The following is a 72,089-nucleotide window of genomic DNA, read 5'->3' on the forward strand; positions in this document are numbered from 1 at the left end:
AGGCTGATTACCAAGCACCTGGGCAGGATGATGATGACTGGGTGACGGGAATTACTGACTGGATATAAGGCAGCCGACGCTCTTCTGCCTTGCTGGTGATCTCTCTGAGGGATTCTAGGAGACCAGTCTGATTCCTGCTCCTCAAAAGCTAAGTTTTCTGCTCTACTTTTTGCATTTGTGTTTTGGTTTTGTTTTGCATTGTTTTCCTTGATTTCTGCCACTCCCTGCTGGGGTGAGCTGAATTCCTTTTTGCTCTGTCTTCAGAAAACACCTGAGTACTGATATAGTCTTTTGAAGCCTAGCGTCTTCAGGGCTTTTTTCCCTATCAGCTGTTGGCTCTTGTTTTGATAGGGTTTTGGCGGATTACAGACAGCAGCTTTTCTATCCTGTCCTATCTAGTTAACTTGGGCCCCATCATTTGCTCAGCCTATCTTTCTATCTGTGTGAGTGTTTTTTCATCTTGCTTCACCGTCATTATATGTTGGGGGCTGCCTATTGCTTTCGGGTCTGCTCTGGGGCAGTTTAGATTTCCCTTTCTGTCTTTAGGCTTATTTAGTTCTCCAGCTGTGACGAGGTGTCTAGGACCACCGTAGGAATGCTCCATGGCTGCTGTTAGTTGTTGTGAATAGGATTAGGGGTCTGCAATCCACTAGCTACCAACCTCTCCGGTTTTCTGGACTTAGCTTGTATTTTTGTTTTTTCCTTCTCCGGTAACTCATTCATAACAGAATCACCAGCCATACCGCAGATTCTAGGGTACTCAATAGCAGGAAGGAATTGTAAAAAAAAAAAAAAAAAGTGTCAGAATTTTTTTTTTTATGTATATTTTTTTCCTCTTTTTCTCTGGGGCCGCAGGAGGAATTTTTTTTTTTCTTCATGGAGATTAAGCAATTGTCTGATCGTGTGGAGCAGCTCGCTGCTGAAGTGCGGGGAATTTCCGCTTATCTTGCTCATTCACATGCTGCTGAACCAAAGATTCCTACTCCTGATGTGTTTTTTGGGGATCGGTCTAAATTTTTGAATAATTGTAAATTATTTCTTGCCTTGAAGCCTAACTCATCGGGGAGCTCTGCGCAGCAGGTTAAAATTGTCATCTCTTTGCTGCGCGGTGATCCCCAGGATTGGGCATTTTCTTTGACACCTGGTGATCCTATTCTAACTAATGTGGACACATTTTTTCAAGCCTTGGGATTGTTGTATGATGAACCTAATGCTATTGATCAAGCTGAGAAAGCCCTGTTGGCATTGAGCCAGGGTCAGGATTCTGCAGAGTCATAATGTCAAAAATTCCAAAAGTGGGCGGTCCTTACTACCTGGAATGATGGTGCTTTGGCAGCTCTCTTTCGGAAGGGTTTCTCAGAAACCATAAAAGATACTATGGTGGGATTTCCTGTTCCCTCTGGTCTTGACGATTCTATGTCATTAGCCATTCAGGTTGATCGGCGTTTACGTGAACGTAAAATTACACGAGAAATGTTGCCACCTGTTGAACAAATGTCTGAACCTATGCAATGTGATAGAGTTTTGTCTAGGGCACAATGTCAGGAGTTCAGAAGGCGTAATAAGCTGTGTTTTTTCTGTGGAGATGCCTCTCATATTATTTCTGTCTGCCCTAAACGAGAGAAACGTTTTGCACACACATTTGCTGTGGGTGGTGTTCAACCTAAGTTTCTTCTGGTAATTACTCTGATCTGCTCCCTGTCCATATTTTCCGCTAAGGCTTTTGTGGATTCAGGAGTGGCTCTGAACCTGATGGACTTGGATTTTGCTAAACGTTGTGGGTTTCCTATGACACCTCTGAGGACACCTATCCCTTTGAGGGGTATTGATGCTACTTCTTTGGCAAAGAATAAACCTCAGTTTTGGACCCAGGTGGTAATGCGGGTCGCCCCAGACCATCAAGAAAATTGCAGATTTTTGGTGTTGGATAATTTGCATGATACCATTGTTCTGGGATTTCCCTGGTTGCAAATCCGTAATCCAGTTTTGGATTGGAAGTCTGTGTCTGTGGTGAGTTGGGGTTGTCGGTGTGCTCTTAGTGACGCTCCTGTTTTCTCCACCTCTCCCCAGTCGCATAATGTTCCTGACTATTTGGCTGATTTTCATGATGTATTTAGTGAGAATAAGTCTGCGTCTTTGCCTCCTCATAGGAGTTATGACTGTGCAGTTGAGTTGAGCCCTGGGTGTAAATTTCCCAAGGGTCGACTTTTCAATTTATCTGTACCCGAGCACGAGGCTATGCGATCTTATATTAAGGAGTTGTTGGAGAAGGGTCATATGAGACCATCCTCTTCACCCTTGGGTGCTGGGTTTTTTTTGTGGCCAAGAAAGATGGTTCATTAAGGCCTTGTATTGACTATCGTTCCCTCAACAAAATTACTGTTAAATATCAGTATCCGTTACCCCTGATTTCTGATCTATTCTCCAGAGTTAAAGGTGCTTGCTGGTTTACCAAGCTTGACCTCAGGGGGGCGTATAATCTTATTCGCATTAAGCATGGGGATGAATGGAAGACAGCGTTTAATACTCCGGAGGGACATTTTGAGTACCTGGTGATGCCTTTTGGGCTCACTAATGCCCCTTCTGTCTTCCAGTGCTTCATGAAAGATATTTTCCGGGACTTTGTGGATAAATTTTTGATCATCTATCTGGATGATATTTTGATCTTTTCCAGGGATTGGGACTCTCATGTGGAACATGTTCGGACTGTGTTCCGGATTTTGAGGGAGAATTCCCTGTATGTTAAGGGATCGAAATGCCTTTTTGGTGTACAGAAGATTTCATTTTTGGGATTTATTTTGTCTCCGTCAACTATTGAAATGGACCCGGCCAAGGTACAGGCCATTTATGATTGGGTTCAGCCCACTTCTTTGAAGGCCCTCCAGAAGATTTTGGGTTTTGCTAATTTTTATCGTAAATTTATAGCTAATTTTTCTGGTAATGCCAAACCATTGACTGATTTGACTAAGAAGGGTGCTGATGTGCTGAATTGGTCTCCAGAGGCTGTTTCTTCCTTTCAGGAGCTGAAGCGGAGGTTCACTTCTGCTCCGATTTTGCGGCAACCTTATGTCTCACTCCCGTTTCAGGTAGAGGTGGACGCTTCTGAGATTGGTGCAGGAGCTGTTTTGTCCCAAAAAGATCCGGTAACATCTAAAATGAATCCCTGTGCTTTCTTTTCCCGAAAGTTCTCCCCATCCGAACGCAACTATGATGTGGGGAATCGGGAACTGTTAGCCATGAAATGGGCATTTGAGGAGTTGAGACATTGGTTGGAGGGAGCTAAACATCAAGTCATGGTCCTTACTGACCACAACAATTTGATTTACCTTGAGTCGGCCAAACGCTTGAATCCTAGACAGGCTAGATGGGCCTTGTTTTTCACACGTTTTGATTTTGTGGTCTCTTTTCTTCCGGGCACTAAGAATGTCAAGGCAGACGCCCTCTCTAGGAGTTTCTTTGCTGATTCTCCTATTGTGACCAAGCCTGCTACCATCTTAGGTGAGGGGGTAGTTCTTTCTGCCATCTTGCCCGATTTGAGATGTGCACTGGAAGAGTTTCAGGAGGACAAACCTGAGCATTGTCCCATTGCAAAATTGTATGTTCCTGACCAGTGGAGGAAGAGAGTAATGTCTGAAGTTCATTGCTCTGCACTGGCTGGTCATCCAGGTATTTTTGGTACTAGAGATTTGATGAGTCGGCCTTTTTGGTGGCCTGCCTTATCTCGTGATGTCAGAAATTTTGTGCAGTCCTGTGGGACTTGCTCCCGGTCTAAACCTTGTTCTCGCTCTAGTGGGTTGTTGATGCCTTTGCCGGTGCCTAGGAGGCCATGGACCCATATTTCAATGGATTTTAATTCTGATCTGCCTGTCTCTTAGACAATGACTGTTATCTGGGTGATTTGTGACAGATTCTCTAAGATGGTCCATCTTGTTCCACTCCCTAAGTTGCCATCTTCCTCATAGTTGGTGCCCTTGTTTTTGCAACAGGTGGTTCGCTTGCATGGGATTCCTGAGAACATTGTATCTGACAGAGGAGTTAAGTTTGTTTCTAGATTTTGGACGACTTTTTGTTCCAAGCAGGGAATTCAATTGTCCTTCTCCTCTGTGTTTCACCCTCAGACCAATGGGCAGACGGAGAGAACAAACCAGACTTTGGAGTCTTATTTGAGATGGTTTATCTCTGCTGATCAGGATGATTGGGTCTCATTTTTGCCCTTGGCCAAATTTGCTTTAAATAATATAGCTAGTTCTGCCACTTTGATGTCACCTTTTTTTTGTAACTTTGGGTTTCATCCTCGATTCTCTTCACGGCAGGTGGAGTCTTCTGCCTGCCCAGGTGTTGACACTCTGGTGGAGAGAATGCACCAGAATTGGGACCAAGTGGTGGATAAGTTGTCTCTCTCCCAGGAAAAGGCCCAGCGGTTTTCCAACCGGCATAGGACCATTGGTCCCCGGTTTAAGGTGGGCGATATGGTTTGGTTGTCATCAAAGAATATCTCTATGAAGGTGGTTTCTCCAAAGTTTAAACATAGGTTTATTGGACCTTACAAGATTTTGGAGATTCTTAATCCAGTCTCTTTTCGATTGGCTCTTCCTGTTACATTTAAGATCCATAACGTGTTTCATAAGTCTCTGTTGAAGAGGTTTGTTGGGCCAGTAGTTCCTGTGGTGGCACCTCCTGACCCTGTATTGGTTGAAGGTAATACTGGATTCTCATCTAGCTAGACGGAGGCTCCAGTATTTGGTTAACTGGAAGGGTTATGGCCAGGAGGATAATTCTTGTGTATCTGCATCTGATATTCATGCCAAAAGATTGGTTCGTGCTTTTCATTGGGCCCATCCTGATCGGCCTGGAGGCATGGATGAGGGTTTGGTGACTCCTCCTCAAGGGGGAGGTACTGTTATGAGCTCATTTTCTTGTTCACCTTTGATGTCCGATGAACTCCCTCTGCTGATGAAAGGAGGTGGTGAAACTGATTTGGATGGGAGAAACCTGTCATCTGAACAGGTGGATTGCGATTGGACATCCGGAATCTCTGAGTGGATATAAGGCAGCCGACGCCCTGTAGGGTTGCTGGTGATTTCTCTGCTCTGAGCTCTGGCCTCCAGTTCAGTTCCTGTCTTCTAAAGCTAAGTTTTTGCTCTGTTATTGTTCCATGAGATTTGGTCTGATTTGCTTAGTTTTGTGTTCAGCCAGCCCCAGCTGGGGCTTTGCTGAATTTCCATTTTTGTCCCTGATCGGTTAATTCTCTTTTGCTCTGACGTCAGAATATATTGGAGTGCTAATATAGGGATTTTGAAGTCTAGTGACTTCAGGGCCGTTTTTCCTATCAGACGTGTTGGGACAGTTTTGATAGGGTTTTTGCGGATTGCAGCCAGCATCTTTTCTGTCCTTTCCTATCTAGTTAGTTGGGCCCCATCGTTTGCTCTGCCTGTCTTTCTGTCTGTGTTTGTGTTTTCATCTGTTTTCACCATCAATACATGTTGGGGGCTGTCTATTGCTTTGGGGTCTGCTCTGGGGCAGTTTAGATTTCCCCTTTCTTTCTTTAGGCTTATTTAGTTCTCCGGCTGTGACGAGGTGTCTTAGGCCTTTAAAAAAGGAAAAATGTCTGTAATGGTGAGCTTAGACCCGAGTGGGCATGATTGTGTCACACTTGGGTTCCTCCATTCAGTGTCAGCATGGCTCAGTTAGGTCGATGCTGTGGATGAGAGATACATTTGTTGCTTGTCCCCAGTGCTGGTGTTGGGGGTCATAACAATAAAATGGAGTTTTTTTTTCCATCCAATTCTCTTTAATAAATGCATTTGATCTCATTATGATCTGTCGTTCAATACAAGGACACTACTTGAGAAAAACAGATAAACTAAAGTTGAGTACAAGTCATATTCTATTCATACAATAAAATACCTTAGCTCCAGAAAGACATTTTGAGGCTGAGCTATGAAATCTGCGATCTGTTATTGTCACTGCTGAGGCAGAAGCACTTAAACGTGTAATATGAATTTCTATGGAGCTATTATTCAGATGGCTGATTTTTGCACTTATCCACTGTAATAAACACCCACGGTTTGCCTTTTCTTATTTGGGAAAGAAAAAAAACCTCACAAAGCATCAGAGGGATGAACATGAAGCTGTTGAACTTAGTCTGGAGCTTATTTTGAGAATCACTTTTTACATTACAATATATAACAATGTTATAAAAGTTTCTAAAACTTTAATGAAAAGTTCACTGCTCAGAGTAAACAGTCCATGTGTGTCCATCAGGAATAATCGTATTGAAGTCCTTTATATGACTTGTTTCCTCCACTTTTTACCAGTTTTCCCCTATACAACGTCTTTTTCTTATTTATAGTTGTTTGGCTGCTACTATGCCTCCCATACACATCACACACAAAAATGTAGCACATGCTCCAAAGCTCCAGAAGCATGCAAGACTTTGTATACAAATACTTAGCAGTGTAATTGTGAATCCAGATCTGGTGCAAGGTAAAACACTTAGTAGAAAGCTATAACTGCCTGAAATATATTATACAACAGAACTAAGTAATGTAGATGTTAAAGGGAATCCGTCACCCTTTTTTTTTTTTGACTATGAGCTGCCGGCATCGACATCAGGGGCTTATCTACAGCATTCTGTAATGCTGAAGATAAGCCCCCGATGTTACCTCAAGGATAAGAAAAAAGAGTTAGATTATACTCACCGGGGGGGGTCTGGTCTCGGTCCGATGGGTTTTGCAGTCCAGCGCCTCCAATCTTCATACAATGCCATCCTCTTCTTCCCTTCCTGTAGTGGCTCTGGCACAGGCGCACTGCTCTGCCTTGTTTATCTTTCAAGTTACATTGGGGGCTTATCTACAGCATTACAGAATGCTGTAGATAAGCCCCTGATGTTGATGCTGGGAGCTCATAGTCCAAAAAAAGGGTGACAAATTCCCTTTAATCCTACACTGGGGGAGATGCAATAGTTAATAGAGAACTTAAGCAGCATTGGGGACAGAACTACCAAGCATTGTAACTGTGAAGACAGCTCTGGGCTGGATTGAAATATTAGAAGACAACAGTATAGGGGGACATTTCAAAGCAGTACTAAGCAGTGTAGCTGTAAGTACAGCTCTGAGCTAAAATAAAATATTAGAAAACAGCAGTATGGGGGACTTTATACAGGAGTTGTGACACCTAGGGTGGTGGCGTGCTTCTAAGAGTGGACCCTCTGGGTCGCGACACTGAAGCTCCCCCGAGTGAGCGGACCAGGTGGAGCCAACCACTGTACAGGGATCGTTAGGGGCAGACCTGAGGGAGTCAGGTACCGCGACAGCTGGCACCAAGAGGGACAGCTCAAGGAGCGGCAGAGAAGCCACTCAAACTGGAGAGAAAGGACTACCAGGATGGAGCAGGAGGACAGGACTACCAGGATGGAGCAGGAGGACAGGACTACCAGGATGGAGCAGGAGGAGAGGACGACCAAGACGGAACAGGAGGACAGGACTACCAGGATGGAGCAGGAGGACAGGACTACCAGGATGGAGAAGGAGGACAGGACGAAGCAATAGGACTGGACTACCAGGACTGAGCAGGGGGACAGGAACAGGCCGAGGAGAACAAGGATGGGCTAAGTAACAGAGAGAGTAGTGGGCAGAACCCACGAACACGGCCAGGATTAGTGTATGAAGTGCACTCGATAATCAGGCGCCTCCAATATGGAGGAGCCACCTGATATACCCTGTGCCAGCACCTGATTGCAGCACCAGTGCTTCCAGTTCAGGTGCTGCAGGATTAAAGGAGCGGAGGAGCGCGCGCCTGCAGGCTGGGGCGAAAGCGCAGATTCGCCGCTGGACGGAAGGCCGACAGTGAAGGAGAGAGACGCCGGGACCCGCTGGGTAGCAGGACGGCGGAGCGTGGAAGTGGATAGGCGCGATGCAGGCACGTGAGTGGAGGGGCGCAAGGTGGGCATGGCAGTCGTGGACATGACAGGCGCAGCGGGCGCCGTCATGCCAGGAGTTCTGAGGAGTAAATCTGTGGATCTAGTTATTGGGTGAGATAAAACACTTACAAGAGAACAGAATCCCCAGCTGTCTGTAACCTTGAATAAGTTGTTGTAATCTGATGTCTTAGTGAATTTTCCTAAGCAAAACAATGAGTAAATGAAAAGGTCAGAAGGAAAAAGTGGGTTATAAGAAGAGAAATTTATTTATTATTTATTTATGTATTTCCAACCTACAATGCATTTTGCCTGTAGGTTGGATTATTTAAGACCATACATAACTGTCGGACAAGAGAGGCTACATTTATCTGATCCATTTAACTAGAATGTTTTTAAATGTGCAACTTGTGTGCTCTTCAGAACATTGGTGTAAATGGAAAATGACGGCAGAGTTAAGTAATATTTTACTCTAGTTACATCTAAAGCGGCATTCATTATTTTGGCTGATACAGATCGATACAACTCCACAATCTAGTATATTATATTTTGGAATCAGATTGTATCCCTACATTAGAGACTAGACACCCTATGTAAAGAATAGAAAAATATGCCTGTGTTTTTTTTATTTCAATTTCCACAACATATTGAGATAGAACATATTTTTCTTTTTGGGAACACATTTCTTTTTATTTATTAAAAACTGTGATGTTCATTGAATTGGATTAAATTATAAGCATATTAATCCCATATTGATGAGAAATCTAATTTCTCCGTGTGGTTGGTTACGTTTCAGCACTGATGTCCAATTCCTGCCTTGCTGGCTGCTTGATTAAACGCGGCGTCAATTTAACTCAAAATACAAAATTTCATCACAGGAAGACGAGCAAACTCCAAATTAATCCATGCTTTGGGGACTGGAATCTGTGTTCATTTTATTCTGCCTGTCAATCATTTCTTGATATCTTTATGTAGACTATTCCAAAGTGGAATCACTCATCTCCATCCCACACCAAACTCTTCAATCACTCTAATTATAACCTACTCTCGGATTTTTACTATTAAGGGGTTTTAACTTTAACATTTGCAACATGTGTGGTTATCAAATAAAGAACCATCTGGAAAGTAAAGCAATTCGCGAGGGAAAAGTCATAAAGGTGAGCAACATTGCAATGTAAACACATCCTGCTGTCTGCTCTGATAGACATGCTGAGAAAACCGGATCTGCCTCAAAACTTAATATTTCCCATATAAGAGTAACAATGTTAAATTTCTCCAAGAAAAAATATATTCTCTTGACTGTGTTAATTTGTATGCAAGATTCTGGATTTTCCTTGCTCATTTACTACAATTACAATTTTTTTATATTTTTGATGTAAATCTTGTCAAAATTCCTCTGCTCAGAGTGTCTGGGTCTCAGTGATGGACAGCTCTGTCATCCTATCCTGTGCTGGGGCGTGCTGAGCTGTCGGTGCTTTGATTGACAGCCTGGTTGACCTATCTGAGACTGAAAGGTACAGAGATTTCTCCAGGTGCTCCCTGTTCTTGGTAATTACCCTGCTATTTAGGCAAGCTGTCTGGCCATATCACTGCCAGTCAAAGTTTCTTCTCTCTGGTGTGTGTCTGCCTGATCTTTGAACCCTGTTCTGACTACCCATTTCTTTTTTTTTTGTCCTTTGCTTAGATTCGCTATTTCTCTGGTATTCTGACCCCGGACTATGACCTGATCTACACCTTCATCTTTTCCCTTAGTCTACTATGTGTTCTCCTGGTACTGATCTCGAAACATCTGATTTCTCTGCCTCGCCGCCTGTTTGTGACTGATGACTAGCGTCACAAAACTAAATTAAAATATACAAACATAGGACAACTAAAATGACCCATATTTATGACCTGTATTGTAAATCAGAGCAGTATTTACTAGTCTGTGGGTAGTTACTGTAATTGTAAAAGTACCTCGCTAACAGTAAAAATACTGCCCTTTTGCACCAGAAAAAAAAGCGAGATAAACTGTCCTTTATGTAACAGAAACTTGTTCATCTGGTTAGTATTATAAACCTACACAGACTAATAACATTAAAAAGCACAGGAAAAAGAGCTATACCATTGTCTTATATTAACAAAATTATAACTGCTATAATACTGCCCCTACGGGAAGTATTCAGACCCCTTTACATTTTTCATTGCAGCCATTTGGTAAATTCAAAAAAGTTCATTTTTTCTCATTAATGTACATGCTGCACCCCATCTTGACTGAAAAAAAAAAGAAATATTTGCAAATTTATTAAAAAATAAAAACTGAAATATCACTCCTTTCTTTCTGTCTTTATTGTGGTTATTCTAGGCTGCTGTACACACATACAGCAGCCCAACCCTACCCTAGGCTCTATTTGATTATGCACCTGTGTCTGGGCCTGTTTCACCCTTCATCTGTGGTTGCTGGTTTGGCAGTGTGGAGGTCAGATCTGAAATGTCCATGTCCGGGCATGTCTCATTTTGAAATACAGTTAGCAATCAATATGTTCATATGCAATTTATGTATGGCGTTCTGACCACAAGCAGAGCTGGCCTCTCCATTTTTTTATTTGATATTGGTTTGTGGCTGACCACCACTGTTGCCGTGCATGCTGGGTTATGTTAGCCACTCTTTCTGTGTTCATTGTGATTGATCTAGGCTGCTGTGCACACACGGCAGCCCTGCCCTGCCCCAGTCTCTGTTTGATTGCGCACCTGTGTCTGGGCCTGTATCACCCTTCATCTGTGTTGCTGGTCAAGCAATGTGGAGGTGAAATCTGAAATGTCTATGTCCAGACCTGGTCAACCTTTATCTGCATTTGCCTTTTCTGGCTCCAAGGGAGTGATTCAGAAATGCTTCAGGTATAGTTTGCATTTAATATAGTCTTGCTTTTAATACATTTAGGAGGCCGTAATGGCACAGCGAATATAAAAAACATAAAGTAGGACTGCCCTATATGAGAATGCCGTGACGTGGCGGGGTGGCTCAAATAACTGATCAATGTTTTGCTAAATGTCTCATTTTGAAATACAGTTAGAAATCAATATGTGCATATGCACTTTATGTATTGCGTTCTGACCACAAGCAGCGCTGGCTTCTTCCCTTTTTTTTATTTGATATTGGTTTGTGACTGACCACCACTGTTGCCGAGAGTGCTGGGTTATGTTCGCTGTTCTTTCTGTGCTCATTGTGATTGATCTAGGTTGCTGTGCACACACACAGCAGCCTTGCCCTGCCCCACGCTCTGTTTGATTGTGCACCTGTGTCTGACCCTGTATCACCCTTCATCTGTGGTGCTGGTAAGACAGTGTGGAGGTTAAACCTGAAATGTCTATGTCCGGACCTGGTCAACCATTATCTGCGCTCACCTTTTCTGGCTCCATGGGAGTGATTCAGAAACTCTTCAGGTACAGTTTGCATTTAACATGTCCTTGCTTTTAAAGCATTTAGGAGAAAGTAATGGCACCACGAATATAAAAAAACGAAGCGTAGGACTGCCCCATATGAGAATGCCGTGACATGGCTGGGTGGCTCAAAATGTTGATCAATTTTTTGCAAAATGTCTCATTTTAAAATACAGTTAGAAATCAATATGTGCATATGCACTTTATGTATTGCGTTCTGACCACAAGCAGCGCTGGCTTCTCCCCTTTTTTTATACTATAATACTGCTCCTATGTACAAGAATATAACTACTATAATACTGCCCCTATGTACAAGAATATAACTATTATAATATTGCTCCCTATGTACAAGAATATAACTACTATAATACTGCTCCTTTGTACAAGAATATAACTACTATAATACTGCTCCCTAGGTACAAGAATATAACTACTGTAATACTGCCTCCTATGTACAAGAATATAACTGCTATAATACTGCCCCTATGTACAAGAATATAACTACTATAATAATGCCCCTATATACAAGAATATAACTACTATAATACCGCTCCTATGTACAAGAATATAACTACTATAATACTGCCCTATATGTACAAGAATATAACTACTATAATAATGCTCCTATGCACAAGAATATAACTACTATAATACTGTCTCCTATGTACAAGAATATAACGACTATAATACTGCCCCGTGTGTACAAGAATATAACTACTGTAATACTGCCCTCTATGTACAGGAATATAACTATTATAATACTGCTCCTATGTACAAGAATATAACTACTATAATACTGCTCCTATCTACAAGAATATAACTACTGTAATACTGCCTCCTAAGTACAAGAATATAACTGCTATAATACTGCTTCTATGTACAAGAATATAACTACTATAATACAGCTCCTATGTACAAGAATATAACTACTATAATACTGTCCTATATGTACAAGAATATAACTACTATAATACTGTCCTATATGTACAAGAATATAACTACTATAATACTGCCTCCTATGTACAAGAATATAACTACTATAACACTACCCCTTTGTACAAGAATATAACTACTATAATACTACCTCCTATGTACAAGAATATAACTACTATAATACTGCTCCTATGTACAAGAATATAACTACTATAATACTGCTCCTATGTACAAGAATTTAACTACTATAATACTGCCCTATATGTACAAGAATATAACTACTATAATACTGTCCTATATGTACAAGAATATAACTACTATAATACTGCCTGCTATGTACAAGAATATAACTACTATAACACAACCCTTTTGTACAAGAATATAACTACTATAATACTACCTCCTATGTGCAAGAATATAACTACTATAATACTGCTCCTATGTACAAGAATATAACTACTATAATACTGCTCCTATGTACAAGAATATAACTACTATAATACTGCTCCTATGTACAAGACTATACTATAATACTGCCCTATATGTACAAGAATATAACTACTATAATACTGCTCCTATGTACAAGAATATAACTACTATAATACTGCTCCTATGTACAAGAATATAACTACTATAATACTGCCTCCTATGTACAAGAATATAACTACTATAATACTGCTCCTATTTACAAGACTATACTATAATACTGCCCTATATTTACAAGAATAAAACTACTATAATAATGCTCCTATGTACAAGAATATAACTACTATAATACTGCCCTATATGTACAAGTATATAACTACTATAATACTGTCCCCTATGTACAAGAATATAACTACTATAATACTGCTCCTATTTACAAGACTATACTATAATACTGCCCTATATTTACAAGAATAAAACTACTATAATACTGCCTCCTATGTACAAGAATATAACTACTATAATACTGTCCCCTATGTACAAGTATATAACTACTATAATACTGTCCCCTATGTACAAGAATATAACTACTATAATACTGCTCCTATTTACAAGACTATACTATAATACTGCCCTATATTTACAAGAATAAAACTACTATAATAATGCTCCTATGTACAAGAATATAACTACTATAATACTGCCCTATATGTACAAGAATATAACTACTATAATATTGCCTCCTCTGTACAAGAATATAACTACTATAATACTGTCCCCTATGTACAAGAATATAACCACTATAATACTGCTCCTATGTACAAGACTATAACTACTATAATACTGCTCCTATGTACAAGAATATAACTACTATAATACTGCTCCTATGTACAAGAATATAACTACTATAATACTGCCTCCTATGTACAAGACTATAACTACTATAATACTGTCCCCTATATACAAGAATATAACTACTATAATACTGCTCCTATTTACAAGACTATACTATAATACTGCCCTATATGTACAAGAATATAACTACTATAATAATGCTCCTATGTACAAGAATATAACTACTATAATACTGTCCCCTATGTACAAGTATATAACTACTGTAATACTGCCCTATATGTACAAGAATAAAACTACTATAATAATGCTCCTATGTACAAGAATATAACTACTATAATACTGCCCTATATGTTCAAGAATATAACTACTATAATACTGCTCCTATGTACAAGACTATACTATAATACTGCCCTATATGTACAAGAATATAACTACTATAATACTGCCTCCTATGTACAAGAATATAACTACTATAATACTGTCCCCTATGTACAAGTATATAACTACTATAATACTGCCCTATATGTACAAGAATATAACTACTATAATACTGTACTATATGTTCAAGAATATAACTACTATAATACTGCTCCTATGTACAAGACTATACTATAATACTGCCCTATATGTACAGGAATATAACTACTATAATAATGCTCCTATGTACAAGAATATAACTACTATAATACTGCTCCTATGTACAAGAATATAACTACTATAATACTGCCCTATATGTACAAGAATAAAACTACTATAATAATGCTCCTATGTACAAGAATATAACTACTATAATACTGCACTATATGTACAAGAATATAACTACTATAATACTGCTCCTATGTACAAGAATATAACTACTATAATACTGCCTCCTATGTACAAGAATACTACTACTATAATACTGTCCTCTATGTACAAGAATATGACTACTATAATACTGCTCCTATGTACAAGAATATAACTACTATAATACTGCCTCCTATGTACAAGAATATAACTACTATAATACTGTCCCCTATGTACAAGAATATATCTACTATAATACTGCTCCTATGTACAAGAATATAACTACTATAATACTGCCCTATATGTACAAGAATATAACCACTATAATACTGCTCCTATGTACAAGAATATAACTACTATAATACTGCCTCCTATGTACAAGAATATAACTACTATAATACTGCCTCCTATGTACAAGAATATAACTACTATAATACTGCCTCCTATGTACAAGAATATAACTACTATAATACTGTCCCTTATGTACAAGAATATAACTACTATAATACTGCCCCCTATGTACAGGAATATAACTACTATAATGCTGCCCCTATGTACAAGAATATAACTACTATAATACTGCTCCTATGTACAAGAATATAACTACTATAATGCTGCCCATCCTTTGTATTATTTCTAGCTTGTGAATTTTAGATGCAATTGTTTGTTCTTTTTATAATTAGCCTCTGTTTTATCCATATTAATTTACTATCTGTTGATAAGGACAATTCTCACTGAAATGTGTCTTTGTTTTTTTGTAGGGAAAGCTTTTGACACGTTCGTTGTCCTGTTAAAGATTTTATTCTTGCAGTGCGATGAAAAATGACTGACGAACAATCAGTAAGAATAAATCTCCTGGCTTCTATTTATCTGTGATAAACCTCCCCAGCATTGTACATCCATCATGCGCCGTTCAGCCCACTGCATTGTGCTTGATGGAACGGCGGCAGGAGCAGTACACTCAAGTGGGTTTAGAAAAACCAGAAATCTCAAAATGCAAGGTGTAATCGCGTGGAGAATTACAAAAAGGGATAATGTGATTGAATGCTGTAGATAGTTTGAAAACACATCACAGCCACATACACAAAGCCTTTACATTCCTTTTGTGCACTCAGACATCATCCAGCACCTTTATGCCAATGCCATGCAGTCATTTTTATTCATCTTGCTCTCAAATTCCACGTTTAGACATTGTAATGTTTCGCTATTGTTTTTTTTTTGCTGTCTTTCAAAGAGAATATGGGTCAGAGCGACCGGTTGGACACCGCTTCATCGCCCTGAGCTGGTGGTTGTCCCAAAGTCAACAGTTTCTCCAATCTTGGCTCAATAATAAGTTCATGGTTCCTAGCTCTATATCTAAACATCGTGGCCAATTTACATTGGTTGTTGATACCTTCTCCCTAGGCACCCTACTCCAAAGGCTCATGTCCTGCCAACATCCCACTAGGACTTCTAGGCACAGAATATGCCAAAAATGTTACAGATGAGATTATGGACCTCCTTATGGGTTCTTCAAGGGATCTAATGGCTTTTGCTCATGTGATTTACATAATTATTTTTTTAAACAGACATCACTATAATAACTACCAACTATCGTTGCTGCTCAGTATCTTCTTCATACATGGCTTTATAGAGCTCTTCATGGCAAACTTAGTTGGATTTCATCCTCTCCCTTCTGCTTCTACTTTCCAAGTGGTCAGTGGGAATCTGTCTGGTTTCCTGTGGATCTGTTTGGATGCAGGTACAAGTAGAACATGTCCAACCTTGGCTGCACAATTCCAGATGGTTTCCCATGGATACATCTAGATGTTCATGAATGAATAGCTTCATAGGGAATATAGATTGTTTTTGCATGATTCAACTGTAAATTATGATATATAGCAAGGATCTCTAGATTCCCTATGCAGGTAAGGACCTTCCATTATCTTTACAAATCCATAAGAGATTTGATGGACAAAAGAAGCAAAAAGTGGATGTTTCAACATGACATGCTGGGTTTCACATTAGTTTCTCAGTAGACTTTGTGAATGGTTGCATCATCTTGTACTATGTTAATATAAGTCTTAGCCAAACACATAATATTTGGGACCCTTCTTTGGTCTGTGTTGGACGATGATGCACAGATTAAAGCTAAGGTGTAAGTTCACTGAAAGTGTTGTTTAGAGACACAACACATGTCTCCAAAGGGTACATGTAAATCAGTTTAAGAACCTAGAACCTTAGAAATTACCTGTAAAATTCTCATGTTAAATGCTTGTGCAAGGCCATGTGCTCACTCTCTTACTGTCACGCTTGCTGTTCACTTCTAAAGGGAGGGGAGAAGGTCAAGTAACTTGCTGGTAGGAACTGGAACCAGCATGCAGCCACATGTTGCCCAGCACACATGGTCAAACTTCAAACAGGTCATTAACTTGATTCATCTGCTAATAATAAGGATAATAATTTTATTTCTGTAGGCCAACATATTTCGCAGCACTTTACATTATACAGGGGACTTCTACAGACAATAGACATTACAGCATAACAATAAACACATAGATCAAAACAGATACCAATAGGAATGAGGGCCCTGCTCGCAAGGTTACAATCTATAAAGGAAAAGGGGAGACACGAAAGGTGGATGGTAAAAATTGCTTTTATTGTTTTTATTGTTTGGACCATCCCTAGTGTACCTGTTGCTGCATGAACCAGTTAACAGTCTAAATATGTAACAGTACAGACACAGAGGGCTATTAAATGCAAAAAGCATGTGAGAACATGATGCGAGGAACCTGGATATGGTAAAAAATTTTGAAATGAGCCTCACAGGAATATTTAGATTAGTGCGTTGATGCGATTGGCCAGTCTGAACAATTGCATTTTTAAGGCACGCTTAAAACTGTGGGGATTAATCGTATTAGCCTGGGTAGTGCATTCCAAAGAATCGGCGCGGCACGTGAAAAGTCTTGGAGACGGGAGTAGGAGGTTCTGATTAATGAGGATGTTAACCTCAGGTCATTAGCAGAACGGAGGGCACTGGTAGGGTGGTAGGCTGAGATGAGGGAGGAGATGTAGGGTGGTGCTGAGCCATGGAGTGCTTTGTGGGTGAGTGTAATAAGTTTATACTGAATTCTGGAGTGAATGGGTAGCCAGTGTAAGGACTGGCATAAGGTAGAGGCATCGGTATAGCGATTGGTGAGGAATATGATCTTAGCTGCAGCATTCAGGACAGGTTGGAGAGGGGAGAGTTTGGTAAGAGGGAGACCGATTAGTAGAGAGTTACAATAGTCCAGACGAGAATGAATAAGAGAAACAGTAAGAGTTTTTGCAGAGCCGAAAGTAAGAAAAGGTCGAAATCTAGAAATGTTTTTGAGGTGCAGATAACAAGAGCGAGCCAGAGATCAGATGTGGGGGTGAATGAAAGCTCGGAATCAAGTATGGCCCCAAGACAGAGGGCATGTTGCTGGGGAGTAATGGTGGAACCACACACGGAAAAGGCAATGTCGGGCATAGGTAGGTTAGTAGAAGGAGGAAACACAAGGAGTTCAGTTTTTGACAGGTTCAGTTTCAGAGGGAAGACATGATGTTAGCGACAGCGGTAAGACAATCACTGGTGTTTTCCAAAAAGGCAGGCGTGATATCAGGAGAAGAAGTGTATAATTGAGCGAACTGAGCGTCATCAGCATAGAGATGGTACTGGAACCCAAATCTACTGATTGCTTGACCAATAGGGGCAGTATACAAAGAGAAGAGGAGGGGACGTAGAACCGGTTCTTGAGGAACCCTAACAGTAAGGGGAAGATGAGAGTAGGAGCAGCCAGCAAAAGATACAGCAGAGGAGTGGCCAGAGAGATAGGAGGAGAACCAATCTTTTGTACAAAATGGCAGCCCCTCCCCCACAAACCAGGCCTTTCATCTAACTGGTAATTGACTATTTGTTCTGTTTATAGCTTTTGTCCTACCACTTTTGTATTTGCATATCTGACAATTGTATACGTATAGCCATTGTGTATATAGTGTTTTGTCTACTATGCTCTTATAGTGATTTAATTTATGATTTAACCTTGGGCTGCTCTTTTATCTCGATCCACGAATCCACAAATCCATGTTCTCGGTTTTTCTCATGCTACCAGGGCTGGTTTCTGGCCCGATGTAATCCAAAAAACAGACCGGGCTTAAACCTAATGAGGAACTGGTGGCAGTCCTACCGGCCTGGCAGGGCTCTGTTTAAATGGTGCTAGTGAAAGGGGCTTCTCAGTCTGTCACGGTTGTGAGCGAGTGTTGTGCCACATCAGCCGCTGCATGGACCATATTCACTATCTCCCCATGCCACCGTGGTCTCATGTGGACAGGTGGTGTCTGTGTAAAACTGTGCCAAGCAGACCTTATGTATCCTCAGGGGATGCGGAATGTCACATTAGTAACATAATAGTGACATCAGGCGGGGTGACAAGGTGTGGGTTCATCACAAGTGGTGGCAGTGGTGGGATTCTGCATGATCTCTACAGTGTCATCCATCACAGTTGTAATTACATTTACAAACCAAAAAAAAATGGAAAAATTATGTTCTGTCTATTGGTTTTATATAGGGTTGAGCGGACCCATGGAAGTTCGGGTTCTGCAGGTTCAGCCAAACTTGAGTTCAAAGGTTGGTTTGGATATTTGATCCTAACTTGACCCTGGACCCAAACCCCATATAAGTCAATGGGGACCTGATTGTTGGAACTGTAAAATAACCTTATTTTGGATCTTACCAGCCTCATAATATCAGCCCCCATCTGTCTGCTTTGCCTTTGCTGGTTACTAAAAATGGAGGGACCCTAAAAAATGATGTGGGATCTCACCTATATTTAATAACCAGCTAAGGCAAAGCAGACAGCTGGGGGCTGCTATTAATAGGCTGAGAAGGTCCATGGATATTGGATCCTTCTTAGCCTAATAAGGTCAACCTTCAGCGTCTTCAGAAATGGCGCATCCATTATAGATGCCGCAAGTCTGGCGCTTAGCCTCGGCTCTTCCAGATTGCCTTGTTGCATTGGCAATCAGGGTATTGAGACTTTACAGTATGAGTTTTCTCTTCTCTAGTTTTATATTTTATGCATATGTTAATATACATTATTTATTTGTCTATGGATTCCTGAACATTACTAAGTCATATCTTCTTATAAAGTATACTGTTCAAAGAAATAAAGGGAGACCAAACAGCCTGTTGCAAATGGAATAGTGTTCCCTTTATTTTTTTGAGCAGTATATATACTTCTGTGAGCCAATCTAAAAGTGTTGAACTGGTCTTCCAAATTATCAAAGGATTCTCTGGTGGGCTTATGTACTAAAATAATGAGTTCCAGAATCATAACAATGGTTACAGCAGAAGACAAACCAAATTAAAGTTGGTTTTGAGCACCCTAAGACTCTGGAAACAATTTATTCATTACTCACATAGTGTTCGTGCACGTACCCTGAACATGGACTTCTTCAGGAAGCCTGTGTTACTGTTCAGGCTCGGCAGCCTGAACATCGGGTATTTTCAACTATGTCATCTGTGTGACAGCATGAGAAACACCGGCAGCTCTGATTGGCAATAAGTTTGTTACCGCCTGTCAGAACTCGATTCCCATGCTGCCAGATGACAACGTGTGAACAAGCAGCTCTTCCCTGCAGTAAAAGGTTACCACCAGTCACAGGCATCGGCTGACGAGAGTACTAATCTCATCATCCTACACCTGCTCTCTCTGAGAGCAGCGAGAGCAGTTGTTCTTTGATAAGAGTATTCATCAGCTGGCATCTGTGCAATAAATAAATACATTTTAAAAAGAGTGACATGGCTGCAACCCCCAGCTATCAGCTTTATTGGCTGGTTATTAAAAATAGATGGGTCCCCACACCATATTTTTTAATTATTTAAATAAAATAAGTAGAAAAAACATTGTGGAGCCCCCCATTTTTGGCAACCAGCTAAGCTAAAGCAGACATTTGAGGGCTGGTATTCTCAGACTTGGAAGGGGCTATGGATATTGGCCTTCCCCAGCCTCAAACCAAAGAGGAGCTTGGTTCATTTGGTGGAACAGTGCAAAATGAGTATATTTTTTTTAACCCTATATTTAATTTGTTTTGGGGGTTTTAACAGACCTCAGAGTACAAAAGTCCATTCAAATAACATTGAATACATTCAATACAAATCAATTTTTCCTGATCAAAGTTGAGTGAATAAAAATTTTGGGACATTTGCTTATCACATTTCGGAGTCCTTAATCCCTTAAACCGAGGAGGTATTTTCATTTTTGCCTTTTTGCTTTTTGCTCCCCTTCTTCCAAGAGCCATAACTTTTTTTTATTTTTCCATAAAAATATGGCCATGTGAGGGCTTGTTTTTTGCTGGACGAGTTGTGCTTTTGAACGACACCATTGGTTTTACCAAAAAACGTCCAAGCGCGGTGAAATTGCAAAAAAAAGTGCAATCCCACACTTGTTTTTTGTTTGGCTATTTTACTGGGTTCACTAAATGCTAAAACTGACCTGCCATTATGATTCTGCAGGTTATTGTGAGTTTATAGACACCAAACATGTCTAGGTCCTTTTTTAGCTATGTGGTAAAAAAAATTCCAAACTTTGTTAAAAAAAAAAAATGCGCCATTTTCCGATACCCGCAGTGTCTGCATTTTTTGTGATCTCGGGTTGGGTGAGGGCTTTTTTTTTGCATGCTGGGTTGTCATTTTTAATGATACCATTTTGGTGAATATACGATCTTTTGATTGCCCGTTATTGCATTTTAATGCAATGCGGCCAAAGAAACATAATTCTGGCGTTTTGAATTTTTTTTTCGCTACGCCGTTAAGCGATCAGATAATCCTTTTTTTATTGGGTAATTTCTGAATGTGGAGATACCAAATCTGTGTATTTGTTTGATTTTTTTTTTTTATTGTTTTATTTTGAATGGGGAGAAAGGGGGTGATTTGAACTTTTATATTTTTTTATTTTTTTAAAAAACATTTTTTTTTACTTTGGCTTGCTTCAATAGTCTCCATGGGAGACTAGAAGCTGCCACAACCCGATTGCCTCTGCTACATAGAGGTGATGATCAGATCGTCTCTATATAGCAGACTTACTCAATTGCTATGAGCACCGACCACCAGGTGGTACTCACAGCAAGCCAGCAATGACCACCATAGAGGTATCCAAGAGACCTCTGGTTATCATGCCTCCCCACCGGTTAGCCGCGATCACGTGACGGAGGTCACCAGGGGCCCGATTTCCAGCCCGATGGCCAGAAGCGCCTTAAATGCGGGTTAATAGCCGCAGGTGGATCGCGATTCCGCGGCTGTTACGGGCACTTGTCAGCTGTTCAAAACAGCTGACATGTCCCAGGAAAGATGTGGGCTCACCGCCGTAGCCCACATCAAAGGGAGGGAGTACAACATCAGCGTAAATGTACACCCAATGTCGGAAAGGGGTTACAGAGGACCTTTCACTAGATTTTTTTTTTTTATTTAAACTAATTTCCTCTTCCAATTGGTTCAGTTACACTGATTTTGGAACAGTTTTTCCTTTTCATTTGCGCCCCTCCACTCCAGAGTTCTGCCCCCTGATCACAATGATTCAAATTTCTCTTCACGAACTGGGCGTATAACACAGAACTTCTCTGTGGGCGTGGACATGTTTTGATTGGCCAATATCAAGAATAAAACGCACACGCACGCAGAGATGTTCTGTGTTATCCGCCTAGTGGGTTAATGGTAAAATTTCCACCATTATTTCCGGGGAGCATAATTTTGCAATGGAGTAGCATAGAAGAAAAAGAAAAACTGCTCCAGAATCAGTGGAACAGCAGCACCTGGAAGAAGTGTCCAGTTAAAATTTAAAAAAATTCCACTGAAAGGTCAACTTGAAGGTTACTATCGATAATTACTTTTGACTTCTGACTTTGCTCCCGTTCAGCGCTATTTTTGCAGAGATCGAGATAGTGTAGGGAGTCTTCCTGAGAGAAGATATGCAAATTATCTCTAATCCAGAAGGAAAAGTGTTGTCTCTCAAAACAAGTGACTTTGACTATTGCCAGGCTCTGAAATCGATGGCGTTCTGCTGTCTAAAATCTAATGGTTACAGTCAGCTTAATGAACTGGCTCCGGGAAGAATCCGTATATGGATATTACCATTCTGCATGAGGCACAATCCTTCCAGTGTAAATAATGTCTTCCTGAATGTCAATAGCTCTTATCTGAGCACAGGTCTGTCAGCACAGCACCTTGTTGTTTGCATAATCTGGTTACATTATGAATACAAACAGTCTGATTAACAAACAAACATTTAATGAAGTGCAAGCGATTAATGCAGGAGCGGTAATTAACAAGAAAACTTATTTATTGAAGGTTAGAAGAATGTAAAGTAAAACGTTCAAGTTTTGCTATAGTGATTTGTGAATGTTCTTCCTGGCATTCCTAGAGGAGTAATACAAGGAATTGTATCATGTATTTATAAATACAGTGCCTAGAAAAAGTATCCATAGCCATTGAACTTTTCTACATTTTTTTCACGTTACTCTCACAAACTTAAACGTATTTTATTGGGATTTTATGCGATGGCAACACAAAGCAGCAATTACTTGTGAGGTGTAAAGGAAATGATACAGAGATTTGTAATTATTCTAAAAATATTAATATGAACATTGTAAGGGTCATTTGTATTCAGCCCTTGAGTTAGTACTTTTAGGACCACCTTTCACTGCTAATACTACAGTCTTTTGCGGTCTGACTCTGCCACGTTTTTCCAGCTTTGCACATCTAGAGGTGACCTTTTGCCCTTTCTTCTTTGCACACTCACTCTCGCTCAGTGGGATTGGATGGAAACATCTGTGATCAGCAACTTTAACATCTTGTTACAGATTCTCTGGGATTTAGGTCTGAACTGTGACTGCGCCATTCATGCACATGAGTATGCTCTGATCTAAATCCTCCATTGTAGCTCTGACAGGATGGTTAGGGTTGTTGTCCTGCTCGAAGGTGAACCTACACTCGTATTAAATCTTTTGCAGCCTGTAATAGGTTTTCCTCCAGGATTGCCCTGTATTTAACTCCATCTTACCATTACCTCTGTCCAGCTACTCTGCCCCTGCTGAAGAAAAGCCTCCCCACAGCAGGATGCTGCTACCACCATGTGTGATGGTGGGGATGGTGTTTTCAGGGTGATGTGCAGTGTTGGTCTTCTACCACATATAGTGTCTTGCATTTAGTGCAAGAAGTTTTACTTTTGTTTCAGCTGACCAAAGCAGCTTCTTCCACATGTCATGTAGGAGCTAATAAGCAGAAAACTGTGGATATACTTATATGGTCTCCATGACGGAGCATGGCTTTTTTTCTGGAGACTGCAGACTGGTAGACAAGCTGCATACAGGTGAGTACAATGTATAGGGTAGCTAATTAGGCTCACCGTTAATTGCTCTCCATTCATTTACTAATATTGGAAGCCACCTATGATCACAGCATAAAAGCTAAAAATGAAAAAATAATATTTCCAAGTTCAGATATTCTCACATTCACCAGAATTCCTATTAATCAACTTTTGAGTTCAAATTGCCTATTAATAGTTAATATAGGGATCTCTGCACTGTCTCAAGTGGGTGCCAAAACATAGCACAAAGAATAAGTGACACCTTGCTGACCATTGTGGGTTCCAATGCTTGGACCACCTCTATTCCAAGCATGGGGCTCAGAATTGCCCAATTTCAATGGATTAATGGGTTTACTGACCTATGTATTCCTATTGTAGAGTGTGAGCCCTCACGGGCAGGGTCCTCTCTCCTCCTGTACCAGTCATAACTTGTATTGATTAAGATTATTGTACTTGTTTTTGTATTAGGTATACTCCTCCTCACATGTAAAGTGCCATGGAATAAATGGCGCTATAATAATAAATAATAATTGGCAACAAATGCAGTGACAGTGAGGACATGTGGCCTTTGCTTCATTCAAAAGGGGAACTTCAAGACCATCTCTACGGATTATTGGGGGGGGGTTTCTAAAGTCCACCATATGGAGAGGGGATAACTCACTTATTTGAAGTAACTTCTTTAAATAGTGTTGACCAGGACCAGATATATGATGGAACCAGCAGAACTTTGTGTTGGTAACTCCAATTGGCACGAGACCTCTTTCTTCTGATGATAAGTGGGAAACGCAAAACAATCTTAAATTGATGGACAATCCAAAGCAAAACATATCAATGTTTTTCTCTTCTTTTATGGCTTTGTATTTGAGCACTGGTTGGCATTGTACTCTGTAATGATGTGTCTCATCAGGTTGGTATCATGCCTCTGTGGGTGGCTTATCTGATGTTACACAGATGGGGAATTGACTTTCACTGAGCGTTTGTATGTGCAGCAAACAAAGGCGTCTCCTATAACCTTAGAAACAACCGTTCGGAGATACATTTCTGTCTGTATCGAAGAGACGACATAGTGATGGCACAGAGACAACGGTTCACAAATTCTCTCCTTGCTCTGTCTGCTCCTCGGATTCATTATGTCGAGAGGCAAAAGTGACCTTTACAAAATTCTGAAATTGTTTATTACTGGGAAAGTCCATGTCTTTTCTTTGACACAAAAAGCACAACAGCTAAAAGATATTCCCAGCTGTACAAAGGAAAAGTTCAAGGAAGCTCTGTAAAAAGAAGGGAAGCCGTAAGAAGATGTTCAAACAATGGGGTAAAAAGTGATAGTTTGTCTCTGCGACAGAAATCTGGGGCCGACATGTGTATTTGTAAAATGCTCAAGGATTATCCCCTGATGTTCAATGGGGCCAATTAATTAATGGTGGGCTAATTAACTGTCTTTTCATAGGTAGCATTTTTGGGAAATGTAGACATTTTTTATGGATGTGATCGGAGATTCTGGTTTTTAAAGCACCACTACAGCATTAATTTTTATCACTGAAGTGGCACTTTAAATGTAAGCCCCCTGCCCCCGGTCGTATCCTCATTCTTCGGCGTCTTCACTGTTTTTTGGTACCACTCCGGTCCCACAACACCATCTTGTGAGAGCAGCTTCTCACTGGCTGGAAGTCAGAAGCTACGTCACAAGCTCTCAATGCAAGTCTATGAAAACTAGAAAAGGGTTCTCATAGACTTGTATTGAAAAGTGAAAATCTCTGAGCTAAAAGAACAGTGTAAATTTCTCTATCTTATAGTTTATTCTTAGGCTTCCAGACTTTGCAATTTATTCATTGCCATAACATCTGGTAATACGGAATGATATATTCTATATATTCCAGAAGTGAGTGAATCTTTGAAATTCGAGTTGACCATCTTTGCCAAATTTTTCCCTAAAATTTGATTTGCCACAAATTTTACTGAAACTCAATGTTACCTTAGTAATGTCCAAATGACTTCATCATATGTGGCAGTCGATAAATGAATGGTAACCTCTAGCTCCTCACATAGTAATCGTCTTCCTTTCTGTGCTGTCACACACTATTTGTAAGGGCAGATGTAGAAAACCGTTTTATTGGACCGAGTGAGATGTGACAAAACATTGTATCACCCTCGGACCAATACTATTCTATGGTGCAGTGCACTGCACATGTCCAATTTTTTCCTCAAATCGCAGCATGCCGAAGTTAGATCCGATATTCGAATCACAGTCGGCCGTACAATACAATGAGTCTGTGGAAACCATCAGATTGCATTCGAATGACCACAATGGAGAAGATGGCGGCATTTATTTTTTCATCTTCTCATCCAACAGAATCAGATCACACTGTGATCAAACTCTGATCAGAGTGTGATTAGCATAGTTGTACCGATTCTCTTGGGTGACAGAATACACGGCTGTCTGCACCTAGCCTAATGATTATTTATTATTTTATGGCTTTCTTTTCATTTTTCTATTGCTGAGCTGTGACGTCCTCTCACTAACAGATTCACCACAAAATATCTGCTGCATTCCCTGCCTCAGCTTTTATACAGGCTATGATAGTTCTTCCTGATTGTCTATTCTATACCGTGTTGCATACCAACTCCAGGGCATTTTTTGGAAGCTCAGCCATGCCAGAGTTTATGTGATTCTTTTCTAAATGTTGAAGTCTTCTGCGCAGAGTAAAATGTTGGCAGCTGTTTTAGTGATTCATGGGAAGCTAATCGTGGTTTGTCTGAATTCGCAGGGTCCTAGAAATTCTTAAAATTTTGTAACAAATTGACTTGAAATCTTTTTGGTCATTTCTAATTTATTCTGATGAGTGTTGAGTGATGTCCGTGTGCATCAAATAAGTGCCGTGCCATTATCAAGCCCCCAACCACTTCTGAAAAGCATATGTGCTAGTCCACATTCACATATTTCCATCTGGTGAGCACTTATTGCTTCTGTGTTTGTCTTGACGGAAAATCAACGGAGCCTTTTCTTTTTTCTTTCTTAAATGCCTGTGAACACTCAAGTGGATATTTGCTTCCAGACAGGGTGACCTAAAACTGTGTAGAGTCAGAGGGACAGACACACCGGGAATATATCTACCTGCACATTTCATGAAACAACAGCTTCTCCTTCTATTTCAGATGCACAGGGAAAAGGATGTCATGAATTCTAATTGACCCTCGCAACCCCAGTTATTGCGGTGGGAGCAGAGGAAGGCGTAGAATGTCGCCAAGTGTACTGGTCCGGTAAACTAGCATATGACACCAGCGAGAACAGGTTATTTGGTCTTCTTCCCAATAGATAGAACTCACCACAGTCATTTTCTGTGTCATTGACACCTTTTTTTTTCTTTTTATTTGATTTTAAAAGGGATAAGAGCCTCATTGGATGCACTCAGTTTTAGTTGAAGGAGCAGTTTCTGTGCTCTGTCCAATCCATGACTGACAATGAAATATGACTTGTCCTATTACTCATAAAAGGGCAAAACCTATGTAATAAGAGTGAAGGAAAGGGGGTAAGCAATATAAATTGCAGCTAAAGAGGATCTGTCAGGCAAGTAGTGGAGGCAAAAGTGCATAAAGTAATAATATAAAATAAGAGCCAAAAATAAACTACTAATAACACAAAGAAAAGAAATAAACAGTATAACCTAAAGCATAAAATTTATTATGAAAAAACAATAAATAAAAATGAAACAATAATAATAATTGAATTTAATCTGCTAGGAAAAAGTAAGATAAAATAAAAAAATGTCTTATCCAATCTCACCTCTCCTTGATTCGTCAAATCGCACGGATGTTACATTAAAATTCTATTTGCAGCATATCTATTTTCCTACAATTGAAGTTCCCTTATGCTTTGAGGTCATTACAGAAATGTAAAATGTAAAAAAAGACCCTAATACTTTTACATACGGTCTTCAGTGTGTCTTCATACTGCCGCCACACCTTGGAACCCGGCACATCTTCACACTAGGCTTGGACATCACAACCTTTTGACTCAAATGCAGTGGGACACCCCAAGCTTAGCCATGTCCATAAGTCCCAGCACAGAGTGCGCCTCATAAGGTCATGGTGCACACTGCAACCATACGACATCTGATCCAGCTTTAGCAAGGAGTCCTAGGATATTAGAGGACGTTTTAAGAAGAGATCCTTAGGATCATATGGGATAGAGCGAGGGGCAAAGGCAACTGGAGAGGTGAGTTCAGTATTAGTGTGTTTTTTAACCTTTTGCTAGCATTTTATGGTTTTTGCAGATTGGCAGTCAGCTGGTAACAATTTTGCTGGATTCATATAGACAAATTGCAAAAAACAAAATTCTGGAGTATATGAATTTTTGCAAAATTTGAGTGCAATTCAATTTCACTCAAATAAATTGGGTGGGGTGTCACTCACTACACCAATCACATGCATCACACATCATGTGGCAGCATGGGCCGTAATTACCAGAAGACATTGGATTCACTCACTTCTTGTATTTATGCCTGAAGGTCACAAGTACCGAAAGATGAAAGTTGAACAAAATCATAAAAAAAAAAGAAAAAAGAAAAATCCATAATTAATAATAAAGTGGGAAAAGAAATAAATAGCAATGTAGTGATAATAATATAAAACCATAAATATTGAAAGAAATATAAAATAAATAAATAAAAAATAAGCATGGTTAATGTACCTTATTTGGTGCTTGATCATGTTAGGTGCTAATATTATTTCACGATTATTCAGGGTCGATTACGAATTGCACATCGTTAATACCGATCTCAGACTTTCTAGAATGTACTGTGCTGTAAGTAATGCCTTTGAAATGACACATGTGGGAATCCATCCGTTATGTCTAAAGAAATTCCATCTGATTGATGTTGTATTTTATGATTTCATTTTTCCCTGAGATTGCTGCGGGCAAAATACCTTGAACTGTACGTGGATCAATATATTTCATTTCAAGCTAATTGTATAATGTAAAAATGCCTGTTATTGTTTCAGCTTAGAGAGGCAAGGACGCATCGGCTGTGTGCAAAATATATCAATCAAAAGTAGCTTTTTAACTATTCTTACAGCATCTTGGGGCTGAAGGGTAACTGGGCTGCTGAGTGCCAACGTGGATGTTAATAGGAAGCTTTGCTATGGCCAGTGGCAGGGATTAATAAAGAAAATATATGTAAGAAAAAAGCCTAGCTATGGCTCCGCAGGGGCGGGACAAGCGGTGGGCAGAGTAGGTGGCCACCAAGGGCACCAATAAAAGATGGTGCAATGGTAGGTAAATAAATAAATGACTCTGTATCCAATAGTGTAGGTGAAGGGTTCCACTTTAAGGCACTGGCTTTGGGCACAATAACAGCTTGTCCAGCCATGGTAAGGGTGTCTCAAAGTAGTACACATATGCTATAGAGGCTTTTGCTAAAGGGTCTATTCTGAGGAACCAAAATGTTTGCTAAAAATTTTCAGACTCATTAAAAAATAATAAAATAATACTCACTTTCCTTAGTCTCCCACAGTTCCCATTACAGCGATCACCTAGTCCCTGTGTCATGCACTGACTGTACGTGATTAGGGAAAGGGGCCCTGGACTGGTTCTAGGACTGGGGCCCTAATTATCCCTGCTCCCAAAGGTACCTCTAAAAGTGAGGAAGTTTAGGCCACCAGACTTACTGTTCTCCTGTTATTCTTATGCTGTCCCCCTCCCCTTTAACTAGGAGGTTGGGGATAGAAATGCTAGTGTATTAACACATAAGATGGAATAACAGAAAGCAACAAACATACAAAAGCACTCACCAAAGGTAAAAAGGTATATAGGGAGGGATAGGAACATACCAACCAAATGGGAATAGGACAATGTGGAAAGCATACACCCAAAAACAGCATACAACAATCTCCAGTAGCAACAACGACCTCCAATTCAGCACAGCATCTACAATGAGCTAGGAAGCAAAGCTTTCACAGGCAAAGAAGAGAAGGTCTGACCAGATTTTATAGGGAGAGGAAATGACCAGGTCAGGAACAGTTGTGAGAAGGAGCTGCAAGTTTCTATCCAGCATAGAAAGGGTAATTATCCTCTTTAGCACTAAAGGAAACAAAATCCATTTAATATGAAATACAAACACATAGGCTAAATGAAAGATCTGTGATTAAAAATACGTAGTGACATTCTAGCCACACGTCTCCAAGGAGAACGTGACCCAATCTTGACACCCTGTTGGTCCCTGAATTCTTGTTCTGTCTCTAACATACTGGAAATGGCCATAAATGACTGCTTGGTCACAGCAGCGCCCCATTTAGGATAGTGATTGGCTGAACAGGTACATACAGCCATGTTGGGGACGGCAGAACTCACTAAATAATAAATAATAATAAGTGCGTTCTCCACCCGGGTTCCACCGTACAGAAGGTGTTACACTGCTGCTATGTAATGGCAGACACACTATATGGCGGTATAACGCACGTGGGTTGAACGTCACCTGGAGTGCGCTGGGCGATCTCTGTTCCTTCAAAGAGATGCCGAAGTGTTAAACACAAAGGCTGAGCCTGTTGACATCACAGAACTCAGAGGAATGCACGCACGGTATATGGTCACAGGACTTGGCCCAAGACACCGAGTCCACGTCCGCCTAGACCTACCATGCGTCCGGCGTCGCAACCGCGGACGCCAAGAAGAGCTGCTGACTGCAGAGCAGCAACAGACACTGTCGCTATATGACAATGCCCGGTAGCAGGCGCACTGTCGGACACTAGCACTGTGCAGGATGCGTATTGTGGCCAGTAGTTTGCCACTGACTGGCGCTGACTCTATCACTAATTCCCTATACACACTCATAATATCAGAGGGAGGGGGATCTTAATGAGTCATTTGCAAGTCCATGCATCCATCATCATTCACACAGTAGCAACTAGAGTCTATACTAGCGCATGGCTGAGTGGCCATGCGAACCTTTTATAGCCGGGACCTTCTGGAAGCTTCCAGATCTCTGAAATGGACCAATCAGATCTGGAGAAGGACCTTTGCATGTGACTCCCGATCTCCAATGGGAGATCGTCCCGTGAGCATGCTCAGTGGAGTGACGGAAGGACTTAGCCTCTGGAGTGATTTGCTGCTGAGCAGCCTGCATTGCTATTGCTGACCCAAAGGTGGCAGCAACAGCCAGATCCACAGAGCAGGTCTGGGCAGAGCGTTGAGAACGACAGGGCTGCTGAGCAAGCTCCTGTGCAGTCAATGGAGAATGGGAGACCGCAGAATGTGAGGCTCTGGATTCCTGTTGTGCCGATGCAGGAACCCGATGCTTAACACAGCCATGTCAAAGAGGGGACCCGGAAGAGAAGATCAGCGGGGACCCATAAGTGTCAAAATGGGACCTGCAAAAGATTAATGAGAACAAGTATAATTTTTTCAATTTTTTTAACAGATTTAAGTACTTTTAGAAGAAATGTTGACATTCTTTTAAAACTTTTACGGGTGTAATAATTCACAACTGACTGCAGCTCAAATTGGCCCAATTGACCTAACATACTAGACGGTATGTCACATTTTTTTCTATCCCTTGTGCCTAATTATAGAGGGGGGTGACGAGATGTAACCAAGAACAAGGAGAGGAGCATGGATTTTTGCAATAGGTTCTCCTCATATACCCAACTGAAAAGACTTAAGAGATTCAATTTATCACTTTCTCTTCAGTGGTCAATTCAAGCGTCGGCCCATATCTAGAATATTGTAAAACTTATGAGAATTTACAAGTTTAATTCTGCTCTGCTAATATGGAAAAGTTGATGACCTGTTAAACAGCTATATGGCCTGGATCTTTTCCGTTATTCTGAAAGCTACACATTAATTCTCCTTTCTTGAGAAGACACTGAAGGAAGACAGTCGAGCTTTAATTGTAATTATTCTGAGTGACCTCATTGAACCTCAGAGAATTTAGCATTAGTTAGAAGACATGGATCCTTTATGTCAATGTATCTAAATGCAAATCTATAAAATAAGCAGGAAATGACTGTGAGCAGAAATCTGGAAGAATTATTTCCAATCACAACGTTTAGCTTCCTGCTGGAGACATTATATGGTTCTTAAAAGATGCTAGTTGTCCTAACACCTTTGCTGTCACATATCTCCAGTAATATCTGGAACTTTGGAAAAAGAGGCATGTAGTCACTAACAGAGGTGACGATCTATCTGTTGTACCCAGTGCTGGTCATTGACCGCTCCTGCCAGAGACTCAGCTACTCCCCATCAGCAGAGCAGTTTCTCTTCCTGTTGACAGGGTGGGATCACTGGTGTCATGCTGATTGACAACCTGCTCTACGCTGCCTGATTGGTGAAAGCCGGCTGTCAGTCAGCATGACTACAATAGTCCCACCCTGTCAACAGGAAGAGAAAGTGCTCTGTTGACCGGGAGTAGCTGAATCTCTGTCAGGAGCGGTCAATGACCGGCGCCAGGTACAACAGACAGGTAGATGCCTCTAATAGAAACTACATGACTTTTTTCCCAAAGTCCCGGATATCCTCTTTAATGAATTGAGGTCTATTTATTCTTAACCTTGAATTTTTCTACTATACTTCCCAATACAGTTTTAGATCTTCTATGTACAATTATATTTTGGGGGGTGCAATTTAATATAAGAAGATGAAATAAATATTCAAAATTCAAAGTAAAATATAAAAGTGGATTTATGTTATGAATGTATTAAAATAAACTATTTGCATTTTATTTCAAATCCAATTTTTTCTAAATTCATATATTTCCCGCAAAGTTTTAGGACTAATGCATGCATTTCTTAAAAGTTTTTATAATTGCCTGGACTGTGTAAAAGCCGCCTCATATTGAGCTTGCGAAAATTCCAAAATTACACTATAATTTTTTTTTAAAACTGAAGTTGAAAATCTACACTGATCAGGATTAGGAGCCGGCGTTCCAGACAGTGCAATATTTTTTTTTTTTTTTTTCGCCAACTGTTTGTTACATCTGGTGCTGATTAATAAATCCTGCAAAATGGACCAAACTCAGCCTGGTTGGCTCGGTGACATAGAGAAAAAGATACAGCGGGCAGATGGCTGTGCGGTCGCTGGCAACAATGTTTCAATCGAGTGAAATAATAATTGTGAATAGATCAAGAGAAATCAGACGTCAAGTTCTGGTCTAAATATAAAATAACTGGACTATATCAGATATAACAACATGCACAACCCAATGCAGCCATCTGACAACACGGCTTTAGACCAGCGCTTCATAAAGAAATGGCACAGAAATTCCCTCTGTCTTCTACACAGACACAAATATTAAGGTCTCATTCACACATCAGGGTTTGTTTTTTTACGTAAACGGACCGAGTTCCATCAGGTTTTTTCACTGATGAGAAAAAAAACATTTTCTCCACCTTCTTCTATTAAGCAATGAAAAATGCTCAGCACACGGGAGTCATGCAAATGCTGATGTCAGATGTTTCTACTGACCCAGACACTCAGATAAATATCAGATATCTCGCCTCAATTTTGCATGGATCACTTGGTCCGAGGAAAAAATCTGTCATGTGAACAGCACCATAGACTGTCATAGGTATGAGTATTGTCCGTGAAAAAAAACTGACGAGTGAATGAGCCTTAACAGTGAGAGATACAGTGAAAAGCATGGGGGACGATTTAGTAGACATTGGAGCTAAGACGACTCAATGACTTAACCATGGCTTGCTATGGTTGAATTAAAATCAGGTAAAGGATAACCAGAAATAATGTCACAAATAACCCATCTGAGCAAGAAGAGTTGCACATCAAATCACAGGGAACTTGTAACTTTTTCTTTTTTTCCACTTTTGTTTCTTGCTTTTTTACTTCCCTTTTTTGCGTTTTTCTTTTCTTTCTTTCTTTCTTTCTTTCTTTCTTTCTTTCTTTCTTTCTTTCTTTCTTTTTCTTTCTTTCATCTTTCTTTCTTTCTTTCTTTCCATTCCCTTCTTATGTTCTTTCATTCTTTCATTTTCTTTACTTCTGACATTTTTTATTTCTCTTCTTTTTTCTTTCGTTCCCTTTCCCTGTTTTCCTTTCTTCTTTCCCTTTACTTCTGTTTTTCTTTTTCTTTCGTTCTTTCTTTCTTATTTTTCTTTCCCTTTTCTTTTTTTTCCCATTACTTCTGTTTTTATCATTCTTTCTTTCTTTCTTTCTTTCTTTCTTTCTTTCTTTCTTTCTTTCTTTCTTTTTTTCCCTTTCCTTCAGTTTTTCTTTTTTTGTTTTTCCTGCTATGTACTTCTGTTTTTCATGTTCCTTACCCTATTCAGGAGTCTCAGAACCTCAAAGCATTATAAATATTGGGTTAAAAAACATGTCACCTGTCCACTCACCATTTCAGCCATCATGGCCCTTTAGCCCTTTGTCCAGTCCCTCATGCAATTCCCTCCGGCCTGTTTTCCGCTTTCTCCACGGGGTAACATGCTCTTCCTCCCATTTCACTCTCCTCTGGGACTTCTGGTATCTGATATCATGTTGTCTGGACAAGCGATGCCCAGGACACTGCCCGGATCTTGGATGGCAGATGTCATGACGTATATCAGAATGGCCCGTTGAGCACTGGTGGTCCCAGTGCAGAGTGAAGATTGAGGAAGAGGACGTTGTGTTACCATGGAGAAATAAAAAAGAGGCCAAATCATGCCCCATGTGGAGTCCAAGATGGTGTCCATTGTAAATCACTGTACATATCAATAAACTTAGATGGCATAGGAACAAACACAAAGGACCTGACTGTTGCACCCGTGGGCGCCATCATAAGAAAGGGAAAGGTCCATACATTTGCAGCGCTCATACTCGCATGCTCAGTTAGCATTTTCAAATACTCAAACGCCTTATTGGATAAAGGAAACAACTAAAAAGAAAGGGCAAAATAGGGAATAAGTAAAGATAATGTGCATAATGACTCTTTTATGCACCTTCATAACTTTTAACACGGCCAGAGATGGGGATCGAGAGGAAACAAGCCATAAATGAGTAATATGATCCACGGACACACTGATCTCCAAAAGTGGTGTAAACCAGAGAGACACACTGCTTAGTAAGAATCAGAGCCAGATGTAATGGCTGGCCCAGAAACCTGGATAAGTTTAAGGTACATTCCCGCCGTGAGTTTTTGGTGAGTTTTAGATGGTGATTTTTGAAAAAAAAATGTAAGTAACCTATTTTACTTAATGGGTAGAAAAATGGTGCAGAAAGTCTGCAACATCAGAAACTCACTAATTTCTCATTGTGGGAACATAGCCTAAAGAGCCAGAGTCTACACATACAGATCCAATGTGAATAGGGTATTAGAAAACCAATTTAAAGTGCAACGCATAATAGATAGTTCCATAGAGCTATGAACCGGAATGTTGCCACATCGGCCATTAAAGTCTTATAATTTCCACTATTTTTGGAGTGCTGCTGCATTCTTGGTTTCTAGGTTCAGGTTAGGCTTATGCCAGGGAAGCTTTGCGCCTCTATTTGCTCTTTCTTATGTATAAATGATGCTGCTTTTTCCTTTTTTCTATTCTCCATCAATGGATCCATCCACCCAACAATCGATCGATCCATCCATCCATCCAACCATTGATCCATCCATCTATATAGCCACCTATCCAACCTCCATCCATTCATGAATCCATTCATCCAAAAATCCATCCATCTATTGATCGATCCATCCATCCCTTCATTCATCTATCAATCTTCTTATAGAACTATCTATCAAACCATCTATCTAATCATCCAACCATCCATCCATCTATCCAACCATCCATCCATCTATCCAACCATCCATCCAACCATCCTTCCATCCATCCAACTATCCATCCAGCCAGCCATCCATCCAGCCATCCACCCATCCATCTATCCAACCATCCATCTATCCAACCATCCTTCCATCCATCCATCCAACTATCCATCCACTCATTCATCCAACCATCCAATCATCCTTCCATCCATCCAGCCAGCCATCTATCCATACATATTTCCAACAATCCATTCATCTCATAGTGCATTTCCTATTTTGTGTGCTACAATTATTTTGGACTCTGATTTATAGATTTCCCCATTTTCGATGTTTAACATGAAAATCTGCCTTGTCTGAGGGGTCAGAGATGAGTAGTCTGCCTCTGTACTGCAGAAAGTGGAGCCTGTCTGATTTACTTACTGTGTCTATCACACCACAGTACATGTGATGAGACAGAACAGACCGCCGCGCCACTTGTGACTGCCAGGCAGTGTCAGAGCGAAGCAATCATTGGGAAGGGCAGGCGTATGTACGAATAGCAATGTGTATCCGGGCACATCAAGGGGAAGAAACAGAAAAATGCATTAGAAAAAGTCAGAGATTATGAGTATACAGCTACCAAAGAGGTTAAAGTTAATGTCTGCATTATTACAATGGGCACATCAGTCCAGATGGGGAGCCTCATCCTGTTTGATACAGTACAGATATAGGCGTATAGGTCCAGATATAGGATGATCTACTGACTCTATATATACGTGATTTATACTGAGCTCTGCAGCCTCTCCTAGTGGTGGCTTCAAGAATTCAGTACAGCTATGCAGTGAATCTCTGCATCAGAAAGAGAAAAAATAAGCACTCCTGCATTTTTTCAAGTGCTGCAGAGTTTTTTGTACAATATATTTCCATATGGTAATGTCCATTCTTTCATTGCAGCTGTGCATCCAGCACCCAGAGTAGTTGCAAAGACAGTGTCATGTGACCTAATGAAGGTCTCCAGTGCTTGCTTAATTATTATTATTTTCTATTATTATTATTATTTACTAGCCGAAGAGCCCGGCGCTGCCCGGGCATAGTAACTAACTGTGGTTAGTTATAACAAATTATAATTATCCTCCATCCCATAGTCCCGTGCCCATATACCCATCATACATATCCACCATCCCATAGGCCCGTGCCCATATACCCATCATACATATCCTCCATCCCATAGTCGAGTGCCCATATACTCATCACACATCCTCCATCCCATAGTCCCATGCCCATATACCCATCATACATATTCTCCATCCCATAGTCCCATGCCCATATACCCATCATACATATCCTCCATCCCATAGTTTCGTGCCCATATACCCATCATACATATCCTCCATTCCATAGTCCCGTGCCCATAAACCCATCACACATCCTCCATCCCATAGTCCCGTGCCCATATATCCATCACACATCCTCCATCTCATAGTCAACCATTATGACATCATAATGAGCGGCGGGGCTTGCAACCTATGACATCAGCATCGCCATGGCAGCCATTGTGACATCATAATGAGGGGCGGGCTTGATACGCACACACTGTTTCCCCATTATGTAGATAGGGGCATTATGACATCATAATGAGGGGCGGGGCTTGATGCGCACACACTTTTTCCCCATTATATAGATAGGGGCAAAATTGTTTGGTGAATTGGAATGCACGGGGTTAAAATTTCGCCTCACAACATAGCTTAGGACGCTCTCCACACGTGTGACTGTGCCAAATTTTGTGGCTGTAGCTGCGACGGTGCGGATGCCTATCCCGGACATTCACACACATACACACATACACACTTTGAGCTTTATATATTAGATTTATATAGCACCATTGATTCCATGGTGCTGTACATGAGAAGGGGTTACATACAAATTACAGATATCACTTACAGTAAACAAACTAACAATGACAGACTGATACAGAGGTGAGAGGACCTTGCCCTTTCAGGCTTACATGCTACAGGATGGTGGGAAAGGAGACAGTAGGTTGGTGGGTTGCAGCAGTTCCGGTGTTGGTTGAGGTGATATCTCCGGTAGTGGTGAGAGAGAAGGAGGTAGCGGGGTCATTGCAGGCTGTAGGCTTTTTTGAAGAGGTGGATTTTCAGGTTCCGTCTGAAGGATCCAAATGTGGTTGATAATCGGACTTGTTGGGGCAAAGAATTCCAGAGGACAGGGCAATTCGGGAGAAGTCTTGGAGGCGGTTGGATGAGGAGTGAATAAGTGTGGAGGAGAGAAGTATGTCTTGGGAGGACCAGAGATTACGTGAGGGAAGGTATCGGGAGATTAGTTCAGAGACATATGTGGGCGATAGGTTATAGATGGCCTTGTAGGTCAGTATTAGTAATTTGAACTGGATACACTGAGGAAATGGGAGCCAGTGAAGAAATTTGCAGAGGGGAGAAGTGGAGGAGTGGCGAGGAGAGAGATGAATTAGTTGGGCAGCAGAGTTAAGGATGGACTGGAGAGGTGCAAGGGTGTTAGCAGGATGTTGCAGTAGTCGAGGCAGGAGATGATGAGGGCATGTGCAAGCATTTTAGTAGATTGAGGGTTGAGGAAGGGACAGATTCTGGAAATATTTTTGAGCTGGAGGTGACAGGAGGTAGAAAAAGCTTGAATGTGTGGTTTGAAGGACAGGGCAGAGTCAAAGGTTACTCCGAGGCAGCGGACTTCCGGTACTGGGGAAAGCGTGATGTCATTAATTGTTATAGCTAGGTCGGGTAAGGAAGATCTGTGAGATGGAGGAAGAGAGAGGTAGATCTGAGTGTCATCAGCATAAAGGCAGTACTGGAATCCGTGGGACTTTATGAGTTGACCCAGACCAAGTGTATAGATTGAGAAGAGATGGGGTCCTAAAACAGAGCCTTGGGGGACTCCAATAGAGAGAGGGTGGGATGAGGAGGTGGTGTGGGAGTGGGAGACGCTGAATGTGCGGTTGGAAAGGTATGAGGAGATCCAGGATAGGGTGAGGTCTTTGATGCCGAAGGAGGAGAGGATCTGTAGAAGGAGGCGTTGGTCAACTGTGTCAACTGCTTACTAAGTCTTTATATCAGTAGAAGTTCCTTTTTTTCTGATTACCATTTAGCCAATTACATGATAAAACTCTGACTTCTTGCAGCCACCACTTGGAGGAGCTTAAAAGCTCATTATAAGCTACTTATACTATGTACTGACCCCTTAAAAAGGAGCAAAATTCAACTCCCCAATACGATGTTGGGGTAAGTCACGCTAAACCGAGGTGTATAATTTATTTCCCCCTCTTCACCCCTTTATATGACCCCTTATGTTAGGCGCCAGGATTCTCCTGCTGCACGGGATGGATCTCAAGCCTTGTCTGGTGCAGTGGTCTCCCGTTCAGGTTCGGCCGCTGGGATGACTGTTCAGCACAGACTTTGGTCCCAGTGCATTGCCAAAGGCTCGAGATGCAGGTGTAGTTGCTGCTGGCTCTCCAGTCAAGCCTATGGTGACTACTAGTTTACACGTGCAGCGCTATCCTCTGGAGCATAAGTCGAGCTTTTATCCTACTGAGCAAGTCCATGATATGGCGCCTTATCATTGGTGCTTGGACTTCAGCTGCTCTGGTAATGTGGCAGCTTCAGTTTGGCCCACAGGCATGGTCCTATCTGTCTGGACTTGAGGTGTATGCATAAAAGTTCCTCTGGAGCGCACGCTTGGGCGCTAGTATCATGTGTGCTTGGTGTGTTGGTGGCTACTTTACCACTCTGTGTGCACGTGTGCCACTAATAGCACTGTGAGTGTTGGTCTAGACAGGCAGTGTAGGGTGGGAACTCCCACTTGAATTTAGCATCTGCATCGGGCATCCTCAGGCGCGCTCGCTAAAGCACACCATGTGTCAGAGCATGATCAACCACCAGCTTAGGCTGGTTTCACATTTGCGTTTTTTTTCGCGGTATTTTAGCTCTAAATAGCGCATGCGTTTTTTTCCCCTATACTTTGCATGGGATGCGCTTATGTGCGCATACACATGCGTTTGTACGCGTTTTACCGCGCATGCGTTTTTTTGCGGTATGCGCTCGGGCGCACAAAATGCAACCTGTTGCATTTTTTGAGCGTCCGACTTGCCTCAAAAAAACGCATGCGCGCAATGCATTTTTTTACAGCAAGACACCCATTATAAGTCTATGGTGAGCATATGTGCGCATTGGCATGCTTATGTATGCGTTTTTTTGCACATGCGTTTTTTTTTTTACCATTAGTTTAGACAATGGAATTTAGGGGTTTGGGTTAGAGTTAGGGTTAGTTAAGGGGGGTTAGGGTTAGGGTCAGGGTCAGGGTTAGGGTCAGGGTCAGGGTTAGGGTTAGGATCAGGGTATGGTTTGGTTAAGGGTTAGGGTTAGGGTTAGGGTCAGGGTTAGGGTCAGGGTTAGGGTTAGGGTCAGGGTTAGGGTCAGGGTTAGGGTTAGGGTCAGGGTTAGGGTTAGGGTTAGGATCAGGGTATGGTTTGGTTAAGGGTTAGGGTTAGGGTCAGGGTCAGGGTTAGGGTTAGGGTTAGGGTCAGGGTCAGGGTTAGGGTTAGGGTCAGGGTTAGGGTTAGGGTTAGGGTCAGGGTTAGGGTTAGGGTTAGGATCAGGGTATGGTTTGGTTAAGGGTTAGGGTTAGGGTCAGGGTTAGGGTCAGGGTTAGGGTTAGGGTCAGGGTTAGGGTTAGGGTTAGGGTCAGGGTTAGGTTTAGGGTCAGGGTTAGGGTTAGTTAGGGTTTAGGGTTTGGGTTAGGGTTAAGTATGGTTTGGTTAAGGGTTAGGGTCAGGGTTAGGGTTAGGGTCAGGGTTAGGGTTAGTAAAGTCATGGTTTGGGTTAGTGTGAGGGGCCACCTAATGTTGGAAAAAACGCAAACGCGGTAAAAACGCACTAAAAACGCATACAAACGCATAAAAACGCTGCGTTTTTTTCATGCATGCTCATAAAAATGCTTGAAAAAAACGCAGCAGTTGTATGCTTTTGTATGCGTTTTTTCAATGCGTTTTTTTGCGGGAAAAACGCGCTGCAAAAAAAAGCAAGTGTGAAACTAGCCTAAGTCTTACCTGGGGGGGTTAAGTTATAGAGACCCCAATTAGTATTTTTCTATACGCCTGTGCAGTCTAACACAGTATAGTCTTTGTGCATTGCTTCATAGTACTGCTCTGTGGTGTAACAGAACTTGTGACTTTGCGCTCTGTGCACACTGAATGACTCTTAACCCAGTGTGCTCTAAGTGTTTTCTCGCAGAGTAGCTCTGCCATTGTACTAGCTGCGGTTTCTCCATCTCCACACGGTGGACCCCGGGTTGCGAACGCACCTTATTATAATTTTTTTATTTGGCGTGTTCCGCCAATCCTAACAGTATACTAGCGCCAGTGTCTGGCTAGCAATGGTGGACAATCAGTGTCTTCAGTGGTACATCCAGCTGCTTGAGAGCAGGTTGACCACTCTCAAGCAGGCGTCTACAGCTGTGAATCTTGCCACAAGCAGCCGCCGAAGCCGCTACTAAGGCTATGTGCACACTCTGCAGATTCACCTGCGGGCTTTTTCCCGCGGAACCGCAGGTAAAACTGCAGGTAAAGTGACCTGCGGTTTTGCTGCGGTTTGGCCTGCGGTTTTGCCCTGCGGTTCCACACCTCTACTATGTTAAAGGTGTGAAACCGCAGCAGAATCCGCAGAAACAATTGACATGCTGCGGGAAAAAAAAACGCAACTTTTCCGCAGGTAAAAAACCGCAGCGTGAGCACTGCGTTTTTGAAAACCCATAGGCTAACATGGTAAAGTACCATGTCTGCAGAACTGCTGCAGTTCTGCAGGGCCAAAACCGCAGCAGAACCGCAGCAAAAACCGCAGCGTGTGCACATGGCCTTAGGTTAGTGTTGCGGTTCCTGTTTCCTCTGTGCCACGTTTTTCGCTACCCGAAAAATTTTCTGGGGACAGCAAGGCTTGTAGAGGGTTTGTGAATTAGCGCTCAATCCACCTGGAGTTACTGGCTTCACGATTTCCTACAGAGCATACTAAGGTGGGGTTTATTATTTCCCTTTTGTTGGAGTGGGCTGCACCATTATGCGAACGAGATAATCACCTGATCCTTAGCGCCTCTCGTTTTCTGGGTGCCCTGAAAGAAGTTTTTTTGGGGCCACAAGTAACTCATGTTACCGCATTCCAACTTTGGCTTTAGCTCAGGGTTCGTCCTTGGTTAGCCAATTTGCCATTCAGTTTCTTACCCTCGCTACTGAGTTGTAATGGCTTGATAAGGTCCTAATGCCGATATACTGGAGGGGATTAGCAGATTATGTCAGGGATGCTTTGGCCACTAGGGAGATTCCAACTACCCTGGAGGAATTAATATCAGTGGCCTCCCGCATCGATCTGTGGCATGTTGACCGTGGTGTGGAGTGAGCCCATACTAAACCTCGGGTCTAGTTGGCTCCGAATTTTCCCAATACTATGTGTCCTCCAACTCAGGTTGATGGCCCTGTAGAGCCAATGGATGTCTCTTGAGCGGAGCCAATCTCCCGCTCTGTACGTCCGCAGCCGACTTGTTTTGCCTGCGGGCAAGTCTCTCACTTTGCCAATAAATGTACGAAGCGTCAGAAAGAGTCACAGCCTCAAGTGGCCTTGGGGAGAGGTTCACTAGTTCCTGTTGAGGTGTCACCCAAGTTGGCTTTTGGGGTTTCCCTGATGTTTGGATCGGCTACTTTTACAGCGCAGGCTTGCGTGGTCTCCAGTGCTGAGGGCAATTTCATGTCCGCTACCTTCGCCCAACGGCACACTATCCCTTTAGTTATGCTACATAAGCTGGTGTCTTTTCGGGTAGCTAACGGGTCCATTTTGCCAACCCCAATTTTCCATCGGATTGTACCCCTTACCCTCACCGTATCTCCGAAGCATCAGGAGATAATCTCCTTTCTAGTTATCCCTGAGGGTATGGATGAGATACTTCTGTGGTTATTCTGGCTGCATCTTCACTCCCCCCAGATTGATTGGGCATATAAAAATGGGGTAGCTTCTGAGAGCCTGTGTCTAAAAGCCCCTTTACCCCCAGGCAAGTTCTTCATACCATCTAGAACTTCAACTGATCTGCAAAAACACTTCCATGCCTCCCAGCGTATGGTGGCTTCTGAGCGTGGAAAATGTTGCTGGGGAGGGGGTGTTGGGGGGGTAATGTTAGACGCCGGGATTCTTCAGCTTCATAGTACCGCTTTGCGGTGTAACAGAGCTTGTTACTTTGCGCACTGTGCACACTGAGTGACTTTTAACCCAGTGTGCTTTAAGTGTTTTCTCGCAGCCTTTCTCTGCCATTGTGCTAGCTGCGGTTTCTCCATCACCGCACGGCGAACGCACCTTATTATAATTTTTTATTTGGTCTGTTCCACCAGTCCTAATACCTTAGATCAATTCCTCTGCATCATTATGTTAAAAATGTTTTTCCTCTGCAAACGGGAATACACAGTGGCTGATCACACAATGGGGATAGAACATTCCCATAAAGAAATATCTATAATATAAAATTGAGATAATTTAAGCCCCGCCCCTGAGGAGTATTATTTATGCATCCAAAATTTTCCAAATCGTACCCCTTTTATACTGTACCAGCAAAATGTTGATCAGATAATAAGCTCTCTAAGGCTGGACCACACCTCTCCAAATGTTTCTGAAGATCCCTGTGCCTCCATTCATGCGCCATTGTATCATTTTCAGTTGTTGGAAAGGTAAGAACAACCACACGACAGCCCACATTTACCCTGTAAACAAAATTGCCCTCCTTCTCTTGGGACGATCGCCATTTGCTTCAATGGAGGTCACAGCCTGGGAGAAAACAGCTTTACAATCGAGAAATATTTACCCAAAAGCAAAAAATAAATCGTTCATTGCTCCTTTCATGTCTTTCCAGTATCAGACAGCTCCTCTCGTTAGTGATTCCCAGAAAAAAAGCATAAAAGAAACCATGAAATTTCATTAAGACAAACTGTTTCCGTTCTGACATCCTTCTTGCTGTATCTCATGTCCAGCTGTGAGGTGGAGGAAAGACGACGGTACGAAATACATGTAAAACGATGTAATCGGCGCTCACCGTGAAACGGCTCATTAACAGATCATCAACGAGCCAGATGAAGAGAATAGACTCTCAGGGTGAAAAAAAACATGAGGTTCCTCTGCGATAACAGATTTTCTGCAATATTCATAGAAGAGTATAAATCTATGTTAAAAATTAAAAATTCCATAAAATTAGTAAAAAATCTTTCTGGTTCAGGAATACAATGTCACACGTGCAATGAAGACTAGGGATACTATTTAAGAGAAATAGCGCAATAGTGCATTATCCAGTGTAAGTATATCAATTTAAAAATAATACACTCACCAGATGGAGCTTGTAATAAGCATGGAGGATTCGCTGTTGCAGAAACCACAGATCCATGAGGGACCGACATAGAAGATGCAGGATAGGAAAAAAAGTGGTCAGACAATCCGCGCTGTGAGTCAATATGAACAATTATTATTACACTGGTATTTATTCGACGCGTTTCGAAGTCTCACAGAACTCTTTCCTCAGGAAAAAGCCCCTGAGGAAGGAGTTCTGTGAAACTTCGAAACGCGTCGAATAAAGACCACTGTAATAATAATTGTTTATAGCGATTTGCAGCGTGGATTGTCTGACCACTTTTTTCCTATCCTGTGCAATGAAGACTGACACACAGTCAGTGCAGAAATAAAGATAGAGGATCTAAATAATATATTGCCAAGGTCACATACTGTAAATGGTGCAGAAGGAACTGAATTGGGCAGACAAAAATACTGCAAAATGTTGGGTCTATAAAGGTTTCTATGCCCCACCGGTGCTATAAATGGCACATTTAAGAGGTTACTTTTTTGCATATTTTTTATTGGAGTTGAACTGTAACTCAGTCAATGATTTTTTAATTCTTGCCTCACACTTGCTGGGTGTCCGAACATCATCCCTCAGTGCCTCCTCCCCTCTCACAGCATACAGCCTCATAGACTCTGTGCTTCATCTCCCCCCTCTCTCTTTTCCCATTCCATTTATTGCATTACCCCAGAAGGATATTTTGGGGACACATGATGTTTCTGATGGTTCATTAAATGCCTACAGACAGGAATTACACATGTACACGGTTTCCCTTGCACATTTTTTTTCTTCATAAGGAATTGTGATGCAACTGTTTGTAATGCTGCAATTTTACTGCAACTCAAGACAAATCGCGGCGTTCTGTCCATGAGTAAGATATGGCATCAAGAAATCACACAATGACCAATCTTCCAAAAGTCAGCTCAATGTTATTTACATCATCTGGGAAGGGATTTAAAAAGTCTTATACTCCCCTCTCCTCTGCTCCACCTGTCCCACCATGATGGCCGATCCTCTGATCTGCTCTTCTACCTTCTTTTTTCTGTCTTCCTTCACCAATTATGTGGCAACAAAGATGAGGGAATCGGTTAAAGGTAAATTGAAGACTTATTCAAATTGAAAAAAAAATACTGATTACCCAGAATCAAAATTATTATATTTCTGCTTTGGGTAATTCCGGCAAAATGGCAACCAGATGCCATTCTGCAGGATTTTATAAGGCAGGGAAGAGGTTAAAAATGACTGCACCTATCGGCTGCCACCAGTCCTTCCATTAGCAATTTTTCTTCCATTTTCTGGCCAGAACCTCCATTCGCTTGGACTTGTGTCGTCATGTAGGGCATAAAGCATGTTATTGATGAGCGTCACGCCCGGAATGACAGTGTCCCGAATGGAAGATCTGCCCAGAAGGAAGAAAGAAGATAAAAGAGATAATCCAACCGGAGGACTGGTGGCAGCAGGACAGGTTTGGGGAGGGCTATTTTTATTTTCAAGCCCTTTCTATTCCTCTATAATTTAACACGATGTCTAGGTCCATTTTTTTGTATTTGCCCAAAACAAATAGTTAGAAAAATTGGATTCTGGTGAATCTTCTATTCAGTTTTCTCGTCTCTACTTTCATTTGTGCAGATCATCCCATGGGACATGGCTGTGAAGGTGCCATGGACTCTTGTGGTCTTTTTGGCCAATAAGTGCGGCACCTAATTAGCGTGTAATGTGCACCTGTGAATGGTCCAGGAGCACGCTGCTTCCTTGGGTGCAGATCTCTTGCTCCTTTTGATGTATCACAAATGATAATTAAAAGATGTATCAGAACCGTGACTGCATTTAATTTGGGTAAATCCTGAGCCCATAGCTGTACTGTAACTATGGCAAGAAGCTCAGGAAAATTAATTTGCTCGTTAATTAATCTGTTCTACAAGGTGCTTATGAGGATACTCTTTAACAATGCTGGGATATGTCAGTAATTGCACTTTGTTATTTATTAATTGTGCTCTTAATTCTCCGCTTACATGTTTCATCTTTATTTACCCATGTTATTGCGGTGTTTACATCTGTATCTGTTCTGAAAGTGACAGGAGTCACAGCTACAATGGATGACTCCAAGGCTCTTTGAGGATAAGTTACTTAGCATCACATATTTGGCAACATTGATCCTGTGACCTGGCGGCATCCAGTAACATGGCATAGATGCGTCATCCATTGGCCTGGAAATATGATTTGGAAAAATACCCCAAAATCCATATCAGGTGGCTGTTGCACAAGGTGTTGCAAAAAGGTAGGGTTAGGGAAGCGACGGCCAGACGTGTCCTGGCTGCCGGATGCTACTTGACCATGGAGGATCATTGAAGTTAAGTGTTTTCCAAGAATTAGGAAAGACTAGTTAAAGTTCAGGATAAGGCACCAGGCACCTAAGTGTCAATGTAAAAACATGGGAGCGGAACAGTGCGGACAGCGCCAAGGGCAGGGTGAGCATTGTGCCCTTAATCCAGTAAAAATGCCCTCTGACTGCCCGTTAAAATAGGTAATATGATATCCCTGAGTGCCCACCTGAAACATACTATATCTATCTATCTATCTCATATCATTCTATTAGAGGAATTTTCCAATGAAATTCAATTGACGGCAAATCACTTCTTCATTAATCAAAAGTGCCCAAAATCCTCAAATTGCACTGAAAAACATATACAGTGGGGCAAAAAAGTATTTAGTCAGTCAGCTATAGTGCAAGTTCCACCACTTAAAAAGATGAGAGGCGTCTGTAATTTACATCATAGGTAGACCTCAACTATGGGAGACAAACTGAGAAAAAAAAATCCAGAAAATCACATTGTCTGTTTTTTTTTTCATTTTATTTGCATATTATGGTGGAAAATAAGTATTTGGTCAGAAACAAAATTTCATCTCAATACTTTGTGATATATCCTTTGTTGGCAATGACAGAGGTCAAACGTTTTCTGTAAGTCTTCACAAGGTTGCCACACACTGTTGTTGGTATGTTGGCCCATTCCTCCATGCAGATCTCCTCTAGAGCAGTGATGTTTTTGGCTTTTCGCTTGGCAACACGGACTTTCAAATCCCTCCAAAGGTTTTCTATAGGGTTGAGATCTGGAGACTGGCTAGGCCACTCCAGGACCTTGAAATGCTTCTTACGAAGACACTCCTTCGTTGCCCTGGCGGTGTGCTTTGGATCATTGTCATGTTGAAAGACCCAGCCACGTTTCATCATCAATGCCCTTGCTGATGGAAGGAGGTTTGCACTCAAAATCTCACGATACATGGCCCCATTCATTCTTTCATGTACCCGGATCAGTCGTCCTGGCCCCTTTGCAGAGAAACAGCCCCAAAGCATGATGTTTCCACCACCATGCTTTACAGTAGGTATGGTGTCTGATGGATGCAACTCAGTATTCTTTTTCCTCCAAACACGACAAGTTGTGTTTCTACCAAACAGTTCCAGTTTGGTTTCATCAGACCATAGGACATTCTCCCAAAACTCCTCTGGATCATCCAAATGCTCTCTAGCAAACTTCAGACGGGCCCGGACATGTACAGGCTTAAGCAGTGGGACACGTCTGGCACTGCAGGATCTGAGTCCATGGTGGCGTAGTGTGTTACTTATGGTAGGCCTTGTTACATTGGTCCCAGCTCTCTGCAGTTCATTCACTAGGTCCCCCCGTGTGGTTCTGGGATTTTTGCTCACCGTTCTTGTGATCATTCTGACCCCACGGGGTGGGATTTTGCGTGGAGCACCAGATCGAGGGAGATTATCAGTGGTCTTGTATGTCTTCCATTTTCTAATTATTGCTCCCACAGTTGATTTCTGCACTCCAAGCTGGTTGGCTATTGCAGATTCAGTCTTCCCTGCCTGGTGCAGGGCTACAATTTTGTTTCTGGTGTCCTTTGACAGCTCTTTGGTCTTCACCATAGTGGAGTTTGGAGTCAGACTGTTTGAGGGTGTGCACAGGTGTCTTTTTATACTGATAACAAGTTTAAACAGGTGCCATTACTACAGGTAATGAGTGGAGGAAAGAGGAGACTCTTAAAGAAGAAGTTACAGGTCTGTGAGAGCCAGAAATCTTGATTGCTTGTTTCTGACCAAATACTTATTTTCCACCATAATATGCAAATAAAATGAAAAAAAAAATAGACAATGTGATTTTCTGGATTTTTTTTTCTCAGTTTGTCTCCCATAGTTGAGGTCTACCTATGATGTAAATTACAGACGCCTCTCATCTTTTTAAGTGGTGGAACTTGCACTATTGCTGACTGACTAAATACTTTTTTGCCTCACTGTACTATACTAAGTATATACTAAATATATAGCTACGTACAGTTTCATCAGCATTTTATGACTTTCTCCCTCTTGTGACGTCGTCTCAATTTCCAGACTCACCAGTGTAGCTGCTGCATTCCCTGCTTCAACTTTTATACAGGCAGTGATTGTCCTCCCTGATTGGTTGGGCTATTCCATGTGATGTGATGTGTTAGCAGCAAGACCTTATGCAAACTTCTGCAATTAATAAAAAGGTGTCAGGGAGTGATAAGCAAATGTGCTCCGATGGGGTGTTATCTGACCATGCTCATGTGCTGAGTGTCTTTGGCTTGTTCTGAAAACATGTTCGAGCCCCCGCTGCTGCATGTTTATGTTAGACAGCCACAGCAAATGCAAGTATTTCCTGTTTGTTAGCTGCAGCCGCGTTGACTCGAACATATTTTTCGAGGACGCCGAATTTACTTGGTTAGCACCCGAGCATGCACGGAGAACCCCTTATCAGAATACGTTCATTCATCAGTATCGGCAGACAGTTTAGGTGTTTTGTGCAATTATTAAATTTCAAAGATCTATCTGTTTTACTCACATGTCCCCATATTAACACTTTTTGTAGGTTACCCTTCATTGGGTGGATCCACATTACTCTCCACATAAATGGCTATCTCAATCATCCTGGTCTAATAATCTGGAAATTCTAGGAAGCTACAGAACATTTCTAAGGAAACTTTTCAAATGGTAAGAAATTGTTGCTAACTGTACGTTGAGCGGAGGTCAGGAATGCTGCCCCTGTGTAGATTGGCTATAATAACATGACAACACATTATTAAACCGGGAGAATTGTGACATTTCCTACTGCACAGATGGAGAATGAGATAACAGCTTTTCCCACTCGGCCTCATTTACATTGCTGTGGCTCCAATCACATCAGGTGTCTCTGGATATAATTCTTCAAAATGTGTCACATTTATGATACCGAAGAAAGTCTGACGGAGAATCGACTTCTATACATTACCAGTAGTCAGCGGGATCCAGCTTATGTAACGGCCCGCCGCTTCCACATGAATTTTATAAGTTCATTTTTCGGGTGTTGATTTTGTGCAAAATCCAATAACTACATGTAGAATTTTATTTTCACATCTCAAACAAAATTCTGCTTTTCTATTCAAAAACTTTTCCCATGAATTACCTGATTTTCACCTGATGAAGGCTAATTTTATGTATAGCCGAAACGCGTTGTGTTTTTATGTCTAATAATGAACTGGATATTCCTTTAAATATTCGGAGTAATTAAAGAATCAGCTGGAAGCGCTCCTTGACAAACTGGAAATCCTTTTCTGCATTCTATAACGAATCTCCTACAAGGCAGTTTGTTCCACCTGTTTTGAGCTGCAGGCCAGCAGATCCAGACGATTACTCCAGTACCGAAACACAGGGTTATACACTGAGCAACAAGACACCAAAAAGGTGAGAAGAATTTTTTATTTCTATCTGATATAATTAAAACTCTGCACTTAGATCTGCTTCCCCCTTCTTTTTCTGGATATTCCTTGAAATACTCGGAGTAATTAATGAATCAGCCGGAAGCGCTCCTTGACTATCTTTCTCTACAGATAAAAAATGGAAATAGAACTTTTCACCTATCAAGTTTTTAAAATTTGTATCAAACTCTTACAGTTTATTTGTAATTTTATGAGGTAACAGTTAATATTAGGCATGAATGAGTAAATAAGGGGAGTTAGGCAACAAAATGACAGCAAGGGATGACAAGCAGAAGATGCAGCAGAGCCATGCAGATCTAGCAGGACCATGCAGATGTAGCAGAGCCATGCAGGTCAAAGAATCATAGAACGTCACAGTTGGAAGGGACCTCCAGGGTCATCGTGACCAACCCATTGGATTCACTAAACCTGCTCAGACAGATGTCTGTCCAGCCTCGGTTTGAAGACTTCCTTTGAAGGAGAAATCACCACATCTCGTGTTTGCCTGCTCCATTCATTGATCACCCTCACTGTCACAAAGTTTTTTCTAATCCTTAATCTGCAACTTCTACTTTTCAGTTTCATTCCATTGCTTCCCATGTTTCCATGTGCAAATGAGAATAAGGATGATCCCTCTACACTGTGACAGCCCTTCAGATATTTGCAGACAGCTATTAAGTCTCCTCTTAGCCTTATTTTTTGCAATCTAAACATTCCCAGATCCTTTCACTGTTCCTCGCAGGACATACTTTGCAGTCCGCTCACCATCCTGGTAGCTCTTCTCTGAACTTAATCCAGTTTTTTAATGTCTTCTATAAAATGTGGTGCCCAGAACTGGCCACAGTATTCCAGATGAGGCCTGACCAAGGAGGAGTAGAGGGGGATAATTACTTCACGTGATCTAGACTCTATGCTTCTCTTAATACATCCTAGAACTGTGGGTTTTTTTGCTGCTGCATGACACTGTTGACTCATGTGCAGTCTGTGATCTATTAGTATACCCAAGGCTTTTTTACACGTGCTGTTGCTTAGTTCTATTCCTCCCATTCTGTAGATATAATTTTTGTTTCTCTTGCCCAGATGTAGAATCTTGCATTTCTCCCTGTTAAATACCATTCTATTAGTCACTTCCCATTGTTCACACTCATCTAGATCCTCCTGAATCATTTCTCTGTCTTTTCTAGTGTTAGCTATCCCTTCTAGCTTTGCATTGTCTGCAAATTTAATTAGTTTGCCTTCAGCTCCCTTATCTAGATAATTTATAAACATGTTGTACAACACTGGGGCCAGGACAAGGCCTTGTCTTAAGGCCCTTTTACATTTAGCGATGCACCAGCGATCCGACCAGCGATCCGACCCAGTCAGGATCACTGGTGCATCGCTAAATGATCGCTAGTGAGCTGTCACACAGGCAGATGCAGCAGCGACGCAGCGCACGATACTCACCTTTCACACACAGCGATCCACACGTCCTCCCGCCCGCGTCCACGCGTCACTCGTCAACACAGCAGGAAGCCCAGCAGGAAGCTGACGACGAGAAATGGAGCCGGACATTCTCGCGCGATCAGCGATGGACAGCGGGGGAGCCGGTCGGAGGTAAGTATCACACATAGCGATATCGCTAGCAATATCGCTATAACGTCACAAAATCGGTGACGTTATAGCGATATCGCTATGTGTAAAACCCCCTTAAGTCCCCACTTGAAACACTTTTCCAATTGGATGTGCAACCATTTATTATCACTCTTTGAGTACAATCACTGAGCCAATTGTGAATCCTCCTAATCATATCCTTGTCAATCTCATATTTGGTCGGTCATTTTTTCAATAAGGATAGTATGAGAACATTTTTCAAATGCTTTACTGAAGTCAAGATATACTATATCTACAGCATTTCCTTGATCCACCCAATCAGTGATTCCATCACATAAGGTCATTAGATTAGTCTGGCATGACTTGTTTTGTACAAACCCATGCAGGCTCTGGTTAATTACTGTATTCTTATCCATGTACTTACATACATGCTGTTTAACCCCTTCCTGATATCCGACGTACTATCCCGTCCATGGGACCCGGGCCCCTATGCCCATGGACGGGATAGTATGTCTAGCGCGATCAGCGGCGCCCACGTGGTGAGCGCCGCTGATCGCATCTGGGTGTCAGCTGATTATCACAGCTGACACCCGGCACAATGTGTCAGGGGCGGTCACGGACCGCCCCCGACACGTTAACCCCTTGCACACCGCGATCACACACGATCGTAGTGTACCGGGAATTAAAGGGAAGCATAGGCAGGGAGGGGGCTCCTTCCGTGCTTCCCTGAGCCCCCCACGGCAGCGCAATGTGCAGCGCTGCTGCCGGGGGCTCCTTTCCAGATCGCTGATCTGTCACAGTGATCTGTGATGTGACAGATCAGCGATCTGTCACAGAACAGTGATGTCCCACCTGGGACTATTTAATAAAGTAAAAAAAAATAAAAATAAAGTGTTAAAATAATTTTAAAAAAATCGCCAAATAAATTACAAAAAAAAAAAAAAATATTCCCCCAAATAAATCAATTTTTTGAAAATAAAAAAAAAAACAATAAAAGTACACATATTAGGTATCGCCGCGTCCGTAACGACCCACCCTATAAAACTGTCCCATTAGTTAACCCCTTTAGCGAACCCCTTAAAAAATAAAAATAAAAAACGAAGCAAAAAATAATGATTTATTATCATACCGCCAAACAAAAAGTGTAATAACGCGCGATCAAAAAGATGCATATAAATATGCATGGTACCGCTGAAAACGTCATCTTGTCCCGCAAAAAACGAGCGACCACACAGCATCATCAGCGAAAAAATAAAAAAGTTATAGCTCGCAGAATAAAGCGATGCAAAAATAATTATTTTTTATATAAAATAGTTTTCATTGCATAAAACCGACAAAACATAAAAAAAGACCTAAATGAGGTATCGCTGTAACCGTACTGACCCGAAGAATAAAACTGCTTTATCAATTTTACCGCACGCGGAACGGTGTAAACGCACCCCCCCAAAAGAAATTCATGAAACGCTGGTTTTTGTTCATTCTGCGTCCCAAAAATCGGAATAAAAAGCGATCAAAAAATGTCACGTGCCCGAAAATGGTACCAATAAAAATGTCAACTCGTCCCGCAAAAAGTAAGACCTGACATGACTCGGTGGATCAAAATACGGAAAAATTATAGCTCTCAATATGTGGTGATGCAAAAACTATTTTTACAATAAAAAGCGTCTTTTAGCGTGCGACAGCCGCCAAATATAAAAACCGCGATAAATAGTAAATCAAACCCCCCGTTATCACCCCCTTAGTTAGGGAAAAATAATAAAATAAAAAAAATGTATTTATTTCCATTTTTCCATTAGGGTTAGTGTAGGGTTAGGGTCAGGGCTAGGGTTAGGGCTGAGATTAGGGTTAGGGGTGTGTTGGGGTTCGGGTTGGAGTTAGAATTGGGGATTTCCACTGTTTGGGCACATCAGGGGCTCTCCAAATGCAACATGGCGTCTGATTTCAATTCCAGCCAATTCTGAGTTGAAAAAGTCAAATGGTGCTCCTTCCCTTACAAGCTCTGACATACGCCCAAACAGTGTTTTACCGTTTTACCCCCACATGTAGGGTATCAGTCTACTCAGGACAAATTGCAAAACAATTTTTGGGGTCCAATTTCTCCTGTTACCCTTAGGAAAATAAAAAATTGGGGGCAAAAATATCATTTTTGTGGAAAAAAATGATTTTTTTTATTTTCACGTCAGAGCGTTATAAAATTCTGTGAAGCACTTGGGGGTTCAAAGTGCTCACCACACATCTAGATAAGTTCCGTGGGGGGGTCTAGTGTCCAAAATGGGGTCACTTGTGGGGAGTTTCAATAGTTTAGGTACATCAGGGGCTCTCCAAACGCACATGACACCCGCAGACCATTCCATCAAAGTCTGCATTCCAAAACGTCACTACTTCCCTTCCGAGCCCCGACGTGTGTCCATACAGTAGTTTTCTCCCACATATGGGACGTCAGCGTACTCAGGACAAATCGGACAACAACTTTTGGGGTTCAATTTCTCCTGTTACCCTTGGGAAAATAAAAAAATTGGGGATTAATTGATCATGTTTGTGGAAAAAATATGATTTTTTTATTTTCATGCCCGGGCGTTATAAACTTCTGTGAAGCCCTTGGGGGTTCAAAGTTCTCACCACACATCTAGATAAGTTCCTTAGGGGGTCTAGTTTCCAAAATGGTGTCATTTGTGGGGGGTTTCCACTGTTTTGGTACATCAGGGGTTTCTCCAATCGCGACATGATGTCCGATCTCAATTCCAGCCAAAAACGTCAAATGGCGCTGCTTCCCTTCCAAGCTCTGCCATGCGCCCAAATAGTGGTTTACCCCCACATGTGGGGTATCAGCGTACTCAGGACAAATTGCACAATAACTTTTAGGGTCCTGTTACCCTTGGGAAAATAAAAATTGGGGTGAAAAGATCATTTTTGTGGAAAAAATATGATTTTTTAATTGTACCGCTGTACGTTATAAACTTCTGTAAAGCCCTTGTGGGTTCAAAGTTCTCACCACATATCTAGATAAATTCCTTGGGGGGTCTAGTTTCCAAAATGGGGTCACTTGTAGGGGGTTTCCACTGTTTAGGTATATCAGGGACTCTCCAAACGTGACATGGCGTCCAATCTGAATTCCAGACAATGTTGCATTGAAAAAGTCCAACGGCGCTCCTTCCATTCTGAGCTCTGCCATGCGCCGAAACAGTCATTCCCCCCCACATATCAGGTATCAGCGTACTCAGGACAAATTGCACAAAAACTTTTGCAGTCCAACTTCTCCTGCTACCCTTGGTAAAATAAAAAAAATTGAACCTGAAGTACTTTTTTTGTGAAAATATTCAAAAAAATTCCTGTGACGCACCTAAAGGGTTAATAAACTTCTTGAATGTGGTTTTGAGCACCTTAAGGGGTGCAGTTTTTAGAATGGTTTCACTTTTGGGTATTTTCTATCATATAGACCCCTCAAAGTGGCTTCAAATGTGATGTGGTCCGTAAAAATAAAATGGTGTTGTAAAAATGAGAAATCGCTGGTCAACTTTTAACCCTAATAACTTCCTAACAAAAAAAAATTTTGGTTCCAAAATTGTGCTGCTGTAAAGTAAACATGTGGTAAATGTTAGTTATCAAGTTTTTTGGGTGCCATATCTCTGTGATTTAAGGGCATAAAAAAGTTGGAAAATTGCGAAATTTTCAAAATTTTCGCCAATTTTCCTTTTTTCTCACAAATAATCGCAAGTTATTTGAATGAAATTTTACCACTAACATGAAGTACAATATGTCACAAGAAAACAATGTCAGAATCACCGGGATCCATGTAAGCGTTCCAGACTTATGACCTCATAAAGGTACAGTGGTCAGAATTGTAAAAATTGGCCCGGTCATGAACGTGCAAACCACCCTTGGGGGTGAAGGGGTTAATAATTTGATGAAAGATCTTTCCTGGTATAGAAGATGTAGCAGAGCCATGCAGATGCAGAGCCATGCAGATGTAACTAAGCCATGCAGATGCAGCATAGCCATGCAAATGAGGCAGAGTCATGTAGATCTAGCAGAGCCATGCACATGTAACAGAGCTATGCAGATGCAGATCCATGCATATATTGCAGAGACATACAGATCTATCAGAGCAATGCATATGTAGCAGAGACATGCAGCTCTAGCAGAGCCATGCAGATGTAGCAGAGCGATGCAGGTGTAGTAGAACCATGCAGATGTAGCAGAGGCATGCAGATCTTTCAGAGCCATGCAGATGTAGCAAAGCTGGACTATCCATCTAATGGGATCCAATTGCTATATAAATCAGTTTCCATGCCCTTATACTACAGGGTGGGCCATTTATATGGATACACCTAAATAAAATGGGAATTGTTGGTGATATCAACTTCCTGTTTGTGGCACATTAGTATATGGGAGTGTTAGGAGTCAGATTCCTGCGTCTGCTCTGCAGGAATCCAGACCCTTACATTCTGCGGTCTCTTGCTCTTTATCTACCACAGAGGAGATTGCCTTGCAGCAAATCTCTCCAGGGGCTAAGTCCCTCTGTCCTCCTACTGAGCATGCTCATGAGACGGTTTCCCATTGGAGATCGGGAGTCATGTGCTCAGGTCCTGCTCTAGATCTCATTGGTCCATCTCGGAGATCTGGAAGCTTCCAGAAGGTCCTGGCTGTTATAAAAAGCGTGCATGGCCATTCCGCCATGCACTAGTATAGACTATACTGCTATGTGTGAATGGTGACGGATGTATGATTCTGGTGACTGACTTATTATGAAACCCCTTCCCTCTGATATTACGCATGTGGTTTGGGAATTAGTTCAGTAGTCTGCGTCAGTCTGTGGCAAGCCTTAGGCCACTGTGCACACTGCACACCTGCGCTTGCGTCCGACATATCGCCTGCTTTGTAGCTGTGTCGTCCAGCCGCGCTGCAGTTGCAGCCCTTCTTGGCGTTCGCAGTAGCGACGCCGCACACATGGTAGGTCTAGACAGACGCAGCCCCTCTGTCTTAGTTCCTGCTCCTGTGACCTTATACCGTGTGTGCATTTACCTAAGGCCTGTGACTCTAACAGGCTCAGCCTTTTTGTATGTTTTTGTTGCGGCGCCTCTGTGTGTGAACAGAGCCAGCTCTGCACACTTCGGGTGAAGTTGAACCCGTGCGCATTATATCGCCATATTGCTCATCTGCCATTACTCAGCAGCGGTTGTAACACCTACTGCATGGTGGACCCTGAGCGGCGAACGCACTTTATTATTATTTTTATTTAGTGTGTTCCGCCATTCCTAACATTATACTAGCGCCAGGGTCTGGCTAGTGATGGCAGATCAGCAGCAACTCCTTCAGTGCATTCGCCAGCTAGAGGGCTGGTTGGCTACTCTTGAGAGTGTTATCGCAGCGGCAAAGTCTTCGGAGGCTGCTGTACAGGCGATCGCAGAGGCGGTTTCTCGTATGTCCACGTCCTCCCACGTGCCGACAGTTACCCACCTCCCGTTGCCCGATAAATTTTCTGGCAATGGTGCCTCCTGTAGCGGTTTCGTCAGCCAGTCCTCTATCCAGCTGGAGTTACTGGCTGCGTGATTCCCTGCGGAGCGGGCCAAGGTGGGGTTTATTGTTTCCCTTCTGTCGGGCAAGGCCATGGAGTGGGCTACGCCACTATGGGAGCGTGGTGACCCAGAGGTTCAGACCGCTGCTCTGTTTTTAAAAGCTATTAAGCAGGTCTTCCTGGGACAACGGGTCACGCACGACACCTCTCTACAGCTACTGGCTTTGACTCAGGGATCCCTCTCGGTTAGTCAGTATGCCGTTCGTTTTCAGACACCGGCTTCCGAGCTGGAGTGGTCTGACAAAGCTCTCATCCCTGTGTTTTGGAGAGGTTTAGCTGAGCATGTTATGGATGCTCTTTCTACCAGAGACGTTCCTGTTGTGAGTTCATTTTTCCCTTCACCATTGAGGTCTGATGAACTCCCTCCTCTGGTGAAGGAAGGTAGTGAGACTGATTACCAAACACCTGGGCAGCTAGATGATAACTGGGTGGCTGGAAATGAGGACTGGATATAAGGCTGCCGACACCCTTCTTCCTGTCTGGTGATTTTCCTGCTGGATTCTTGGAGACCAGTCTGATTCCTGCGTCTCAAAGCTAAGTTTTTCTGCTCTGCTTTGTACTCTTCAGTTTTGTTTTTTGTTTTGCCTTGTTTTTTGGGAGTTCTGCCATCCCCGGCCGGGGGTGAGCTGAATTTCATTTTTGTCTCTGATCTGTTGATCTTTTGCTCTGTCTTCAGAATATACCTGAGTGCTGATATAGTCTTTTGAAGCCTAGCGACTTCAGGGCCTGTTTTTCCTATCAGTCGGTTGGCTCATTTTGATAGGGTTTTTGCGGATGGCAGACAGCAGCTTTCCTATCCTGTCCTATGTAGTTAGCTTGGGCCCCATCATTTGCTCAACCTATCTTTCTATCTGTGTTAGTGTTTTCATCTTGCTTCACCGTCATTATATGTTGGGGGCTGCCTATTGCTTTGGGGTCTGCTCTGGGGCAGTTTAGCTTTTCCCCCTTTCTGTCTTTAGGCTATGTAGCTCTCTGGCTGTGATTGAGGGGTCTAGGGCACCGTAGGAACCCCCCACGGCTACTGCTAGTTGTTGTGGATAGGTTCAGGGGTCTGCAATCCGATAGCTGCCAACCTCTCTGGTTTTTCTGGACTTAGCTGGTATTTTGTTTTTTCCTCCTTCGGTGACTCATCATAACACTTTCCTGCACGTCTGGAGGAGCTGATTGCCATTGCCACTTGTATTGATCTCCATTTTTCGGAGCGCGGGCTGGAGCTTGCTCAATCCAGACGGAAGGTTACTCCAGCTCCCAACCTCTTTGAACCTCTGGAATCACCCGAGCCAGAATGTTCACTCCCAGAGCCCATAGAGGTGTCTCGCTCCAGTCTCGAGGTGCGTCCGACAGTAAGTTCCACTTGCGGCTGCCACAGTCAGCACTCTGTTCACCAGGATAACGGGGCCCCACAATGGCCAAAGACCTTTGTTCCCCCCTCGCCTTCGGCCGAAGGTCCTCGCGCCAGGGCGGGTGGTCACTGTGGCTACATGCAGGCCACAAAACTCCTGGAAGGGTCGTATTGGTGGCTGCACGGGGCTCGGGACATTAAGAAATATATTCAGGCATGCGCCTCATGTGCTTGGGTAAGCTTCCTTAAACAGAGAGTGGAGACGTTCGCCGACACACCGCGGCGTCCCACTTCAACTTATGCTCCGGGCGGTTTTGCGGCTGCCGTTGTCTCCCACGTGCCCCTTCTTAAAAATGGCGATCTTGTCGCCTCTGATACCTTCCACGTGTCCCGGTTTTCCGTGTCACCTACTGGGACATCACACTTGCCTTTGGACGAGTCTGAGGCCTATGCCTCTGATGTGCACAGGGTGGTGGATTGGAAGGCTCAGAGAGGAGGGTGCCCTAGGAGGGGGGTAATGTTAGGAGTCAGGTACCTGTGTCTGCTCTGCAGGAATCCAGACCCTTACATTCTGCGGTCTCTTGCTCTTCATCTACCACAGAGATTGCCTTGCAGAAAATCTCTCCAGGGGCTAAGTCCCTCTGTCCTCCTACTGAGAATGCTCATAAGATGGTTTCCCATTGGAGATCGGGATTCGTGTGCTCAGGTCCTGCTCCAGATCTCATTGGTCCATCTCGGAGCTCTGGAAGCTTCCAGAAGGTCCCGGCTGCTATAAAAAAGCGTGCATGGCTGTTCCGCCATGCACTAGTATAGACTATGCTGCTATGTGTGAATGGTGACGGATGTATGATTCTGGTGACTGACTTATTATGAAACCCCTTCCCTCTGATATTACGCATGTGGTTAGGGAATTAGTTCAGTAGTCTGTGGCAAGCCTTAGGCCACTGTGCACACCACACCTCTGCGCTAGCGTCCGACATAGCGCCTGCTTTGTAGCTGTGTCACCCAGCGGCAGTGTCCTGCACCGCGCTGCAGTTGCAGCCCTTCTTGGCTTTCGCAGTAGCGACGCCGCACACATGGTAGGTCTAGACAGACACAGCCCCTCTGTCTTAGTTCCTGCTCCTGTGACCTTATACCGTGTGTGCATTTACCTGAGGCCTGTGACTCTAACAGGCTCAGCCTTTTTGTATGTTTTGTTGTGGCGCCTCTGTGTGTGAGCAGAGCCCACTCTGCGCACTTCGGGTGAAGTTGAACCCGTGCGCATTATATCGCCATATTGCTCATCTGCCATTACTCAGCAGCGGTTGTAACACCTACTGCACGGTGGACCCCGAGCGGTGAACGCACTTTATTATTTTATTTATTTAGTGCGTTCCGCCATTCCTAAAAGGGAGGGGGGAAACTTTTCAAGATGGGTGGTGACCATGACAGCCATTTTGAAGTCAGCAATTTTGGATCCAACATAATTTTTTTTAAAGGAAAGAGGGTCATGTGACACATCAAACCTATTGAGAATTTCACAAGGAAAACAATGGTGTGCTTGGTTTTATCATAATGTTATTCTTTCATGAGTTATTTACAAGTTTATGACCACTAATAAAATGTGTTCAAAGTGCTGCCCATTGTGTTGGATTGTCAATGCAACCCTCTTCTCCCACTCTTTTATTATTTTTATTATTATTTATTTATATAGCGCCATTAATTCCATGGTGCTGTACATAAGAAGGGGGTTACATACAAAGTTAGATAGATATCGTTAACAGTAAACAAGTTTCCACAAGTAATTTACAATGACAGACTGGTACAGAGGGGAGGGGACCCTGTCCTTGCGGACTTACATTCTACGGGATAGCGGGGAAAAGACAGAAGGTCGGGGGTGCAGCAGCTCTGGTGGTGATGAGGCGGCAGCTCAGGCGGTGGTGAGGCGGCAGAATGGTTATTGCAGTCTGTAAGGTTTCCTGAAAAGATGGGTTTTCAGGTTCCGTTTGAAGGATCCGAGGGTGGTGGATAATAATCGGACGTTTTGAGGCATGGCATTCCAGAGGATAGGGGATATTCGGGAGAAATCTTGGAGGCGGTTGTGTGAGGAACAAATAAGTGTGGAGGAGAGTAGGAGGTCTTGGGAGGATCGAAGAGTACGTGAGGGAAGATATTGGGAGATTAGTTCAGAGATATCGGGAGGGGAAAGGTTGTGGATGGCTTTGTAGGTCAGTGTTAGTTTGAACTGGATTCGTTGGGGAATTGGGAGCCAATGGAGGGATTTGCAGAGGGGAGAGACAGGGGAGTAGCGAGGAGAGAGGTGGATTAGTCGGGCAGCAGAATTGAGGACAGAATGGAGTGGTGCAAGAGAGTTAGCAGGGAGGCCACCGAGGAGGGTGTTGCGGTAGTCAAGGCGGGAGATGATGAGGGCATGTACAAGAGTTTTAGTAGATTGAGGACTGAGGAAGGGACGGATTCTGGAAATATTTTTGAGTTGGAGGCGACAGGAGGTGGCAAGAGATTGGATGTGCGGTTTGAAGGACAGGGCAGAGTCAAGAGTTACTCCATGGCAGCGGATTTCAGGTGCGGGAGAGAGCATGATGCCATTTACCATAATAGATAGATCAGGTAGGGAAGATACGTGAGATGGAGGAAAGATAATGAGTTCAGTTTTGTCTACGTTGAGTTTTAGGAAGCGAGAGGTGAAAAAGGAGGATATGGGTGATAGACACTCCGGGATTCTGGACAGCGGTTTGAAGGACACGGCAGAGTCAAAGGTTACTCTGAGGCAGCAGACTTCTGGTACTGGGGAAAGCGTGATGTCATTAATTGTTATGGCTAGGTCGGGTAAGGAAGATCTGTGAGATGGAGGAAAGATGATGAGTACAGATTTGTCCACATTGAGCTTGAGGAAGCGAGAGGAGAAGGAGGATATGGCTGATAGACACTCCTGGATTTTGGAGAGCAGAGAGGTAACATCTGGGCCAGAAAGGTAGATCTGAGTGTCATCTGCATACAGGTGTTACTGGAAGTCATAGGACTTTGAGTTGTCCTAGGCCGAGTATAGATGGAAAAAAGTAGGGCCCCAGGACAGAGCCTTGGGGGATTCCAACAGAGAGGGGGCGGGATGAGGAGGTAGTGTGGGAGTGGGAGACACTGATTGTGTGGCCAGAAACAGGGAAAGATCTTTGATGCCAAGGGAAGAAAGAATCTGTAGCAGTAGGCAGTGGTCAACTGTGTCAAAGGCAGAGGACAGGTCAAGAAGAAGGATGGAGAATTGTCTGTTAGCAAGTCATTAGTAATTTTGGTCAGGGCAGTTTCAGTGGAGTGGCGGGGGCGGAAACCAGATTGTAGGATGTCAAGGAGGAAGTTAGATGAGAGGTGGGAGGAAAGTTGAGCATGGACATGCTGTTCAAAGAGTTTGGAAGCAAGCGGGAGCAGTGATATGGCGTGATAGCTGGGCATTGCAGTTGGGTCAAGGTTTGATTTTTTGAGGATGGGTGTTATGGTGGCATGTTTGAAGGCAGCGGGGAAGGTACCAGAAGTTAGGGATAGGTTGAAGAGATGGGTTAGGGCTGGAATGATCATGTTAGTGAGGTTGGGGAGCAGGTGGGAAGGGATGAGGTCAAGTGCACAGGTGGTGAGGCGTGATTTGGAAAGGAGATGAGTAAGCTCTCCTTCAGTGATGTTGGAGAGGGAGGTTATTAGGGAAGGGCAGAGGTCTGGTATGTGGAGCGGTTGGGGTGATGGAACTGTAAAGGTTTGTCTTGTTTGGTCAATCTTCTTTTTGAAGTAGGTGGCAAAGTCCTCAGCAGAGATGAGGGGAGTTGGAGGTGGCAGTGGTGGGCGGAGGAGAGAGTTGAATGTGCTTAACAGTTGTTTTGGGTTGTGGGATAGTGAAGATACAAGGTTTGTGAAATAGGTCTGTTTAGCAGAGGTGAGGGCTGATTTAAAGGCAAGTGTAGCTTGTTTGAAAGCAGTGAAGTCATCTGGCAGGCGTGTTTTCTTCCAACTTCGCTCTGCGACCCTGGATGCTTGTCGATGTTTTTTAGTGAGGTTGTTGTGCCAGGGTTGCCTATTGGTTTGTCACACTTTGCCATGCATGAGAGGAGCAACTGAGTCTATGGCTGATGTGAGGGTGGCGTTGTAGAAAGCGGTGGCACTGTCCGTGTTGTGGAGTGAAGATATGGAGGACAGAGGTAGAAGAGAGTCTGAGACTCTGTGAATGTCTAGGTGTGCAAGGTTTCTGCGAGGATGTGCTAGTGGCTGGACATGGGGGGCAGGTGAGAAAGACAAGGATGAGAAGGTGAGTAGATGGTGGTCAGATAGGGGGAAGGGAGAGGTTGTGAGATTAGATAGGGAACAGAGGCGGGTGAAGATGAGGTCTAATGTATGTCCATCTGTGTGGGTGGCTGTGGAGGACCACTGAGTAAGTTCAATGAATGAGGTAAGTGACAGGAGATTGGAGGCTGCTGGCTGGTGGGTGTCAATGGGGATGTTGAAGTCCCCCATGATGATGGTGGGGATGTCAGCAGAGAGAAAGTGGAGGAGCCAGGTGGAAAATTGGTCAATGAAGGAGATTAGAGGGAGAGTAGATACAGACAGAGTGAACCTCGAAAGAAGGGAGGATAAGGGAGGATGTGGTGGGATAGGGTTGAAGGAGCAATTGAGCAGTTTTTAGAAAGGAGGAAACCCACTCCTCCACCATGTCTGTTGCCAGGGCGAGGAGTGTGGGTAAAGTGGAGGCCGCCATAACTCAGTGCGGCCGGGGAGGCCGTGTCAGGGGGTGTCAGCCAGGTCTCAGTGAGGGCCAGGAAGGAAAGGTTGCGGGAGGTAAAGAGGTCGTGGATCACGTGGAGCTTGTTGCAGATGGAGCGAGCATTCCAAAGTGCTCCAGAAAGAGAATGCGGGAGAGAGGGGGTCAGTGGCACGGGTTTTAAGTGTTAGGGATTGTGGTAGTTTCTCTTAGTGTGAGAAAGATAGGGGTGAGAATTAGTGGGATGTATGAGGCAGGGGGGCCAGGATTGGGGGATATGTCACCAGCCGTGAGAAGAAGCAGAGAAAGGGAAAGCAGGTGGGTGAAGAAGAGTGATTGTCTTGTATTGTATATTAGTAGGAGAGGTCTGAGGTTAAGGAGTATGTCTGCAGATAAAGCGAGGTGGGGGGTAAGAGGGAAGGGGAGATAGTTATTTGGATTGAGGGTGCAGGGGTTTGGGGATAGCGAAGGAGAGTGAAGATTAGTGGAGCAAAAAAGGTGATGGCAAATGTGAGCATGGTTAAAGAGGAGGGTAAAAAAAAAGCAAGTAAAGGAAGAAAGCAGTGGTTAGTCTTACCGTCTGACCGATTTCTGGACTATTTCTGGTAATATTTCTCATGTATCACTTTAAATATGTCACTCTTGACACACTGATAGCAACACCGCAGAAGTGCTAACACAGGTTTCCAGTATCCGTTGTTTCAGATGTTGCACATCTCATATCTTCACAGCATAGGCAATTGCCTTCAGATGGCCCCAAAGATAAGTCTAAGGTGGTCAGATTGGAAGACCTTGGTGGCCATTCAACTGGCCCACGACGACCAATCCACTTTCCAGGAAACTGTTCATGTAGGAATGCTTGTACCTGACACCCATAATTGATGGTATGGTGTGGTATATGGGGTACAAAGATAGTGGGGCCATTCTTCATCAATGGAAACCTCAATGCCACTGGATATCTGAAATTGCTACATGATGATGTGTTGCCCTCTTTATGCACTGAAGATGGCACGTTTCCTGAGTTTTTCCAGCAAGATGGTGCACCACCACATTATGGGTGTCAGGTCCGAGCATTGCTACAAGGAATCTGACCCTATTAGACTAGCATTTCTTCTGCAGTGTTGCTATCAGAATGTCAAGAGTGGGAGAAGAGGGTTGCATTGACAAACCAAGCACACCATTGTTTTTCTTGTGAAATTCTCAATAAGTTTGATGTGTCACATGACCCTCTTCCCATTGAAAAAAATAAAGTTGGATCCAAAATGGCCAACATCAAAATGGCCGCCATGGTCACCACCCATCTTGAAAAGTTTCCCCCTCCCATAATAATGTGCCACAAACAGGAAGTTGATATCACCAACATTCTCATTTTATTTATGTGTAGCCATATAAATGGCCCACACTGTATATTCTCCAACTGCCGCATTCATTATCCTGCGATTCTAGACACATATGCCGTCACCAAGCTTCCTAGCAATAGGCTGAAATACATATTGAGGGTTTGCTAAAACTTTGGCATTTATAGATGAAAAACACCAAATATGACAATGTCCAAATGTCAGAGGCCTCTGTGGTGAATCTGGATCTCTGTCCAGTGATGCGAAATTCAATGAAGTTAGTTAAAATTACGAAGAAAAAAATCTGGGACCGGACAAAAGCTTTTAGGCTGCATCCCAAGTAATGAATTGTCAAAGTTCCGTAAGCCGGTGGAGGCAGATCTGCAAATGGCCAAACTCTGTGAAAATGTTTTCTGCAGCATCGGCAGCATGATGGATGCTAAAAGCCGTAATGTCACCACAGGGCTGCAGAGGTAAAATGCTACCACTGCAACAATCCAGAGCCAACTGATCAAGTATAGGCAGAAGAGGTCATTAACAAATAATTGATTGGTCTATTATACCGACGGCAAATGGAACGTTATCAAAGGAGCAAAAATATCTATTATCTGTTATTACCTAAGGACCATGGCAGTAAAACATCTCCTGTATATAATTATATACAGTTAGGTCCATATATATTTGGACAGAGACAACATTTTTCTAATTTTGGTCCTAGACATTACCACAATTCATTTTAAACAAAACAATTCAGATGCAGTTGACGTTCAGACTTCCAGCTTTCATTTGAGGGTATCCACATTAAAATTGGATGAAGGGTTTAGGAGTTTCAGCTCCTTATCATGTGCCACCCTGTTTTTAAAGGGACCAAGAGTAATTGGACAATCCAAGGCTATTTCATGGACAGGTGTGGGCAATCCCTTCGTTATGTCATTCTCAATGAAGCAGATAAAAGGCCTGGCGTTGATTTGAGGTGTGGTGCTTGTATTTGGAAGGTTTTGCTGTGAAGGAAGCTGCGGTCAAAGGAGCTCTCCATGCAGGTGAAACAAGCCATCCTTAAGCTGCAAAAACAGGAAAAAACCCATCCGAGAAATTGCTACAACATTAGGAGTGGCAAAATCTACAGTTTGGTACATCCTGAGAAAGAAAGAAAGCACTGGTGAATTCATCAATGCAAAAAGACCTGGGCGCCCACGGAAGACAACAGTGGTGGATGATCGCAGAATAGTCTCCATGATGAAGAGAAACCCCTTCACAACTGCCAACCAAGTGAGCAACACTCTCCAGGAGGTAGGCATATCAATATCCAAATCCACCATAAAGAGAAGACTGCATGAAAGTAAATACAGAGGGTTCACTGCACGGTGCAAGCCACTCATAAGCATCAAGAATCAAAAGGCTAGACTGGACTTTGCTAAAAAAACATCTAAAAAAAGCCAGCCCAGTTCTGGAAGAACATTCTTTGGACAGATGAAACCAAGATCAATCTCTACCAAAATGATGGAAAGAGAAGAGTATGGCGAAGGCGTGGTACAGCTCATGATCCAAAGCATACCACATCATCTGTAAAACACGGCGGAGGCAGTGTGATGGCTTGGGCATGCATGGCTGCCAGTGGCACTGGGTCACTAGTGTTTATTGATGATGTGACACAGGACAGAAGCAGCCGAATGAATTCTGAGGTATTCAGAGCCATACTGTGTGCTCAGATCCAGCCAAATGCAGCCAAACTGATTGGTCGTCGTTTCATACTACAGATGGACAATGACCCAAAACATAAAGCCAAAGCAACCCAGGAGTTTATTAAAGCAAAGAAGTGGAATATTCTTGAATGGCCAAGTCAGTCACCTGATCACAACCCAATTAAGCATGCATTTCACTTGTTAAAGACTAAATTTCAGACAGAAAGGCCCACAAACAAACAGCAACTGAAAACCACCGCAGTGAAGGCCTGGCAGAGCATCAAAAAGGAGGAAACACAGGGTCTGGTGATGTCCATGAGTTCAAGACTTCAGGCAGTCATTGCCAACAAAGGGTTTTCAACCAAGAACTAGAAATGAACATTTTATTTACAATTATTTAATCTGTCCAATTACTTTTGGTCCCTTTAAAAACAGGGTGGCACATGTTAAGGAGCTGAAACTCCTAAACCCTTCATCCAATTTTAATGTGGATACCCTCAAATGAAAGCTGAAAGCCTGAACTTCAACTGCATCTGAATTGTTTTGTTTAAAATTCATTGTGGTAATGTCTAGAACCAAAATTAGAAAAATAACTGTATTTATAGCTGGTATAACCTGGGCATCTCCCGTATCTAATTATATATGTACAACCGGTATTACCTGGGCATCTCCTGTGTATAATTATATATGTACAGCTGGTATAACCTGAGCATCTCCTGTATATAATTATATATGTATAGCTGGTATAACCTGGGCATCTCCTGTATATAATTATATATGTACAGCCGGTATAACCTGGGCATCTCCTGTATATAATTATATATGTACAGCTGGCATAACCTGGGCATCTCCTGTATAAAATTATATATGTATAGCTGGTATAACCTGGGCATCTCCTGTATATAATTATATATGTAGAGCAGGTATAACCTGGTCATCTCCTGTATATAATTATATATGTACAGCTGGTATAACCTGGGCATCTCCTGTATATAATTATATATGTATAGCTGGTATAACCTGGGCATCTCCTGTATATAATTATATATGTACAGCCGGTATAATCTGGGCATCTCCTGTATATAATTATATGCGTATAGCTGGTATAATAACCTGGGAATCTCCTGTATGTAAATATATATGTACAGCTGGTATAACCAGGACATCGCCTATATATATTACATATGCACAGCTGGTGTAACCTGGGCATCTCCTCTATATAATTATATATGTATAGCTGGTATAACCTGGGCATCTCCTGTATATAATTATTTATGCACAGCTGGAATAACCTGGGCATCTCCTGTATACTATTATATATGTATAGCTGGTATAATAACCTGGGAATCTCCTGTATGTAATTATATATGTACAGCTGGTATAACCTGGACATCTCCTATATATAATATTATATATGCACAGCTGGTATAACCTGGGCATCTCCTCTATATAATTATATATGTATACCTGGTATAACCTGGGCATCTCCTGTATATAATTATATATGTACAGCTGGAATAACCTGGGCATCTCCTGTATACAATTATATATGTATAGCTGGTATAATAACCTGGGAATCTCCTGTATGTAATTATATATGTACAGCTGGAATAACCTGGACATCTCCTATATATAATATTATATATGCACAGCTGGTATAACCTGGGCATCTCCTCTATATAATTATATATGTACAGCTGGTATAACCTGGGCATCTCCTGTATATAATTATATATGTACAGCTGGAATAACCTGGGCATCTCCTGTATACAATTATATATGTATAGCTGGTATAATAACCTGGGAATCTCCTGTATGTAATTATATATGTACAGCTGGAATAACCTGGACATCTATATATAATATTATATATGCACAGCTGGTATAACCTGGGCATCTCCTCTATATAATTATATATGTATAGCTGGTATAACCCAGGCATCTCCTGTATGTAATTATATATGTACAGCTGGAATAACCTTGGTATCTCCTGTATATAATTATATATGTACAGCAGGAATAACCTGAGTATCTCCTGTATATAATTATATATGTACAGCTGGTGTAACCTGGGTATCTCCTGTATATAATTATATATGTACAGCTGGTATAACCTGGGCATCTCCTGTATATAATTATACATGTACAGCTGGTATAACCTGGGCATCGCCTGTATATAATTATATATGTACAGCTGGTATAATCTGGGTATCTCCTGTATATATTTATATATGAACAGCTAGTATAACCTCGACATCTCCTGAATATAATTATATACAGTAAGTACAGCTGGTATAACCCAGGCATTTCCTGTATATAATTATATACGTACAGCTGGTATAACCAGGACATCTCCTGTATATAATATTATATATGTACAGCTGGTATAACCTGGGCATCTCCTCTATATAATTATATATGTGTAGCTGGTATAACCCAGGCATCTCCTGTATATAATTATATATGAACAGCTGGAATAACCTGGGTATCTCTTGTATATAATTATATATGTACTGCTGGAATAACATAGAAGAGATGTCCAGATCATTATATATGTACAGCTGAAATAACTTAGGCATCTCCTGTATATAATTATATATGTACAGCTTGTATAACCTGGGTATTTCCTGTGTATAATTATATATGTACAGCTGGAATAACCTGGGTATCTCCTGTATATAATCATATATGTACACCTGGTATAACCTGGGTATCTCCAGTGTATAATTATATATCTACAGCTGGAATAACATGGTTATTTTTACTATAAAAGCATTTAAGCACAGCCTATATTGGTCCTTGCATATAACATGCATGTTGGTATAACTTGGGAATCTTTAGGTTATCTTTTCATTCTATCGTATTCATTGTGTATGTATACTTTTTAGTATGATTTTTTTTCTAAAAATATTAAAGGTGGATGATAATAATGGTTCTCCATCCTCTGCATTATGTATGGGGCCATTATTCTCCCGTGTATTGTAATGCTTAGCCTGCTGAATTGTAATGCATTTTTAGTGCACAAGGACTTAAAATATGTATAAAACGCAGATTGCGCCTAGCAATCGCCTGCCTCTTTATTACCTGTACGTGGCATTTCGCCATTTACTGCACTAATGGAATAATAGCCTGGTATTATGTACAAATGACGGTACTAAACAGTGATGAATTGGCACCATTGGAGGTAAATCATACACCCTCTGATGGTAAAATATAATGCCGGTTTGTTGTGCCGTCACAATGATGGATTTCTTTTGATTTCTGTATTTTAAACAAAGTGCGAGAAAGTCATATGAGGATCCAGGCACTCGTGAAATAAGGAAAAAGAGATCTGGCTGAGTAGGCGCTAGATGACAAAATGGCCATATAGCACCCCAATATGGCCCTGATTTCCTGATACATTCATACAGAGGCACACGTCATTAATCCAGGGCCGTATACTGCAGCACACAGATGTCTACGGATCCAATGGATGGAGACATGAGGATACCATCAACTCGGGCTCTGTGCACAAGAAGTCTAATTAAATAGTGACCCTTGAATCAGTTGTCTCCCCATCCCTGCTTATAGCATGGGTTAATGAGGAGGGGTCTATTTCTGCGATGTCCATATGCCCTACCGATCGCATTAGGTGCCAAAAATCTGTAGGAGTCCAGAAGGACTTCACTTTTTGTGCAAGTCCCAGGAACATTGACAAGTATGACTAAGGCCTCTTTCACACATCAGGTTTTCGCCGTCAGGCGCGATCCGGCGCTTTTGACAGAAACCGGATCCGGCGAAATGCAATGCCGGATCCGGTTTCCCCCCAATTGACTTGCATTTGCGCCGGATCGCGCCGGATGGCCATGCGTTTCATCCGGTTTTCGCCGGATCCGGCAATGTGTCGCGATCCGGCGTCTGGAAAAAACGGCTACTGTAACGTTTTTTGTCTCCGGCGAAAAAGCCGGACACGCCGGATCCGGCGCGTCCGGCTTTTTCACACAATGAAAGCCTATGAGCGCCGCAATGCGCCGGATCCGGTTTTTTGGTCTGAGCATGCTCAGTAGCTCTGCCCACAGGAGATATATAAAAGCAAGACAATGGGACCCTCAGCCACACCCAACATGCCACCCAAGCCAAGAACCAGGAGCAGGAGAAGGCAGCAGACATCTGCAGCAGCAGCACCATCAGCACCACCACAAATGGAGCAGCAAATGGAACATGCTGAGGAGGGGAGTCCAGCAGCAGATGAGAGACGGTAATTATCAAATCCCCCATTCCTCCAAACTAGGGCCATGGAATATCAAGATATTCATTGGCCCTTTGTTTCTCTTTATTCAACAGCCGCCAAAGAGATGCAGCAGCAGGAGCAGAAATGGCATCACTGGCAGCAGCAACAGCAGCAGCAATACCCACAGCCATGGAGTCTGGCCATCAACAGGACAGCACATCTTCTTCTGGGAGCCCTCCCTCGCATCGTCAGCGTTTGACAGTAAGTTTTTATTTCCAAAATCCATCATCTCTGTAATATATGTCTATTCATTGCCTTTTATTTCAAAACAGGAATCACAAGATGAAGAGGAGCTCCCAGAAGAAGAAGGAAGGGGTGGACAGACACCTGGAGTGGGCTCACAATTGGTAAGTTTTTTGCATCAAACGCAGAAACACAACATCACACTACACACAACACATAGAAAACAACGTTCTGCAGACCACACACAGCAAACAAATGCCTACATCCAAAGACATAACATTTTTTGTTTTTTTCTCTAGTCTTCCCAATCTGGTGCTCGGCCAAGAGGTCCTCGCAGTGCCTCCCAGGGTCGTCGGCGACAGCAACGCGGCGGTCACCAGCGTGTAAGTATAAATATTTTTGCTTTGTTTTTTTTGCACTTTTTATTTCATTTCTTTTGTGGAGGCTAATTATGTTATTTTTGTCTTTTTCTTTAACAGCCTTCACAGCGTGCTCCCGACTCTGACGGTGAGGATGGAGGGATTGATGTGGACCGCCTCATCGATCTCGTCAGAGAAAGGGAGCCGCTCTGGAATATGGCTGACCGCCGCCACGCTGACCTGATCGTTACCCGACGACTCTGGGAGGAAATCTGTTCGCTCCTTGTGGGCCACTGGGAGGACCTCGATGTTCGGGCCCAGATTAAAGAGCGTAAGTATATACAGTACCGGTTGCTTGATGTAAACCAGTGTTTCCCGAACTCCAGTCCTCGTGGTCCCCACGGATCATGTGTTCAGGATTTCTATTTACTATGGAAATCCTGAAAACATGACCCCTGGGGACCATGAGGACTGGAGTTTGTGAAACACTGATGTTGTATACTAACTACTCCTTTCTCGTTTCAGGGAACAGAATTGTGAATCGGTGGCGGTCTGTGAGGGATCGTTTCAAGAAGGAGTTCAATAAAGAGATGCGGGCCCCGAGTGGATATGGAGGACGCAGGAGCAAGTACAAGTACGCACAAGCCCTGTCGTTCCTCCGGGAAACAATGCTCACCAGAAGGTAAATATTACACATCACATGTGAAAAAAAATGTTAGATGTAACTTTTTTTTTTCAGCCAGGGCCATACCATGTCAGTATTTTAATTGTTTTTTTTTTCTCTTTATTCCACAGCACGGTGAGCAGCACTCGGGAGCCTGCACGATTGGACCCTTCTGAGGCGATCCCTGAGGAGACCGGCACCGAGGGACACTTCGACCGCCCCGGTACATCTGCACCTTCCCAGCCTTCCCACACATTCGACCCATCTGTCCCATCCACCAGCACAGGAGCATCGTGGCCGCCTACATTACATGAAGCTGCTGGTGAGGAGATCGCTTTCCCTTTACCCCACCCTTCTGCCCCTGCCACCTCTAGTACACCTGCGGGTACTGGGCGGCAGCGGCAGAGGGGTCAGGAAAAGAGTTATGCGCAAGAGTTCTTGCATCTGAATGCATCTTTCCAGAACTGTCTAAAAGTCTTGTCAGAGCAAATCTCCGCAGGCTTTCAGCAGATCAACTCCAGCATTCTGGAGGTGAAGACACTTCTGCAAACCATGCATTCAGAAGCAAGATCTTCGCCAAACCACACCTTTTTCAGGTCTGTTGTGGAGCGCATGGCAACACTATCTCCTACCCAGCAGATGCATGTAATGCATTCGTGCCACGGTGCTCTACAGCAGGTTACCTCCCAACCTCCACCTCCCACCACTGTAGTTCCTCCACCTGCACCCCCTCCAGCCACTTTCCATCCTCCCCCTCCTATTACATCTGCACCCCCTCCAGCCACTTTCCATC

General features: G+C 42.5%; 1 long non-coding RNA gene across 1 annotated transcript; it reads left to right on the forward strand.

Moving 5' to 3' along the window:
• The first annotated feature begins 10,628 nt into the window (after positions 1-10,628).
• On the forward strand, positions 10,629-49,359 carry LOC141092219 (uncharacterized). Its single transcript, XR_012232711.1, has 3 exons — positions 10,629-10,795; positions 15,100-15,178; positions 48,692-49,359. It is a non-coding gene; the product is annotated as an uncharacterized lncRNA (long non-coding RNA).
• Positions 49,360-72,089: the final 22,730 nt, after the last annotated feature.

This window comes from Dendrobates tinctorius, unplaced genomic scaffold (genome assembly GCF_039654945.1).
Source record: "Dendrobates tinctorius isolate UK_male_01 unplaced genomic scaffold, ASM3965494v1 ptg000058l, whole genome shotgun sequence".
Classification (NCBI taxonomy): domain Eukaryota; kingdom Metazoa; phylum Chordata; class Amphibia; order Anura; family Dendrobatidae; genus Dendrobates; species Dendrobates tinctorius.